This window comes from Balearica regulorum, chromosome 8, assembly GCF_011004875.1.
Source record: "Balearica regulorum gibbericeps isolate bBalReg1 chromosome 8, bBalReg1.pri, whole genome shotgun sequence".
In the NCBI taxonomy this organism is placed as follows: domain Eukaryota; kingdom Metazoa; phylum Chordata; class Aves; order Gruiformes; family Gruidae; genus Balearica; species Balearica regulorum.
In genome coordinates, this window is record NC_046191.1 from 15,676,099 (window position 1) to 15,748,187 (window position 72,089).

A 72,089-nucleotide genomic window follows, 5' to 3' on the forward strand; every position below is an offset into this window, starting at 1 on the left:
TTCTCTGTATAAGTTTACCTCCTATATAATTCCCAAACCCTTCACAATATGTAAACATAAGACTTCTGACTGAACTTAATGATTCTATTTTGAGCTGCCTGCGTTCTGGCAGAGATATCATTATAGTATATATTCCTGAAGACTCAGTGTAACGATCAAAGCACTCTCAAAGTACAGTGATCAATGAAGAGCTGTTTGGCTGTCAATCCTTCAAGAGAAGCAGGAGTGCCCGGCTGAGCAAAACAGCAGGAGACACACTGCTGTCTGAGGGAATCGTGGCTTGGCCATGGTCTCTCCAAGGTAATAATATTTTGTCAGTATTATTTCTTTTCTTACCATAAAAAGAGATCTGTCTTCTGTGAACCCATTTGTTAGATTGCAATTTACAGGTTTAACCTTTCATTAGTCTCTATCCACTTTCATTAAAGCCACTAATTTGACAAGTGAATGACTTCTTTTTGAGAGGTTTGTCCTTTCCTTTCCAAAGAGATTTTTTTCACCTCGCCTATCACAGTGGCCCAGGCGCTGGGTGTCATTACTGCCTTCTCTGCTGACAGAAAAAGGTTGGAATAGGAGAGTGCCTAGGCAAAGGTTTGCAGAGGTGCAAAGAGATTACAAGCACAGACGAATTTTAATACTGGTCATCTTTTAACCACATTCATCCATCCTCTGTTCTTCCTTCCTCCCTTTCCCCTCCAGTAAAAGCTCGTGCTCACTCCCCTCTTCATGTTACTGAGATATTCCCAACAGCACCTTTGAATCTTTTCCCCTTGCGTGTCCTTCTTCTGTACTTTCTCCTGCTTTGATTCTCCTTTGCTTTCTTTTGTTTCATCTTCTTTCTAGTTAGGTCTTCTATTATTTGTTTCATCTTTTGTTGCTCTTTTCCCTCTATACAGTTGCTCTTTTTGTGTGCTGCTGACTTAAGTTCCTTTCTTTTCCCAAATCTTGAAACCATTCTTCGAAAACTCTTCTCTTTTTTCTTTTTTCCTTTGGCTCCTAAGCAGCTTTTCCAATCTTTCTCTAAACGACAGCAACACAAGCAAATTACAGCATTTTGTTAATTTAATCTAGCACCTCCTCGGTATTGTTCTTTTCTTGACCATCCTGCTCCCTCCTGCTTTTCTTCAAGCAAGGATAGACAGCTTTTGCTGGTCAAGGTCAGAGAGAGAGGAAAAGATCATAAGCATGCTCTTCTGCAGCTCTCATGATGCTTGCCAGAGCCATTTGATAATTTTTATACTATTATCTATTTGCTTGTTGCTGCCACTACAAGAGCCTTCTCCATTCAGCTTCCAAATGAGTCGGATTACAGCCTTTCACTGTTTTTTATCATTTTATGGCTCTCCTGTCTTTTTATAGTAATAATCTGGAAATACATTCTTGACAGTATTATTTGCAACCTTCTCTCTCCCCATAGAATCATAGAATGGTTTGGGTTGGAAGGGACCTTAAAGATCATCTAGTTCCAACCCCCCTGCTGCGGGCAGGGACACCCTCCACTAGACCACGTTGCCCAAAGCCTCATCCAACCTGGTCTTAAACACTTCCAGGGATGGGGCCTCCACAACCTCTCTGGGCAACCTGTTCCAGTGCCTCACCACCCTCACAGTAAAGAATTTCTTTCCAACATCTAATCTAAATCGACCCTCCTTCAGCTTGAACCCATTACCCCTTGTCCTGTCACTACACTCCCTCATAAACAGTCCCTCACCATTTTTCCTGTAGGCCCCCTTCAGATATTGGAAAGCCGCAATTAGATCTCCCCGGAGCCTTCTTTTCTCCAGGCTGAACCACCCCAGCTCTCTCAGCCTGTCCTCATAGGAGAGGTTCTCCAGCCCTCCAATCAGCTTCGTGGCCCTCCTCTGGACTCGCTCCAACAGCTCAATGTCTCTCCTGTACTGGGGACCCCAGAGCTGGATGCAGTACTCCAGGTGGGGTCTCACAAGAGCGGAGTAGAGGGGCAGGATCACCTCCCTCGACCTGCTGGTCACGCCTCTTCGGATGCAGCCCAGGACACGGTTGGCCTTCTGGGCTGCAAGCGCACACTGCTGGCTCATGTTGAGCTTCTCAATCAATACCCCCAAGTCCTTCTCCTCGGGGCTGCTTTCAATCCATTCCTCGCCCAGCCTGTAGTCGTGCTTGGGACTGCGCCGACCCACGTGCAGGACCTTGCACTTGGCCTCGTTGAACTTCACGCGGTTCGCACGGGCCCACCTCTCCAGCCTGTCAAGGTCCCTCTGGATGGCATCCCTTCCCTCCAGCGTGTCGACCACACCACACAGCTTGGTGTCGTCGGCAAACTTGCTGAGGGTGCACTCGATCCCATTGTCCATGTCGCCGACAAAGATGTTGAACAGTGCCGGTCCCAGTACCGACCCCTGAGGAACACCACTCGTCACCGTTCTCCACTGGGACATTGAGCCGTTGACCACAACCCTTTGAGTGTGGCCATCCAGCCAATTCCTTATCCACTAAGTGGTCCGTCCATCGAATCCATGTCTCCCCAATTTAGACACAAGGATGTCATGCGGGATGGTGTCAAATGCCTTGCACAAGTCCAAGTAGATGACGTCAGCTGCCCTTCCCTTATCCACCGACGCTGTAACCCCATCATAGAAGGCCACCAAGTTTGTCAGGCACGATTTGCCCTTAGTGAAGCCATGCTGGCTGTCACCAATCATCTCCTTATTTTCCATGTGCCTCAGCATAGTCTCCAGGAGGGTCTGCTCCATAATCTTGCCAGGCATGCAGGTGAGACTGACTGGCCTGTAGTTCCCTGGGTCTTCCTTTTTACCCTTCTTAAAAATGGGGGTTATGTTCCCCCTCTTCCAGTTGGCGGGAACTTCGCCAGACTGCCAGGACTTCTCAAATATGATGGAGAGTGGCTTGGCTGCTTCATCCGCCAGTTCCCTCAAGACCCACGGATGCATCTCATCAGGTCCCATGGACTTGTGCATCTTCAGGTTCCTTAGATATTCTCAAACCTGATCTTCTCCTACACTGGGCGGTTCTGCATTCTCCCAGTCCCTGCCTTCTGCGACCTGGGCAGTGTGGCTCAAGCATTTGCTAGTGAAGACTGTGGCAAAGAAGTCATTGAGTACCTCAGCCTTCTCCCTATCCTGGGTAACGAGGTTGCCCGTTTCATTCTGGAGGGGACCCACATTTTCCCTCGTCCTCCTTTGCTCACTAACATACCTATAGAAGCTTTTCTTGTTGTCCTTGACATCCCTGGCCAGACTAATTTCTATCATCAGGGCTTCAGCTTTCCTAACCTGATCCCTGGCTGCTCGGACAGTTTCTCTGTATTCTTCCCAGGCTACCTGCCCTTGCTTCCACCCTCTGTAGACTTCCTTTTCTTCTTGACTTTCCCCATGAGATCCTTGTTCATCCACGGGGGCCTCTTGGTGTTTTTGCTTGACTTCCTCTTTGTTGGGATGCATCGCTCCTGAGCTTGGAGGAGATGACCCCATCTCCTTCAGGTTTTTAAGTGTTATTTAACTTTTTAACTGTCAAACCTTGGGACACTGTATTTGAAAAATACTACTCAGCATCTCTACGCTGGAAGATCTGTGAGAGAAAAGGAAGTACAGACCCTCCTGAAAGCATGCCGGCTCCCTGATGAGCAGAACGTAGAATGTCTGAGAGTCATTAGGTTTCTTCAGCCGTTATGCTATGAGTGAAAGTTGGCCACTACATAAGAACTGTTTGGAAATAGCCAGCATAAGAGGGGTCAGAGAGAGAATGGGTTCCATTCTGCAGAATAAGGTTTGTTCCCATATAGCCTTTGCTTCATACCTGCCAAAATCAATGAGCTGCGACAGGTTGTTTCTTCTCAGGTCAGGTTGTGCCTGCGGGGAGCAGTGCATGAAGAAAAATTGGTAGAGAGTCCTGAGGTTATTGTACAGATGAGGCATATGCAATTGGAAAAAGGAATTAAATGCAAACTGCCATGACAAAAGGAAAAGAATAGAAAACATAAAATAAGAACAACATGCAGAGTACCAGGCCAGGCAATCACAAGGGATGGAGAGAAAAAGAGGAGAGAGGTGGGAGGTAAGACATTTTAGTTCCTATCCACACAGTAAATCTCCTCAGATTACTCATAATATGTGAAATTATACTTAATTCTCCTCAAAGTTGTTGACAGTAAAGCTACTTCTACCCCAACGATGTGGTTTGCTCTCTATAAACATCAGCATGTAGCAATAGTTTTTCTCTATGATTCATAAAAGCATAGGGTAACATATACATGTATACAGCAACCTTACCCAGAAAAACATAAGCACTTCCTAAGAACAAATGTTCAAATCCCCAGTTAGAGGCAACACTTTTTCTCCTCTAATTACATATATGGGTTCTCGCAACTGAAAGTGTTAAGTCTTACACAAAGCAGCACAGAAAATCAAAAGTAAGCCAGGAACAGAGAGATAAGTGTCCTGCTTTCAAAGCCTGGCTCTGAGCACCATTCACCCTTTTCAAAAAAGACATATTGTGAAGAAAAGACTCAAGTTGTAGCAGACACTAACACAACTGGACAAGTAGCATCAGAAAAGTCCTGAAATGCAACTGGGATGGGAGACAAGACAAAGAGATAATTCATTGATACTTACTTGATAATTACTGGTGGTAATTTTTCTCAATACTAAAGGTATAGGCACGTTGAATCTCAACTATGTGGTTCTCCGCCTGGGAAAGTTTCCCAAGCAGACAAACCCTAATTGACAAGCGATTTCAGGTTGTTGAGACACCAGAACAGCGGCCATATAACAAAACACTTCACAGAGTCATGTGAAGAATTCCAGGAAGTTGCTTCACTTAATATCAAACAACCCCTTTTTCTCACTAGATTTTGTAGATTGGTATTTTAACAATCTGATTTGGAGACTTCAGCTGCAGGCTGATTAGATCCAATTTCTACGTACATAAACAACCCAACAAGTTGAGTATGGTGCTCTGCATTTCAGTAAAGACAATATTCCTGCCTTGAGCAGATTAAACTTCAGATAATCCTAAATGATTGAATTATCAGTAACTACAATCTCCAACTAAATTAGTAAAGGGACTTTATGGTTTATGCTGCCATTGCTCTCTTTTCTAAGGAGAATAAGGGTTTATTTTATTTTATTTGTAAATGATCAATTAAGGGAAAGTTGTCTGGTGACAAGAATTCTTCTAATTACTAAGTTTTCACAGTATTAAATACTTTAACTTAAATCAACCAGCATTTAGCAAACTGCTGCTCCCCCTTCTTCCCCCTTCCACATACACACTTTTTTTCCTTCTAAAAGCCCTCTACTGAATTAGCTGTTAGGTGCTAATTGCAAATGATTAAGCACTCACCAGTCTTACACTTCTTGCTTTAATATTAATGAGATGTATTAGCATGGAACATGGCTTGTATTAATATTATAAATGGAAGCCTGCATGGATCACTGCCTACTGTTTTGCATTACAAGGAGCATGCAGCTAAAAGTAAAAAGTCCAATTTAGACCAGAAAAAGCCTACTACACCATAGATTTCTGTTGGCAACAAAGAAGTAAAAGGACTGAAGAAAATAAAGTTAAATGCTATCTATTGATATAAACAACATATCATTTTTTCCATAATCATCAGCAGCAAACATATAAAAAGATAAATTTCTCTCATCAATCTCTGAAATAACTGCAATATATGAAGCTAAAGGTAAATTTAAATTACTCCATTAAGCAGAGCCATGCCACAGAGAAACACCTTTTCTGCCTTGCTCTAAAGAGGTAACCTGAAGTCCTTTTTTCTTTGTATATCAGATTCAAGGATTGTACTCCATTCAAACATCTTTCTTGTGCTTTCCTATTCATAGGATGCCAAAGTGTACATAGTGGATTTTTTAAGTATGTAAATATGTAATTATTTATCCTTCCTTCAAGGTAGCTTTCCCATTTCTTCAGCCACCATGGGCATGTAAAGCATAGGTGTTTTAGCACGTACAACTTAACTAGCTTGCCTTGTATTTGTTATACAAAATAAGTCGTGTGCTGAAATTGAATCCAATCTGTTAGAAATTAAAAACATTGTTTTCATTTTGCATTGCTTTGTGGAACTATAAATGGACATAATATGTTTAGATGATAGGCAAATGAAAGCCCTCCATACACAAACTATGTCAGTTCTAAAGACAAATGCCTTCTACAAAGTCTATGCTTTTTCTGGGGAGTCTCCTCCAAGATGAAATTTTTAATGCTAGTTATTGGAGAAGTATGGAAAGTATGATGTGTGCACTTCAAAATAAATGACAGGTTTCCCTCATGTGGAAAATACAATACTTCTGTTTTTTTAGCTTTTCTCTTGAAGTTGGTTATGAGAAAAAGCTTGTGGAGGAAGGGAAATTATTTATACAGTATTCCTATAAATAAGTTGGAAGGATCAATAGAAATGTGACTTTAGAAAGAAAAAGCCTGAGAGCAGAAATACGAAACGAGAGGCAGAATCCTGGGGTAGTTTTGTCTTTATAATAGTAGCAGGAGTGTGTGGCAAACATCAAGAAAGGACTGATATCAAGCTCCAGGTTATAATGTCACATATACAAACATTACTGCTGTGACATCAATGAAAGGCACCCACAAACAGCAAATGGAGAATCTGGTCCAGAGGATACTCTCAGAGAGAGTGAGCAGCTCAGCCACATCACACCGTGTAAGTCAGGACAGTACTGCTCATCAACCAACTCCCATGGGTGACTGCTGCTCCACTAGCCCCTACCCATTTAAACACCATCCCTGGGTCAAGAAGCATCAACACAGAAAGCACAGTGGAGGCAGAAAAAGCACACACGGAAGCAGCAGCCACAGGCACAACAGAGCCAAGGAGCGATGCAAGAGAAGGTCCCTCGCGGACAAAGCACCACCACTTTGCTACCTGCTCTGAAATGCCTTCTACTGTTGCTCTTGTGGCTCTTCAAATTCAGTACCGATCCCGCGGCAGGGCCCCCTTACGCGTGCCTCAGGCACATAAACTGAGTCCCATCAGCTTCAGTGGCCAGCACAGGGCAGGGCGCAGCCCAGCAGGGACAGGACGGGCTTCGTGCAGAAACGAGAGCTGGCTGCAGCTGCACAATATCGTGTGCTGCCCTAGGTAACTGACACATCGCCAGCTTGTAGCTCCTTCCTTGTTTTGGTTGTTTTGTTTATTTGAATCTTCTACATCTATTTCTGTTTCCTATTACTTGTTTATTTTGACTTTAAAACATGGTATGTGGGAATGAGTAGGTTGGGATCTCATAGCTGCTGATCTCAGCTGCAGGTTGGGTTAACTGGAATTTAATTGCACAGATGTTACAGTCAAAGACACATTTGTGAAACATTGCGATTAGAAAAATATTTCTTTTTCAACAATAAAAAAGTTGGAGTTAGTTTTTTAATCATTACTAGATTTTGTAAGGGATTATGAAGATGTGCCCCTAATTAGTCTAATGAATGTTCTGTTTTTATTTTGTTTTCTATTGTATATCTTTACAGAAAAGCAACAACATTGGCACAGTGTGACTTCACCCTTTAATGATTTCTGCTGCCATCATCCTGAAGCACCTTGTGCATAGGGAGACTGCTTCCCCAAAATTTCTTTTCCCCTAACATCCCTCTGACACAGAGACAGGAGCTGACTGAATTACCTATCGTCACAGAGTGATGCTGTGGCAGATTCAAGAGTTAACCCAGTTCACTTGAATCCTACTGACTCACTCTTCTGTCACAGAAGTTGACATACATCTAGGAGGGATGGAGACATACCTTATACATGTATCAATCATCCAGATTTTTCTGAGACAGAGGTTGATGAAAATTATCCGCCTCCCTGTGAAAAGATGAATAAAAGGTTGTTCAGCTTTAGCTTCTTCATTAGTCCAGAAATGCAATATTAGGAGATCTAAATTTATGTGTGTGTGTGTATATATATCTATATCTCCAAAGGAGGAACCTTAGGAAAAATAGTCAAAAAGTTCTTAAAAACACTATCAGATTACATGGATTCTGATACAAGACCGGTATCAAGTTCAGGTTGTCCTCCAAACCTTGAATTCCAGCTCTTAAATTACTGACTTTACAAACTTAATAATGCCTGAGATTTTCAATGTATAGCTTTGTTTTGACTGCATATACATAAAACCGTCACAGAAATTCAGCATTTGCCCATATTTATCACACACTGTCACAGAAGTTTCTCAGCCTTCTGTTCTTAGAATGGGAAATAAAACTATTGCTAAGAATATAATTTTCAATAGAAACTACTTCCTTCAGGAATACTAAGACTGATCATTCCTTGGAGTAAACACTGCCATTTCTGCCCTTGAATGAATGAAACTGAGCAGTCATCTCAAGTCAACTCCATATCTGATTATTATTCAACTTGGCTTTAATTTCTAATGCAGGACTGGAAAACACAACAAAAGGTTCCCATCTCCAGTGAGGGCTGTCCTCTGGGGATTGTGTGCTTCTCACTAGCAGTGGCTAAATCCTCTTTGCAGCTGCAAGACAACCATTTATTCCTCAGTGCCTTACATTACAAAAGCGATGAGCAGACAACCCAGATGCCATCTTCCTGGGTGCCATGGCTCACCCATACAAGATTCTGCCACAGCTCTTTCATTTATGTTGTCAAAGTGATTTGGGATAATTGACAGTGGAATGCTGCTAACGTGAACTTTGGGTTTCAGTTGGTTTAGATTTGTGAATGTTCTTATTGCGCACTGGTGACTGCCTATGCAAGTACTTATTCTTCAGATATGCTACTGAGGCTTTTTCTCTGAAAATGAGTGTTTGGAAAGAAGACAAAAAAAAAGGAAAAAATAACAATAAACAGTAAACACAAGAATTCTTGTGGTAGTAAGAGAATCAGAGGAGGCAGTAGGTTGGTATTTGGCTACACGCACGACTGAGCTCAAGGATTGTGCTGTTACTCTGCATTAAATTTCAGTTTCTGCTGAACTTTCACAGGAGATTTCCACTGGTTTTCCTTTTGGAAAGAAAGGGTAAAGTAGCTGCTACATGGTAAAGGAGTTGTTACGGTGTATGGCTTTACCAGGTAGGATAACTACAATACGTCTCCACGGCGTATGGCACTTCCCTGAATGTACATCATAGTATGGCAAAAAATCCTGCTACTGGCCTTCTAATCCATGGGATGCCAGTCTCAACAAATATATCCTTCAATTACTCTACTGTTTCTCTTACACAGCAATGACTTGATGAAGAATTAGGATATTACTCTTGTTACAACAGTTCACTTTCAACAGTTAGAAGGTTTTTCCATCATTTCCTTTGCAAAGGTGTATTAATGCTGAAATGCATCTCCTCCCTCTGTGCATTTCATTCCTTTTTCAGGGTAGCAAGCAATATTGAAAGGTCTAAAATCCTCCTTTCGCAGTACCAGCTACCTCACCCAAGTGAGGAGCAAATATTATTTTAGCTAATGAACATCACGGTAGTCAGGGAATTTTCATTCAATGTTGTAAATAGTACAGCTTCACAAATTTCCCACATAAGTTAAAATTCGTCAGTTTTCAGTATACAAACTGCATCTTCTGCACTACACAACTGGACAGCAGGACAGTGGGAAAAGAGAGACGTTTGCCTTCACTGCTGTTTGCACTGCAGTGGAATCACCTGTCTGTGCTGCCTTAGCCCTGATGACTTCTCCAAACAAGTGGAAAAGTGGGAACAGAGTCTCTGCAATGTTTGGTCTCTACCAATACGTAGTGACTTGATCTTACACAGATCTGAACTGCCAAGCCCCAGCTCAGGAAAACATTTCAATGCTTGTTTAGCTTTAATCCAATAAATTACCTAACTGATGTCCACTGAATTACTTTAGTGCCCAAAGTTAAGCACAAGAAAGCATTTAAGCATGCACTGGAACAAACTGCTCCACGCTTTCGAAGCTCGTACTCTTAACTGAATAAGTCTTAACTGATTGTCACACTTAGGACTTGTGGAACGAGAGTCTCACCCGCTTTACTTCCTTTTGTCGTCAGTCCTTAACAACAAGCACATTATTCAGTCGCCTCTCATTGCACCATCTCAAGTCTGCAAGCACTACAGCTTCAAAGAGGCAAAGTGCTAAAACCGAGGCAGGCTGATCATATGACATCAAAAATATATAAGACTTTGGGTAAGGAGGTGGGGGGAAAAAAAAAAGAAGGAAAGGGGAACAAAAGCATGTGCTTACAATCCCTGGAGAAGAACTGGTCTCTCAAAGACAATGTACTGTACATATGTTATTTATATGCCACCATCTTAATGGCTCTTCAATGTAAAACATCTTGTTACCATAGTAACTGCCACACTGCATGCTATCTCTGAGACTACTACATCATCATACTAGACACACACAACGTTTCACACTGATAAGTTATGGGCATGTCTGGTATTTTACGAACGAATGACATATACATATTTTCTCTACCTTAACCCATTATTTTGCATACACACCATTGATGTGAATTTCTCAACATGAAAAAGGAAAATTGCATTCTCGTTATTTCTCTTACTGTTTTTGCAGATAGCAACATGTGCTCATAATGGCAGCTCACAATAGCAGAAAAAAATTATTTTCAATTATTATTTTACCTCTCCAAGCATCCACGAGTTGAAGAAGAATTTGTTGAATTGTTTCATCTCATTCTAAAAGTGCGTACTTAATCCCTTTTGGCATTTCTGCAACACTGATTTTTCAGGATACTTTGCAGGGAGTTATGCCTGTTTGCAACAGAAATTCCCTGCAAAGACTCTCACTGTGAGGTGCAGGTAGAGGTCTGTTTCCATCCTTCACCATTTATATATTGGAAGATATTGTACGTCTTACCTAAGGCATTGAACAAGTAATGCTTGTTGCCCCGATTGCTTCCATATTCCTATCCAATGCTATATTCTTTGTCAGTCATAATTATCTTAATGATTTAAAAATACACAAAAAGTGGACTGAATTTTCCCTTTGGGTACAGGCACAATAAAAATGCTTTGCCATGAGTCTAAGGAAATGTGGGGTGTCTGTACATTGTCTCCACAGGCAGAAATTCAGCATAAAATACACAAGAGTGTCTGCACATTGCATACAATAACAGCTCTGAAATCTGTGAACTAACATGCATTTAGTGGTATAGCTGAAGAAAGCACAGGTAAACAATCTGCTGTTTCTAATTTGATCAGTATAACATCTTCAGACATTGCATTCACTTTAAACAGGCAAGTTTATTCATTTTGAATGCATTATCACATAATAACTTTTTTAAATCAAAGGAGAATTAACCCCATAGCCTACCTGTGGCAAATAAAATATCGGTATTGTTGGCTACGTTTATGATACAATTAGCAGAAACACCACGCTGTTAAAATTACATCATTACAATGTTGTTAAACATAGTAGCAGATACCACAGCAGGACATTGCTTAAAGATTTCTCGAGACAGGGAGGAAGAGTAGGAGCCATCATTACCAGACTTAAGGCTCCTGCTCTGCTGTGCAACATATGGGTCATAAAGAGATACGACTATTTTTCACTGCAAAAATACCTCCCTCGCAAGATAACAAGGACGCCAAAATTCAAGCCAGCTTCTTGCCATGCCTCAATGGTAAAAGCCCTGAAAGGCTCCTAATTTGAGAGTAGATGAAAGTCAGGTGAGTTTACTAAATAGTTTGGAAATGACCTGGAAGACATTTATACAGAGGACTGAGAAGTTCCATCATTGGAGGACTGCTGCGAGGTCAGCACCACATCCTTCCTATGGCTCTACCTCATAACACAGGCTCAGCAAGAAAAAGGTATTTTTCATTGTGTGACTTCTAATTGCACTAGTAACCAGCATATTTCCCTAAATTAGAGAAAACATACCTAACTAACATATTAAAAATGTAACTTATCTGGAGAAATATTTTCTTCTTGGAATATTCAGAGATATCCTGCATGGCCACTGATCCGGACAGAACTTGCTCAACTTAAAACTTTTTAATTGACTAGAAAGTCTGGAAGCCCTGAGGCCACATATGCACGTTGCACAACAGACTGTTTCTGCTTTCCCACTAAGAATCATGAGCAGCCTTGCAGTATTTTCCTCTTACTCATGAAACTGGAACTGAAAAAACAATGAATTTCTCACACTGTACGGAAATGAGCTCAGCTCCAAGACAGATACTGGGAGCTTTAAACCCTCACACCAGAAGTTATTTCAGACCTGACAAAACATACTTGTTTATAATATTAAGCATAGGCTCTAATGGCAGGAGTCAGCATGTCTGCACATTCTAGCCCATGCTGCTGTGCAAAAAAAGGTTTTTGTTGGTTTTGCGGGTTTTTTTCTGTCTAGATTAGAAGAAAACTTTGATATGAATTGTATCGGAAAGTCACTTGATGGTCTGATATTCAAGCAAAAGATAGAGGCCACAAAAGAACAGCCTAACATTACAAAGTTAACACACCCATATAACCTATTTCTATTACCAGTTTTCAGACACAGAAGAAAGTCATGTAAAAGCGTATATGTAACTGCAAATGCTACCAGTTTTGGAAAAGGACAGGAGGAAATAGTGTTAAGGATTATAAGTATCTCACATCTTCCTTTGGACATAGAAGAATAAAACCAAAATCTTTAACATTTAAAAAGATGTAGATACTACATTAGTAGAATTTTAAGGTTTTAAGTTTCAGAGTCCCCTGACCTCCCCAAGTTGGGCTGATTATTTCAAGCTTTTGTTTAATGTCATTATTTCTCACTTGGCTCTGTGCTCCTCAAGTTCTTAAATATCCTCACACTTTGGTCCCCCTTGTAGCTTTTTTCACTAACCTCCTGCTTCCCATACTACTGAGACAACTTTAAAAAGGTTATTGTACATCTAATTGCACAAGTACCAATGATATGTTTCTTTGCTGTTTAATATCTTTAAATTCTATAGTTTAGACCACAAAAACCAAGCCAGTTCAGCTTGTGCAGAAATCATTATCTGCACTGTTACTGATACCAGCAATAAGGATCCAGACTGCAACAGCAGAACACAGAATTTGTGGCAGAGATGGAGGAAAGTGAAACAACTGGACATCACTTTGGATTTGGTTTCTTTACATTTTCAAATTGTTCTGCACTGTGCAGGAGCAATATGGCTTAAAAATAATAAGAAAAGACAAGTAAGAGACCACTGTTTCCTGTAGTTTGGTCAATTCAGTAGAGTTCTTCCTACCTATAACTCACCAGTGGCGTATGGGAAGAATAAAGGCAGTGTGGGAAAGAGATGGGAAAGGGAAATGTACATTGGTTATTTTAAAAGGCTCTTAATAGCTGCTAGCAAACTATCTGGAAAAAAAGTGAACCAGTTCCAAATCTTCGTATGTTCTAAAGCCAACTTGTAATAGAAATAGAAGGTTTTCAGTTCTGGAGAGAACTAGTCACTCATTTAGGCATCCAAGATCCATACAAGCAAGACCTACGTGTGAATTTTGTTAGCCATCCTCAGCTACCCATGTTTCTGAAGTGTTTTCCACAGCTCCTTGCATCAAAGAAAGGTGTAGTTAGGATTTCAAAATTTGCTGAAACAGCACTTATTAAATCATGCACTCAGGACTTATTTGTGTTTGAAATCTGTCATTTCCTAAATTTTAATCCCACCTTTCCAGGCATCACTCATTATCACCTGAAATTCAGGACCACAAGCAAGGAAGACTGTCTGAACACATGGTTACAAGAGAGTGATTTTCCTAGCACAGACAGACATGTGAAAGCTTTCAGAACTTCTTTTCCAACTCTTGTGAGTTTTTAATGATTTGGATAGCGTGGGTAGTGGAAACAGATGCTATCGTCTCTACATTCTTGGCAGAGGATAAAGCAGCAAAGGCTAACATATTCATGCTGTTTGCAAACTGATGTATACCACAGATCATCTTTCCAAAATACATTTGGGCAGGACAGAAAATTTCCAGCTCTTGATGATATAAAATTATACCATTAATGTCTAAATATACCATTACTTTTTAAAAGAAAATACCGCCCCCCCACAATGCATAATCTTTCCTGTTCTCAAATGGATAAAAGATACATATCTGGGTAGCCATTTAGATTCTTTCCCCTCCCACGGAAGAAAATCAGGCTTGCCAAGCACTTTAGAATCTTCAGATGGAAGACACTTTGTATGAGTGAATTCCATTATTTATTGCTACCATGCAGCATTCAGTACATCCATAAGGCTTCCTGCAGCCTGAAGACTATATTAAGACCTAGTGCAAGCAGATGTAACTCCACTGACATCAGCAGAGCTGCACTTACTTACATCAGGCCTCAACATGGTCTAAACACTGCTGCCTATGGTTTATACATTGTCTGTTCTTACCAGAGAAACCTTTGTAATTTAATAATACTACTCCAGATCTGATCCAGCACTCCAGAGACACAAGCTACTCAGAATAGACGATGAATGCAAAGCAAGCGTCCGTCTTTGCTTTACCTTAAGCTTCACCCTGTCCTAAAGCAGCTTGGTTTGGAGCCTTAAAAATTTAACCTTCAAAGATCGCAAAGCAGTTAAATATTAAGGACAGCTGATAAAGGGCTTTAAGCATTCTATCTTTCTGTATAACACTCCACACTATACCACAGCCTCTGCACCACGTGTGTAACCCTGCTCTTTGTGTTATCCTCTTTTAACTAGTTTTAGGCTAGAGGCATCATGCAGCATACTTAATAAATAGCATCTGTCATCCAATAACCTGAAAATACTTCAGTTGCATTCCTGCAAGAGATTAAACTGAATTTAAAGTGGGGAATGAAGAGAAAGGCAATTCCAGAATACATGCAACATGCCATCATTTGAGAACCTAATTCTGCAGCTTGTTTCGCATAGGCAGATCACTGTGTGAGTGCACATCCTCCTTAGGGTCAGTGGTACTATAAGGGTAAATATGCCCCAAAAAGGGATCTGTTTTCAGGATGAGATTTTCTAAGCATTCCATAGCGCTGAGGCTCAGGAGAGGCACCAATCAAGCAGGAGGCCACTCAGATTGTTTTGACTGATGATTACTTGAAAGTGACAATAAAATGCAGGATATTTGGAGGGTTTCACAGACAGTTAAAAAAGAAACCTCGACTCAAGATTCACTATTGGACCTTTGATGTGAATTTGATCTCCTACAGGAGAGTACTTTGGAAAGCAAAGGCCCTATTTCTAGAATCAAGGTAGTATCATTGACAGCGTCATCAGTGAATCTGATAAGTAAATCATACTGCTGTCTTGAACTATATGAAAAACACAGGGGAGGGGGAAAAAGAAAATCAATATTTTTTTCCCATTGTGGGAAACAGAAGGCCACTAAAAAGGGAATGGTGCTTCTATTAGCCATGTCCAGTTACAGACAATTAGAAACAAGACATTTGCTATTATCTCTTTTATAGCGTGGTGAAAACATTCCAGTATATTTTGCATTTTGGCTTTAAAAAGTAACAACAATTTGATTTATTTTTAGCAAATAATGACATAAGCTTTTATATAGCATCTTTTGGGAGACAGTGTGTCATGTTTTTTGACAAATTCTCCAGGCAGTTGAAAACCAGACTTGCTTCATACCAGACTAATACTTAAAACAGGTGGTGTTAAAGAGAAAAATCAAGTGGGCAAGAATCAAATCTCAGTTGTATATTTTTTAGTTTTAAAAATACCAGAATTTTCCTCTGTCTCTTTTAAATTCTAATGCTATTTCCATATACACTATAGCATAAAAAATTATTAGTCTAATCTATCATGAATCTACAATCCTACTCAGTTACAGTAAGAAAGCTAAGATTCAGTTCCATTGAATTTTCCCAATAATTAAAGAAGCTGTATTAAGTATACTTTAAATAAAAACATAAACATGTTATTGTTTTTTAAAAAACACTTGCGGTGAATTGTCAGATAAAGGCAATTATGTATTATAGTGAGGTGTTCAATTAAAACAGTCACCTTTCAGAATAAGCATTAAAGCCATACACAAAATGTCCTTGTTTCCCTTCTAATGAGTAACAGCGGTCAACCAGCCTGGAATCATGGTGGAATCTTCGTGCACTCTGCAAGTCCTGATTACGGCACTTGTTTTGACAAGCAGTTACTTGGGCCTGATGTTGCTGTGGTTTGCTCTTCAGAGAAAGCTGTTTTGGTAAGAGAACTGCCTAGAGAAGGTACGGCTGCAATGGAGAAGATGGGGAATATAAGAAGATAATTTTTTCTTAGGATTACTGTGTACCATATCTAATGCTTCTTATTCCATCTGTATGCTTGAAGCAATAAGCCCTACCAGTAAACCTTTCACCTTTCACATTTTCTATTCAAAGACTGTCAAGACAGATGGCAGTAAATGCCATCTTTATTGAATTATGATCCTTAGTACTCTACCAGAAATAAGCAAGTATTAATCAAAGTACAAAGGTTTGAAAAAGGTAGAGCCATGAGAGCTTTGGGATGAAAACAGCTTGGCAGGCTTGCTCTCATTTTTGACAAAAATTAAAATAAAGAAACATTACAGGAGTTAGAAAAGTTGCCAGATACCAAGCAGGGTTGGATGAGGCATCTTTCAGACTCCCTACACATTTTCAGAGTATTCTGTCTTTTGTTCTGTGCCATGTCTACATGCCTAATATGCCTGTTTTCCTGGGTCAAAGCATAATTTTTTAGATTTTAATGTCTTTTGTTTTAATTTTAGTTAGTTCACCAAACCTTTTCAATTACATATGGTTGTCCCTAGGCCCCTTATTGGTTTCGGGGGTTTTTCGTGTGTTGTTTTGGTTTGGTTTTGAGGTTTGGGGGTTTGGGGGTTTTTTTAACCATTTTGCCTCTTCTTGTGGTCTCGCTGGCTTTCTGTCATCATAACTTCATGATTCTGCAATTTGTTTTGGCCAAAGGACAAAATCAACACTAGTCTCTCTCAGAGCAGAATCACATTCTTTGCGCTTTGCAGATGGGACGCGGCAGTAAACCTGCACTCACGTGCCCAGTGTAGATCCAGAAATAGCCTGCAATTTGTCCCCTGCCTGGGAGGAGCTGTGAGCCAGCAGGTAACCGGCTCACCCAAAAGCGTATTAAAGAGTTTGAATCTCTTAGTACACTCCAGCTCTGGAAATTTGAAGCAATCACTTTTGACAATTTTTTTTTTTTTTTTAATTGCCAAAGGACTATTTTCTGTAATATAATAAAAGCTCTGAGACAAACAGATATATGATGAAGTACACCCACATGCAACCTAGGTCTAGCCATGACGACCGGGAACATGCTAGTGGGGCACTCCAGCCCTTTTAGCCCCCTCACCACTGCCCGTGAAGCCAAACGCCGCATACGGTCCCAGCTATCCCGTCGCACATCTCCTGTTAGAGCCACAGAAGCTAAATGAATGACCTGCTATAGAGACGTGGGAGGACATGAGCACACATTAGAAGAAATACCTGTGGATGACCTTTTCTCATATTAACTTTCTTTTATGAGCGTGGTTTAAATACTAACCAGCAGGTAATTTGTTCATGCACTTGCATGCTGAATACCTTGAATCGAAGAAATCAGTTAAGCCGTATCAGACTTTGAGGAAGAAACTCAGACTTAAAAATTCTGTTTGGTTCATGTTGGAGCCAAAAAGCTGTACACATCTACTGCAGATGAAAGCATTTTCTCTAGTGAAATCCCACTAGGTGTTTTTCCAAAATATTATAGCTCATTTAACAAGTGCACTCTGCCATGCAGGTGGGACCTGTTAGGAGCAACAGCACCTTGGAACATAAGCCTTGCATAATTAGTATTTATTGCTTACGAATATTAATATTATTTACATCTTCATAGCCAGCCCCATGCTCCACAAACCAGTGTGGTGGTAAACTAGCAAAAGTTTTCACTAGCTATATGCAGCTACTACTGTATAAAAACATCTCTAAACACCTAAATACATGCATTTATGATGATTTTTTTAAATATAACAAAATATCAACCGATTTATACTTGTCATAAAAGAAAATAAAACCATGAGTGACTCCAGATCATGAATACACAAAAATGTCAACATGAGGCAAACTGCAGTCTGAACAAGCAGCTCACAGAGCTGATTTGCCCACATACGTGATTTTACTCCCCAGCAAAACGGATGTGAGCTTGCTTACCTGCTAGTGAAAGGGAAGTGAGTTACCCTGCAAATACAGGTGGGCAAAATTATGCGCAGCTTATGCACTGAGGTCAGAGCAGCTGGCAGGCTGCTAATTACTCATGAAGTTACCCCACAGTAACTCAGCAATGTGTTTGCATTCTGGACTCTGATGCGTAAGCAGCTCGAGGCACCACAAAGCTTCTCCGCTTATTAACAACAGGCAGTGGCTTGTAACACAGGGTGGTTATTTACAGCTAAGGCTGGTTCTTTATATAGGGAGCTAGTACAAGACCTGAAGAAAACTTCATTTTATAGGACTCACAATGTTGAACATACCTGATTTGACACCCAAATAGCATCTTAACCTTCTTTGTAATCTTTCCTACTAAAGGACTAATCTAATTACTATTCTTCTCTTTTCCCATGTAATACTCCATGTTGTTTTTCAGAAAGAAAAATATTGATTTATCTACAACTCATTGTTTGTTGTTACTGGTAGCTTCCTTCCCCTAATAGCGTTTTTTGTGACATTTGTCTGGTATGTTGGCATTTAAAGAACCTGCGGTTCTACTCTGCAAAGCACTTTACTACTTAAATTTGGTTCTGCCGCAATTAGTGAAGTAAAGTACTTGTGTAAATGCTTTGCTGAATGAAATTATAACTAAATATCATGAATTCTAAAACCCTAAATTTCCATTTTGTCTCCAAAAGCACAGTAGTTCTCTGAAAGGCCAAAATAAATCTTATGTACATTCTACTTCAGTGGATTATAAATATTTTTACTTTTCTTCATATATATGTAAATAAAAGTATATAAATATATAAATGCATACAGAAAGATATAGATATTTAAGAATTAACATTGACACAAAACAAAACATCTAGTGTTTGTTCTATCACTTGCTCAACTATTTTTATTTTAATACAATTTTTCAAGGATATGGAAAAAAACTCTGAAAATTAACACATATATACACTATGAAAAAACCCATTTTATTTATGAATACTTCTTCTACCTTTTAAGTAAATAAATAAAGTAAGTAAATACAATTTAGGTTTTAGAGCAATGTTGGATCCCAAACCACCCAGAGACTTTCTGTATGCTTCTGTTTCAGATGGCAAGTTCTACCAGGTTACTACCAGTTTTGAATTGTAAAGAATTTCTACCATCTACCTATATTTCTATTATTATTTCTGGTTGACTTTTGCCAGACCTGTGTTAAATACAGAGATGAAAATTTGCATTATTTTTAAGTCATGCTTCTGCAGTTGTTAAGACAAATATTTCTTTCAGAAATTAGATAACACCATTCTATTAGCAAGACTTGCAAAGCTGTGATACGATATAGTACTACACATGTAAATCTGTTCCATAAGGGTTTAGAATCTGTGATCATCCTTGGTTTTTTCCAGGACATTTTTATCTGCTGGAGGACAATGGGTCAAGTAGCAAAAACTAAACAGTTACTCCAATATAAACTTCTCGGTTATTTGCCATCTGCAGTTATTTGCATTCAACACTAGGAGCATGGAAGACTAGAATCTAGTCCATGGATAGCTTATGAGATAACTTACTTGGGCAATCGCATGTCAGGGCTGCAGCAATGAAAAATGTGGAAAAAAATTCCAACAATAAGAACTTGAACAAAATAGATTGAAATGTCTGTTTTCCCCCTTTCTCCTCCTATTTCAATCCCAGGTTGTTTATTACTAAATACAGAGTGCAAGAAATGTGATGCACAATAATGTAAATTCAACTTTAATGCTGCACTGAAAAATGTCTTATTGTTACCACGATCAGTGTCTTTCTGGATATAAAGGAATTTATAGGATTCTGAAATAAAGCCCTAAATCCATTATACTTTTCCTACAGAAAAGTAAAGGCTGATTGCTAAGGACAACTGTAACAGTATTTTGGTGAACTACAGACCCCACTTGTCATTAGTGGTCAGAAACTAAATTAGATCTCCCAATATATTTTTCTGTATATATTCTAAACAATCTTCTTGCTATTTGACCCATGTAATTTCAGAAAATAGGCTGAACACCGGTAAGTTTGACAAAGCTGCAGTAACACAGACTGCTCTACAGCTCTGTTTCTGATATATGCCGAGATTAAAATAGCTGGTAATTTACATCCAAAGATGTAAAATAAACAACTCATGAGGCATTCAAGTTGGAAGCACAACTCCTTCTGCAAAACTATGAATAACTTATTCACTAGCATCAACAGTAATTTCACCTAGATTGCAGTCTTTACATTGTAGGCACTGAAGGGATATTAAATACAACAGTATTAACTTCTGCCTTTGTTATCAAGCAATACCTCTTGCTCTTTGAAATTGAAAACAATAGCACAAAAATAAAAGTAAAGAAAGAACAACATGACCAAAATTAGCTCTGCAAATCCAGAGGATATGGATAAGTGTTTGTGAGTCTATTGAAATGCTTAAATGAAAAGCACTGTAAGCCTTAAAAATACAGCAGATTGTAGCCCTACTTATAAAGGAAGAATGACATTTCTGATGCAAAATATTAGACCATGCTGAGTGAAATATATTACACACTTGTTCCAGGTGGGAGATCCATAAAGACTGTTTATTCTTTACCTTGTTCAGATACTTTTGAGAACTCAAATTAAAAAGGGGGGAAAAATAAAAAAAAATAAAAAACAAAACAAAACAAAAAACCCAACATCGACAAAGAGACAAATATCAAGTATTCAACATTTTACTATCAGCCACTTGGTTTCATTTAGTGCTAATGCATATATGCTTTGGTGCTTACAAAGAGAGTCCCAAGGAACGTTGGGTGTTATTAGATTGATAACCAACTCATATCCCCAGCAGGTGGCTCATAAATACTTAAACATATGCAGAATAGTTGGGAGAAGATAGTCTACATTTGTGGTTTTAGGTCATACTAATGTGATTTTCTCTTTCAAACAGAACTAAATAGATGTGTCAGAAGGGGTAAAATTCTTAATGGAAGAGAACACAAATAGTTTCTAACCTGCTGGTAAGGTTAGAAATGTCATGGGTTGTTGTCATTACCATGGAACAGAGAGTTCTTCATCATTTCAACTGCATTTTCATATCCACAGGTAGTCAGATAAGTGACCATTACCACATGTAGCAAAAGGACAAACAGATGGGATGCAACTCATTCATTTTTGCCTCTCCTGTACACTTCTATTGTTTTCTAAGTTTGCAGTCATCTATTGACTGTATGATGGGAGTGGTTCAGTCTTTTCTTCACTTAAAAGACAGTTCTATGTGCAACAAGGAGTATCATGTCTTTTGGAAAGCTACTTTCTCCAAATTTAAACAATCTCCATATTCATTTGGATCTTTGAGACAGTATTTGCCTGGCACACTACTGATGCAGGCACAGTTCTGTCAGAGAATGAAGGCAAAATCAAAACGATGATTTGGAAAAAAAAAAATCTTTGATGCTTCTCCACGCTAAATTTTTTGAGCAAGACAAAAAATAGAATGAGGTATAAATTTAATAAGTGAAACAGTGTTATAATCAGCAAATTTTTAACACTGACAGATCATATCAGAGTATCAATCATGAGTCATGATATGATCAAGGCAACTGACCTCATGCATTATTCAAAATATTTTAAAAGAAACCCATCATGTTCAGTAAGTCCCAGTTATTAAAAAAAAAAAATCCTAGCAAATTAACATTTTCAGCCATTAAATATGATTTAGTCTTTTTTTGCATGCAATTTATATAATATGCCTCATATATATATATATATATATCACTTGAACAGGTAAGGTGCAGTGACCTTTGCAGTGTCCAGCATAAGACTCCAAACAATCCATCTCTTTGCACATCTGCTTACAAAATTATAGAGCAGGGAAGTCAGTGGTGTGCACAGTTCATACTTATTGTTGTTGCTGCCTAAGGACAGACAAAACCATCTCTAACTAGACAACTGGGTTCCTTTAGGCACTAGCAGCATGTCTTCATTTAGTTTGATTTCAGTAAGTGAGCTTTCAACAGTGACTGCAGTGCAAGGTTGTAATTATGTCTCAGGAGTGGAAAGACACTGAAGCTCAGATTCTGCAAAGACTTAGACATGTGCTTAGCTTTCTGTGCTGTAAGAAAACCCATTCATCTCCACGAAAACACTGCTCCCTGTGTACACAAATACATGCACAAGTCCTTGCTGGACTGGGGTGCAGGTTGGAATTTTATTTCAGTTATTTAACCGTGCAAACTTGCCAATTTTGATCAAATTTTACCAGACCAGTAAAAATGAAAAATTGTTGTCACCCCTGGCTGAGACTAATGCTATGAACCCCTCATTGTTCTTGGCCCCGCAATAATTCTAGCCCAGAATGACAGTTTTCATACCACTCAAAAGACAGATCAATAGAGTAATATTCACATTGGCACAGATGGCCAGAGAAAGGCCTAGTGCACTGTATTTGTTGGCATCGAGGGTTGATATGATCAGCTATTATCAGGAGCTGCCATGGAAGAGTACGCAGTGATGGACACAGAATAACCAATCTGTTAGACCTGCACCGAATGACAGAAGGAGCAGAGAAGGTGGCTGCATAAAGGGACACACAGGTTCAAGTCATACAGGACTCATTATTCCTAGTCCAATGTAGTGGCTGAGAGTGCTCCACTAACAGGGCAAAACAGTCCATCTTTCAAGCAAAACCACAGATTTTTAGGATAGGATGCCATCAGGGCAGCAATTTGGCAACAGTTCTCCTATTGCCAGAGCCCTGCAAAACTAGGTTTACTCTGCTGCTGCTGTGCCATTAGGAGAAGCAGTAACTTTTGTGAGCCCAAAGTAACTAGAACATCAGCCCTTTCCTGTATCCATCAGGGGCTATAGCAAACCCATCTCTTCAGGTTTCCTCCTTTACCTCAAATGGGCTTTCCATCACAAATGACCTATTCTCCTTCCTTTTCCTTTAGACAAAATGATGCAGTGGCAAGTATCTAGAAGCTTCTCACGCACGGAAAGCAAGGGAAGAATCTTGGGCCTCAAAATGTTTATTGAAAGAAGTAAGAAACCGCGGTATGTTGCTTATGACTGTATAGCTTATAACACTTCCACAGACTCAGAAAAGCATTCACATTTCAAATAAAATCAGATCATCCCGCAATCACTTTGACTCTCACTGCTGAGCTTCTGCCTAGCCCATTCCTTGCGTACGCGATGCACATCTGCACAAGCACCGCGCACATCCCCTAGCCTTCCCATGAAGACAAGTTACTCCATCCTTCCGCCAGGAAATGGAGTTTCATCCCTAGGTTTTAGAAGCTTTCTTGTTATGTCTGAAGAGGAGTGCCCAGTGGCCCGGATTCCTCTATGCCAATTCTATGCACTCTGGAGGAAATGGGAAGAAATTCTGGGAAAACTTTCTCCTAAGGAAACCTGAGAGTTTCCCCAAATCAGCAGCTGACTTCTGCCTTCGGACATAAATGTCTCTTTATATGTACTGCCCAGGTGTTACACCGGAAACTCTGTTTCATAAGTGAGCCTGCCATTGAAAGAGCTCAAATATAACATCATAGTCGCATATAAGACAATAGGTTACTAATCAAACATTTCACTGAAGGTGAACACACAAGCAGACTGATGTATACAAGACCTTTTAAATTGATTTTTAGAGGCACTGAACTTTTAAAAAATATGCTAGTTTTGAAATGGAAATTGCCTAGCAGTGGTACTTAAGTTGCAGCTGGGCCACTTATCGTGTCCAATGCCTTGCTGCTATACAGCAATGTAGTAAATTGTAAGCATTATTCTAGCTTTCATGGTAGGCAGCGCTATCATTATGGCTGCCTATAGAGTTCCACTTTAAAGTTCTGTTTTCACTCATTATAATTTGCTGAGGAAGATTATATGGGGGGATGCAGGGAGGGTGGCGAAATTTTTGATGTTTTGCCTCTGCAGGTAAATTACTTATTTTGTTAATTTGGAATACATATCTTACAACTGCGTGATTTCTAAGTGCCCAAGAAAAGGATAATTGCTGCTGTTTCCCTCCACTACACCATCATCCTCCATTATCCACACTACGCTTTTAATTTTCTACTTATTATTAGTTATAGAGAGAAGTAAAGAAAAATTATATGACACAATAATGAAATAGCAAGTAAGGTAGTTACAAAATGTAAGCAATTTAGGGGACACCTATTGCATCACTACTGTACTAAACTCACAGACAGGAATTTAATATACAGAGAAACCTATGAAATTAAAAGTTTAATGTAAAAACCTTAGCAGACCCTTATCTGTAGTTACTAGTAGACTGTCTTTACACACACATCACCTTTTACAATATCTCTAACTTTTTTTTTTCCTCCTTAAATTATGAGATTTCATCCAGGCTATAAAGAAAAGAGATGAAGCTCTGCTAAAACATTCTAATGGCTTGTAAGATGCTGTCGTTTTCTGTTTTACCTATCACCACTTATAAGTAGAATGTTATTTTATGCTGGTCATGTAGAACACATCTCCATTGCATGTTTCCTCCTTTTTTCTTCCTAGCTAATAACTTGGAGTAGGGATTTAAGTTAAATGGTTCTACACCTTGACCTCCATCTTGATGTGAACCATAGGTGGCAGAGACTGTATTAGAGTTGTCTCTGGGGTGTTATGCAAAAGACTTCAGTGCTTACATAGTAAAGAAAATTGTGCTTTAGTACTAGCCTGCTGAGTATGCATTATAATTCTCTAACTATTTTCAGCAAGGTGTTTTATGGGATTCAGTGCTTTCAGATGCCATATATTTGGTAGGAGGTAGCATTAAATTTTTCATGTAAGGTTCATTAGCTAGCTTTACATGTTAAATTTAAATTTTTTTCTTGTACTTTATACAGAAGTATGCCAAGTGGCTGACAGAAAAACTAAATCTCAGATCCTGAAACTAAATTCTCCTTTTTCTTTTTCTTTTTTTTTTTTTTTTAGTTTTTAAGAAATTGTCTAAACAGTGGAACTGAATATAGATGTGCTGGAAAAAATATATCACAGAGGAAAATATTGCCTCTTATAACCATACAGACTGCACAAAACCAGTAGAATCTGCTAAAAACATTTCTGTTTTACTCAAGATCAGTCTGGTGACATTGCTCCAGACCCTTATACAGCAATCAAAGACCTAACTTTAACATAATGATTTGAGTTGGGCTATGAAGTTACTCTTCATAAAAGAGAAACCCTTGTTGAGAGCTGAAACTTGTCTTGTGAGACAGAACTCATCATGCCCAATGTTACCTCATCATAACTCCTTCTTTCAGTCTTACACAAGGGAAAAAAGCCAGCCCTTTCCTTCTAGTCATTTAACTTCAGTCCTTACATTTCATCAAACCAAAGTGTGAGGTCTTTGGGGCAGAAACTGTGTCTGGGGACGTACCAGTACTGAGCTCAGAACTGTGGAAACAATGGTTCAGGTTGAGCTATTTTATGATATTCTGATATACGTGATACAGATGTTTTTTACATCTATCTATACATACATATACAATCTCCAGTCATGTGGTCTTTCTGTGTACATACATATATATATATGTATACTCACACACAAACGTGCACACATACAGATCAGGCGATGTACACCCATGAGCAGGAATTCCACTGGACAGCAATCCAAAGTCATGATTCATTGTGAACCGTCATCAGTAGGGCTTCAAATTTGCCAAGAGACTTCTCCTGAATTATAGTTTAGTGTCTCTTTGTGTCTTTTAGTCTCTAGCTGTTAATGTACTGACGAAAGTAAAATATTTCATATACACCATCTATACAGCAGAGCTGTTAACACTCTGTCAAAGAGCAAGCGCTTCTACTCTGCTTGCTATGGCATTCATACATTTTTTAGCTACTTCTGATTCCCAAACCTTTTATGGTGAAATACTAACCAGGAAAACCTCAGCTTGCTTAAGATAACGTTGATCTTACCCGGCTATGAGAAAAACAATTTTGTTTTTGCTCTTGGGCTGAAGAATGTAACATTAAGCAAGTTCAAGAAAAGAAAGAAAGAATACCCCTTTTTATTTCTTTTGCAAACCAAAATTAGAGCTTTCTGCCATTCATAAATTTTCATGCCTTTTTTTTTTTTTTTTAGATAAAACATTATTAAAATGAGTTGCACATATAATTCCTCTTAATATTCCATTAGGCAACTGTGCTGAATGTATTTTATTTGCATGTGCTATTTACAACCTACATGCACCAATGTTCTCTCCAGTTCATTTAACACACATTTAGATAGAAGAAAAAACATTACAACTACAAGAAGACAGTGTATTTGGAGAACATATCCAACCTACCAGCCCAGAGCAAGTGTAGAAGTCTACCCCAAAATGGTTTAAGCTGAGAATTTAACAGAAGGAAAAAAGACTCAAGAAAAGAAGAAGAAAACCAAACCAAAACAAAAAAACCCAGCAGCTGTTTTATATATCAATGATATATTTGTTCAGCTAAAGTATTGTATTTTCATTTTGCCTTTGATACGATGATTCCCATCATGCACTACATTAGTAGTCTGATCATAATGAAATAATGAAGTGGGCTTATGAACCACTGATACAGAATATTGGACAGTCATCACTATCCTTTGCCAATCCATACTACCAAAAATGTTTGGTTTAGATGTTCTTAATTCTTCTTGTGTTCATGTAATTCATATTTCCAAGGAATATTATTTATACCTACCTAGTCTTCTCTCTTCCTCCATTTTCCTGCTCTCAATTATAATTGTTTCCCCAATCTTTTCCTGCGTTGTCTTGTGTGTTCCAGCAATATATTCTTTCAACTACTTTTTAAGTGTGATTGCTAGTCCAGAACATTTGGGTGTTTTATATCTAACTCCACCACTTCCCGGCATATGCATTTCAGAATTTCTGAGTCATTTTTAACCTTTGTTCAGCTTTTACTGCCAGGACATAAGTCTCAATATGTATCAGATGTTCTATGTACCATTAAAATACCGTATTATCCTATTAACTTTCTTTATCTGAGTGCACCAGTTTTTCAAACTACATTCTACATGAATGGTAGTTTTTGCTGTCTTCTCACTAACTCTACAAGTTAAGTTTCCCCCACTATACCAGAATAATTGCATCTTGGGGTTTGGCTCAAGCATGCACTTCGATATTATATTATCACACCACACTGTAATGCAGGTGCCATACCAAGAGAGAAAAAATTAATTAAAAACATTATGTACTATGGTTAGTAGTAATTAAAAATCAAGGGAATCTCCAAATCCATGATGGGGGCCACTGAATCCTAGTTATTAAGCAGTTTAAGATTATCTTTCAACACTTCCTACTCGCAAGGCACCCAATTTTGAGGAGAGAAGGAGGAGAGAACCATATGCAGGTGTATGCCAGTGCCTCAGAACGAAGCAACAGAATAGCTAAAAATGCCAGGTTTAGAAGCATGAAACACCAATCATGATTGAGATATAAAAAAAGTAATTTTTAACTGTTTCATTAAAATCATTGCAAATACTATGCATAACAATTTACCATAGTTAGCTAAGACCCTGCAAAGCTGTGTCCTTAATAAATGAGGTTCATCTGCAGTAAATGACTTGGTACAACACTGGTGTCTCTAACCAAATTTGGGACAGATGAGTTCCATAGATTCAGTTTATTTCATTAATTTACAACTGCTTAGTGCTCATGGTAGATGGTCAAATGATATTATTTGTGACAACACTAAATAAAATAAGCAAAAGAAAATGAGGCACATGATGTATTACCAGGATAAATCACACCACAAAATGTAGGTAGATGAAAGCCTACAGCAGCAGCATTTAGCACACTTCATTTGATTCCCATCCGTCAGCTTCAGTGCCAGTGGCTCAAAGAAGAATGCAAAGGTAAACGAACACCAAAATATGATTTACAGCACTTGAGAAAGAATCACACAGAAATAAATCAAAATTCTAGTGTTATTTTAGGCCAAGATTTATTCAGAATATGGGACTTTTATAATAATATACTGCTAGTATAAAAACATCACAGTACAAACGCAGTCATAAAAAACCCAAATAAAATAAACCCCATCCATACCTAAGCCTGTCTACATAAGGGCTGGGGGTTGGATTTTTCTTTTTCTTGTTCTTTTTTTTTTTTAGTACATAGTTATATTCATTCCATCCTAACGATTATGCATAGTCACCTAAAATTTCAACCGTAGCTCATGATGCTGAGTGCCTTCTTGCCTCAGTCTTTGCAAACAAGTGGTCCTTTTTTTTTTTTTTTTTTTTTTTTTCTTCCAGCGTCCAGATAGCCTTCTGAAGGGCTCACAGGTTGTGGCCTGTGGATCATGGCTCGGGAGGATACAGGCAGGGGGACTTCACCAGCTAGGGAGGTTTCTCAGCCCTCCTGTGTAGCATGGTGGCTCTCTCCTGTTCAGCAACAACTCATGCCAGATGTATCTAGTTGGTAAAGCTAACAGAGCAAGAGGACCTGCATAAAACACAAGACCTGAAAGATCTCAGCATACAGAAGATGGAATTTTCCAACAGCCTGCTTATCCTGGAGCAAACAACTCAGCTGCTGGCAAGAGTTGTGTGGCAGCATACAGCAGGACAGAAAGCAGCAGGCATTACCCAGACATGTAGAAGGAAGGAGCCATTTGTGGAGTGGCCCGTCCATCCTCCACCTTGCAAGTGACACCAGAGCAACAGCTCACACTATCGCCATAGAAAAGTGCTTGCACATTGCTCTACAATCTGTGGGGGGAGGTTTCCTCCATCTCTTCTGACACTTTTTATGAGCCACTGTTGGGACATACAAGCCTAATCGAATGCATAAAAGCTTCAGTAAAGCCACCAAGTCTAAGAGAAATCTTAGGGGAAAACACAACAACTAGACACATATTGCAGGCTTGTCCTCTGTGAAACAGGAAAGAGAGAAAATGAGCCTTTGCACGCCACTCTGTATCCAGGTTAATCCTATCTAGACTGTTCTCACATAGCCATGCTACACCCAGTTCTTGCACTACTGATATTTCACAGATATATCAGCATTCATTACTACACTAAGCTTAAAGTGCTGATTGTTTCCACTTTGAATAATCAGAGCTCTTTCTCAAGGTTAACTAGTCCATGGCTGCAGCTTGAATGTTTGATTTTCTTTTTTCTTAATTGCATGTAGAAGCAACACATTGGAATGATTTTTGACCACCTACTGCTATATCTCATAAGATTTATATCCAGTACTTTTATTAACAGGCTAAAAAGCAGCAGCAAAGAAAAGCTTTGATGATAATAAAAAAAACCCTAAACCTTATTTCATACCTGTAACATCATTGCCAGAAATATATTTTCCTAGTGTTTGCTCCACAAATGCTTTTTATATTACTGAAACTTAAATTGTAATGCTGTTGCAAGTAGGGATGAAACATTAACAAATCTAGGCTACTAGAGCTGTATGAAGTTAAGATTATACATTTCAAAGGTTTAAATAGGTGTTTGCCTAAGAGCAGCAATCTCTATGGAAAACAAGTTTGAGAAAGAAAACACCAGTTGGATTTTCATTCTATTATCATTGAAATGGCATGGGGCTTTTTTTGTTAATGACTGAATAAATCAGAATTTCAGCTTTATATTCACAACATTTTCTCCTAGTTATTCCATGTTTGATGCAAAACTGAATGGCAGCTGAAGAAATAACTCACTTTACAATAAAATGTGGAGTCTGCAAATGTAAGCAGTTTATGGTGAAACAACTCTGTTTTATTACGGTGAAATAAGGGTAAATTTTACAAAATAAAAATAAAGACTTAAAGAATGAATCTTACAGCTTTTGGCATGAAAGTTATTAAGTATCATTTGGGGCCTGAATGCACATTGAACCTCTTTCCCTTCCCCTCCCGCCCTGAAGCAGGCAGTCTCAGTGCTGTATGGTTGAGCCATTGGGTTTATCTTAGGTCTTTATAATCCAGAAAGCTTCCCACAATCTTTCTCTAACAGAAATGCAAAGTCTTTTCCTGCTCACTATGAATTTGAAGGAAAACTTAATACAGTGCCTCTCCCACCAGCAATAGCCCTAATAGATTTTTAAAGAATTGGGTATAAAGAACACCCCACCAGCACCATAGAGACACAAATTTAAAGCTCACGGCTGGTGAGAGAATCTCTTCTAGTGCTCGCCGCAAACTGATATTATTTCCTGCCTGCATAAAAATGTTGAAAATAAAATGCCCAGTGTCTAGGATTCGGTATTCCTGCTGTCAACCAAACTGGCAATTAAATGTTGCATCAAAGAAAAATTATCTATATATACAAAGGACTAGTAGAAGTAATTATGTAGTTGGTTAAACTTTGAGAACATAAAAAAACCCTCCTGAGATGGTTAATGCAATCTGCACTAGGTATCTGACAAAGCTCTGCAGGCTGAAGCTCTTGGAGCCTGATTCTCAACCCCTCCATAGCTTTTGCGGTTATTCACACCCGCACAAGGCAGGTGTAAAGCCGCTGTTCAGATCTGGCAGTGTTTACATCCACGCAGCGCAGCTGTGAATGTCGACAGAAATCAGCTCAAAGCGCTGTCTCATCCCAGCTCATCTTTTAGTTCAACATGCTACTTTAAGACTGAAAAGCTGCAAAAGCCGTCAACTCTACTGCCTTAAAACTCAGTGACTGTAAGTTCAGAATATACTTTAATGTCTTTCTAACTGTTTCAATAAAATCTATAATTAACTAAATGAGGATCATAAATGTTTTGATGTAGATTAAATGTGAACTGATCAATATATGCAAATGACTTAGCCATTTTGTTCTTGGAGAAAGCATCTGAAGTTCATGAAAGTATTAATAACACATGACCTCACTATAGTTTCCAACAGAAAATTCTGAAGGAGGAGAGCTATTTCATCATTTTAACCATTAACATGATCTACAAATAATCCGTACAGCCCCAATAAAACAGGCAAACTCTGATCTATTTTCATCTAGTGCATTAATAGTCTGAATGATACTGAAAAGCGTGAGACTGGCAGCAGCAGAAAGACTGGCAGGGTCCCAGGAATTATCCTTTCTCAGTGCTCCTCCTGCGGCTGCCTCTGCAGGGCCAAGGCTGGAAGGCAGAGCTACCAGCGTGCTCCTGCCATCACCAGGACCGGATGAAGTTGGAGGCTGGTGATGAGATTTCGTGCTCTCCCGCACCTCCCTGGCATCCCAAGTTACACTCACATATGAAAGCAAGCAGCGAGGAGAGGAGGAAGGCACGGCAAACCAGCAAAGGTCACTGAAAAACCTGCAAATTTCACCATTGGGAGCTCGAGGTGTGGAGTTGCGAGCAAGCAGAGAAGCCCTCTGCTCAATGCCGTGCAAACCATCTGAACTTAAATTGATGATACCTTCGAGAAGAATGACAAAACCTAAACAAACCACAGGCTGAGCCAATAGCTCATAAATTCATCTTTGTCAAAATATTTATCTCTGTCAATTCAGAAGTTTTTGCACACAGCTTGGTATGGTAACCATTTTATTCATCACTGATGTCAGACTACTGCCACCTACACCTTGCTTATAAGCAACTGGGCACTCCAATTCAATATTCAAAAGTAAAAGTCACATGGCACCTGCCCATCCTTAGCATGGAAGAACATAAGTCTCAATCTGTGGCAAACACCTATTGAGAACAAATTAACTTGATAGTTTCTGTTAATGTCTCCCATTTTCTTTACATTAATTTTCTGAAACATTCAAAGGGGAAGTAATGACAAAAACAGCAATGAAAAATTCATTATGAACGCAAATGGAATATTTGCAGGTTACGCAAATTAAAGGTAGGGGCTGTCCAACTCCAATAAAACACCCATAACCCACACAGATGTTCCTCTGAGTGGGAGAGCAGGGTGCAATGTGAGGAAAAGGAAGGAGTGAAAAATGAACAGTAAAGAAAATATTCATTAATTCTACTCACAATTTTTGAAGGGAGGGAGGGAGCAAACTATTTTAAAATAAAGAGATCATAAGAAACCGTTATTGACCCCAAGGGATGGAGAAGAAAGCAGATCAGGAAATGTTTACATAGATAAGGGCAGTATGTAAAATGGCTGGTCTATTGCCCATGAGAGGTTTCAATTACTTCTCCAGTCGGCACACCAGTGGGATTACAAAGAAAGCATTCATTTTCCTGGAGTTGGGACAGAGTCAACAGGTTTCAAAAGCCGTGCTGGAGTTAGTTTAAGGAATTAAACCAAATAAAATGGGCAAACATCTATAGTTTAGTGTTGAGAACAAAGTTTCAAATATACATGACTAAAATCCCCTCAAACTTAACAGTATATAAGTAGTAAAAATTTAACAGATAAAAATATAGGAAAAACTTGTGGAGATTAAGTAATTTAAAACAATCCACAGGTCAAGTTTACTTTCAAGATCAGTGAAACTGGGTGCACTTTAGTTACAAGGTAGTTTATAACTTATACTTTCATTTGTACTCATCCTTGATACAGTATTTTGCTTAAATAAGAAACAACACATTGCTGTTGAAAACCCTAGGAATACCTTGTACTCTTCAGCAACAGTAAAGCTGTGCTACCAATATTTCAATTCTAAAATAAATGGATGGAACATGCTGTTGCTCTAAGGTCTCAGTACTTTAGAGACTTAAGCATGTAACTTCATGCAGTCTACACATTTCCAAGAGGCTCCTGAGAGCACCAACCTTTACAATATTTATAATAACACATCAGCATCTTAGCTGAAGGCCACAGTATAAACTGAATTACCTAACATCATGCTAAGGGAATTAGCATGCAATGCAGTACCCAAGTTGAGGGCTGCTAAATTACAGGGGAGGACCAGTAATTTCTTTCAGCTCTTCCAGTTAAGATTTACAACTCCATCTACACTTTGCAGATATTCCTAAACCTCAGTTCAACAGCTCCAGGAGATTCAAATTACGTTCTCTTTCTTCCTCCAGACTTTCACATGTCCATACACTTAATCTACTCTTCACTCAATCTCCTGCCCTCCACACACACTTTTCTTTCCTTTGTCCCATTTTCACCCTGGCTAAATCAGTCTTGAACAAACTTTCCAGAATTATACTGCATTTGGGCACAAATCAAGCATGCAATATTTCTGCTGAAAATGGCAGAATGGTCCCAATTGGCAAGTCTTCTCTAATTATCAACCTCAGTTACTCCTTTCCCCTCTTCATCCAATTGCCTCAAATAGCAATTTGAATGTTCATATTTTAAATTTAACTTCAGATTGAGTAGATACAAATGTATGACTCTTATTCCCAGCTTAGATAAATTTGATGCATTTCTCTGTTCTAAACCTTCATCATGAGACAATCCTTTTGTTGCAGTGCTTGGCTGCTTACTAGGTGAGCTGGCAAAGACTAGGAGACTCATCAAGAGGAAAAGACAAGCAGAAATGAAAAAAAAAATAATCAAGAGCTAAATAACATTTTCTCTGGCTGATGCTCTGGTTGTTCATCTCTGGCAAAGTTCTTCACTTCATAAACTGATCCAAGGCCATTAGATGAGGCACTGAGTTTCATTTTAGGTTCGAATGGACACCTGGCTATTGCAGAGACAGTGCTGCAGCATCTCCAGGCCTACGCACCTGATGTGTTTGTTTTGGGTTTGGGTTTTTTTTTTTTTTTAATCAGAAAAGCAAAAAGAAATCCTAAGCTGGGAAATCAAGGAATCCAGGTGTAGGAAGTAAAGAAAATTCCAGTTGTAGGTAGCAAAATAAAGACGGTCAATTCTGCAGTGATATGAAACAATATGACTAGTTTATTTTTTAAGCATCATTTTCCTTTCGAAGTTCAAGGCCAATTCTCTACTTGTTTTGGTAAAGTGAAGTGATAAATTGTGTTCTCATGGGTTGTGGTGATACATTTGCAGTTACTGGAAAAATCTTATCTTGTAATTTACAGCAACCAGGACTCAATCTCTGTTTGCCTGAAATCCTGTAAAGTGTGCTTAAATGGGGCTGTCAGGGCTTTTCACTTGGCAGCTCAGGGGCCATATCCCTGCTGCAAAGGATGGTTGAGTAATGCATGGACAGTCAGAGAAATTATAAAATTAACCCAGCTGGAGCCCAGGCTGGGCTCACTGCCAGGGCTACAGAGGCACCCTGCCTGCACACAGGCTGAGAGCTACTGGCTGCAATTGTGGTGACACCCCCATGATGGTACCGTGGGACATCTCATGACAGGGTGACGGGGGGGATGGGGACAACAAAATGTCCTGCAATCAGGAACCCCAAAAAGGTACCCCAGGCCCTGCCTGTGGCAGCGGGTGGAGAGGAGCTGGCTGCGCAGGGGCCTCCAGCGTGGAGCACAGTGCAGGAGCAGGGAGCTTCAGGCTGCAGTCCACCATCAGGGATGAGGCAGGACTTTGGGGCTGGGTGTCCTGTTACCCTGCTACCTTGTCCCTGCACTGGAACACTTGGCAGGGCAGGGGGTCACAGACAGCAAGATTCCTACTTAAAAATGTGCGGAGTAAGATACTTGTGGTCCATCTGCCCCTTTAGGGAAATAAATAAATCGGTAAATTTTCAATATATTCAGTCTTGCTCAGGTCAAAGATCTTCATGCTGGTTTACAATTTAAGTCAATTAAAACACATTCATAAGTTTTTCAGGGCCCAGACATCAATGCTAAGCAGATTCAGGTTCAGTTCTTAGATGCTGCCAGAAGTCTCCACTTACATAGAAAGGTATAAGATGAGGAGCATATGCAATTTCTAATCTTTCAGTATTTTTCATACATTGCATTTTTCAGAGCCTAGGCATTTTCCCAGATGTAGCTGCACCACAGGCAGGAATGACTGACTTGCTCCTTCTGTGATGCAGTGTTTTTAGATACGCTCACCAAAATGCAAAGGACTCTCTCTGATCTCGCTGAACACTTACACAAGATCTTCTGTTCCTTATTGCACCCCTTTTTTCTTCCTTTTTTTTCCCCTCTTCAGTATTGCAAGAAAGTTTGTGCTTTTCAAAATACTTTATGTAAATATATTGCGTGCATACTTCCAAGCTGAAACTCATTTTGGTATTTACAGGGCATGGTTTGATTTGCTGTAGATGCTATTTCAATATTTCCTTGTCTTTCTGGTATTTGTTTCTTCTTTCCATATTAGCATCCTCCTCAAGTTGAATAACAAAATGTAGATTTATTCCCTCATCTCTTTGATGAACAAAGATGTTGAGTATGTTCTTACAAGAATGAATGTCATCATATTACAAAAGTATATTCATACAAGTATCAGTAAAAAGAACACTTAAGAATTAACAGCTTTTAATGGGTATGAGAAATAGCTTATAGAAAACAAACCATAATTAAGAATATCTTGACCATAGCCACATGACAGCATATATTTTTCCTTTACATCTAAACAGATTCAGTAAAAGAAAACAGATTTCTCCTGAATTACAGACAGATTGTATTTACTCCTTCTCACCAGTTATGTTGTTTCTCACCAACATGTTGCTTCCCCCACGTTTTGATCCAAAAAAAGCCCAGCTGTTTATCACAAGAACCTGCGACAGTGACTTATGCCAGTACACTTCTCACAGGCATCTGTAACTTTGATTTTTACACTGTAATTTTGACATTTACATTGGTCAAGATGTATTCTTCATAGAACACAAAGAAGAAAAAGGTGTTCATAAAAAGACAGAACATCTAAATAGGATCCGAGTGACAACAGAAAACCCAACAGAAAATATTCATGAGCTTAAATAAAAAAAACAGAACTTAAGAAAAAAGCCTGGATCAAGGGATTAGACAGGCCACCCCATGGTGTGCCCATCGGCTGGATCTCCCATAGAGAGCCTGGCCTTGTCCCAGCCCACAGCCGAGAGGGGCTGGGGCTGCCTTGCCCTTCCCAGGCAGGTTTCCTCCCAAGGGCAGGGGTGAGCCTTGGTGTGACCTGCACTGTTGAGCAGGTAGCACAGGGGTTCTGCAGCAGGGATGTGGTTGACAGGACTGAGGATGTCACTAATCACTCCTGCCTCACGGCATTTCTCATTCACAATGAGGAAAACAGGATTTAACCACCATAGGGTACAGTGAAAGCTGTGAAAGTTACCCTACTATAGCTAGTTCTTCCTTGCAGATTTACTGTGCAGGGGGCAAGGACTGATGGTATGGGAGTGCAAATCCTTTTTAACAGTATGAGGTATAAACAAAATGAAAGTGAAGCATGTACTGTGCTTGTCTTTTCTATGAAGAGGTCAGGAGTTTGCTTTCGAAGGAGGAAGATTTTTTTTCTTTAAGTCTGTAATGCTAGTGGTGTTATTAAAATGGTTAGACAGTCTTAAAAACCATGGCCAAACAAATATCCAAATGTGCTAAGGAAGTGGGGAGAGAAACTAAGGAATTAGCAGGCACATTCACAAGTTCATTTAGTTTAGAAGAGACCCCTGGGGACTGGAAAGTGGCTAACATAACAAAGTTATTTTAAAAGTGCCTGGAGACATAACAGGAAACCGTAGACCAGTTAGCTTGATATAAAGTGGGGAGAAACTCCTAGAATATCAAATGGGAAAACACTTGAAGAAGCACAGCTTGATTAAGGATTGACAGTATAAGAGTAGAGAGAGGAGGGAGGTTGGGGTTCATGGCTCGCTAACTTGCTGGGATTCTTTGAGGAGCTTTCTGCCACGGTAGTCAGGGAATGCAGTAGGCACCACCAATATAAACCTTTATCTCTATTAAAGAAAGCATATGCTCTATTTCAGACAAGGATTAACTCTTTCCTTGATGGCACACCACCACAGCCTCTGTGCAGAAAAAAATGATCATGTCCAGATACACCAAAATATTCCCTGACAAGTACCACCTTCTGTGGAAAGCTGGTCCTTCCATAAATACATTTCTTACACAGAAATAATCTAAAGTAAATCTAATGAAGAACTTACTGATACTTTTCATCAGCTGTTTCTGGCAATATCAGTAGCAATGCTGCTTATCAGAAATCCTTATTAAGCGTTGTAAAATACATTGCAAAAAATATAGAGAAAAATTAAGAATTGGTCCTGTTTTTAAATCCTCAAAATGGAAACAGCTTGAAGTTTGATTTCTTTATACTTTACATGAAAGTAAGCACATTCTCTTGATATGCCACAGTCTGTAGATAATGAACCAGGCAGAAAAGACAGCACTGAAAGTCTGCTTTGATTCATGGGCGAGACAGCACAATAATGGCAATGAATATGAAGCCGTCTACCACTCAGTAAGCATTTCAAATCAGTTTCATGATTATAAATAATTGTTACCATATTTGTAAAACTGAACACTAAATTCCTCTTTTTGTTAAAGAGATAATTGTCCAATTCATGTGAGCAGAAGTTATTCTCCTTCCTCTCCCCCTTTTAAGTAGCTGTTACTTCTGCTAAGTTTTATTACATGAAATAAGAGAGCCGAGATACTGATCAGCACAGTTAACTGAACTGAAATGTTACCCAAAAAATGAAATGTTGCTGCAAAGGAAACATTTGGCAAATGCAGAAGTCAGATTGTGGTCATGCAGAAGCATTTTATGACTTGAAATGTCTCATTCTATTCTTCTGTCTGCCCTTGAGGAGCCAAAATTAACTTGGATTTCTGGCTATAGGTTGTGAGCTCCCAGCCTGGGACAACTACTTATATGTTTCAGAAAACTGAGCTGGTTGACAAGACTTGCCATTTTCAAACAGAAATAGCCTGGATGTAACAGCAGATCCAACACACTTGAGTTCACGTGCCAGAAGTATATCTGCATTAATGACAGGAAGGCTGTAAAGTATGAACTAAATTTGTTTACTTAATGATTAATTTGGTTTTATTACTCTCACAATCAAGAGCTTCTACATTAAAAAAAAAAAAAGCATATGGTGAAAACTATTTTAAGGACTCATTAGACCAAATTTGTGTGACGAGGCAACAGAGTAACAATTTACTGAAGACCATGAAATAAAAAATAAATATTTAACTTGCATCATTGGTAAAGCTCATCTGAAGCAAGTTCTGGTTGCATAAAGGTGGGATAAACTTGACATGGCAGAATTACCGACTGAAAAATCCTCTGTTTTGCAGACAACTGATGAAATTCTCTAACAAAAGGTAGCACCCCTAACAAACTCAACAGTGAAGAAAGGGTCATAAAGAGATAGTGGGTTTTGAGGCCAAAAGTTGAAACTGCAGGAGTTGGAAACAGCTGATTTAAAAGACCAGTTGGGAAGAATCTTGCAAGGTATTTTCTGTCCTGCTTTAAAAAAAAAAAAAAAGGTTGCTAGGGAGTGAAGGGGCGGCAGTCTACTCTGGCCATCAACCACGTGCAGCTATAACCAATAAAACTACCCATGTGACCATTAACTGGGGTTAAAAGGTAAACTGGAATTAGCAGCTCTGTATGATAGCCTATATATCTTACATTGTAGCCCACCAACACTACTTATGCTAGAAAAAGACAATTAAAAAATGCAGCACAATCTGTGATGGTTTAACTCGTGTATCTCAAGTAGTGTGAACACAGCAAATGGAAAGAAAGATTTAAATATCATCTAAAACATGGCATTCACAGCTACTGGTATTCATCCCTTTTCTCAGGTTTTCCTTATTCTTTCACCAGCCTGAAAAATATCTGGTTTCCGTTCAAAGAGCAAGTGTCATCACCTTCTGTATATACATCAACAGCAAATCTGCACATATGATATGGAGTGCCATGGTGTGCTTTGCAACAGTTTTTGCAGCCAAATATTTTCTGCTTTGTACTCTACATTTGTTTGCAGAAGTGCCAACATGGCTTTCTCCCTCTCTCTCCCTCCCTTCTTCCCTCTATAACAAAGATCCCATAGAGGTTCTATTATTATCAACATAAATAATTTCTCAAGATAACGTCTGTGAGTCAAATCCTTGAAGTGATGATCTTCATGACAGACCAAAATCACCTGTTTTCTTTCCTTTTTGCAGAAAAAAAAAAAGAATCGCCATGTCCCCAGCCTGATAAAATAATAGAATCTTTTAGGTTGGAAAAGACCTTTAAGATCATTGATTCCAAAGTAAATCAAACATCACTAAACCGTGCTCCTAAGCACCACATCTATACATCTTTTGGCTAAAAGTAAAACTAATGGGGTTTGGCTGTACCTGCCTCCAGATGTCTGGATGTCACTGATTCTAGATACTGCTGAAAAGAAATGAGAAGTAATTCTACCTCAGGCCAACCTCCTTAGAGCAGGCAGCCCAGCCCACTCATTCCCAAAGACAGTTTGTTCACTCATCATTTTCCATGGCACTGATAATTGTTCCAGGTCCCAGCTCCATCCAACACTGCACCCATCAGAGAAAGCATGCCTCTATCTGTCCCTCTTTCCTCCTATATACCCAGAGCTGCAGCCAAACACCCTGGTATCCATAGCATTGCCTCCTTCTAAGTGGTCACAAGCCAGTTTCCTATCACTGTCCGCAGGTTGACATGGTCACAAGCCTTCAAGCCAGCTCTTGTCAATGCCTGCAGGAAAACAGAGGCAGAAGACAGCTCCTAATTTCTGACTGCTCATGCACGTGTGTTCCTAGAACCTCAAAGCAGACTCCAAGCTCTGCCCTGTACCTTTCCAAGATGATTCACACAGCTCGGCCTGAAAATTTGTAATTACTACTAGCCCTAGCTAAATTGCTAGTCTGAAGACTTCCCCCCCAATTACATTCCCACAGCTCATCACCAAATTACACAATATTATCTGAAATGTCATCTAAGACTTTGGAAGTTTATCAGAGTTGGCTTAACTGGTTAGTATGAGAACTTTTTAATGAGATGATTAGCTACATAAAACAATGACAAACCTTGAACCCTTGTATTTGGTTGATTATATATACATAAAAAACATTAGTAAGAGTTTTACTCCTGGTAAAGCAGTAAGTGCATAAAACTGGCAGCTGCTATAATGAGATAACCACCTAGCTGAGACTTCTGAGGAACTTTTAAATACAGACTATGAAGATACCACCTTTGTTCCCTCTCTTCTTTACCCCTTTGTGCAAATCTCTGCTTTCTTCTAAGTCCCAGTGACAGCAGACGGCTTTCTCTGCACAGCTATCTTCTGCTTATAAACTTCACACTAACCTCTGAGAACAGCCAGATAGTCTTTCCAGATATAGCAAAAGGCACCCATCCTTTCACAGCCATATGAAAAACAATCCCAGGGTTGCTGGGTCAGGTTGTTTTTCAACTGCTGTGTTGTAAATAAAGTAGTAAATCAAACAATATTCAAACAATGTAAAACACTGCATTTTTTAGACTGGCACGTCTCATAAACACCTTGTCCAATTCATTTCTCTCACCATTCTCTCTTAAAAAAAATAAATACAAGTTCTCCTGTGGCAGAGGAGAGCACATGAGAAATGTCTTGGCTGCATGGTGAAGTTGAAAATGAAATCAAACTCAGATTTATGGCAAAAAAAGCTAATTGCTAGCTTAAACATGGAAACAATTGTCTCATATAATATATTGTGATGAATCAGCAGAGCAGTCACAGGTCACCGGGGACAGTGTGAGGAATGAAGCTGCTGCTTCTATCAGGGGGTCATATGTCATTAAGAGACAGATTATTTGGGGGGAGGCCAAACAATCCTGGAGCAGCTGCTAGAAGGAGCTGGCCAGTCTGGAACAGGGACAGGCCAGACCTCCTTCAGAAAGGGACAGGCCCCGAGATGAGGGAGAAATGTCTTGCACCGCGTGGTATTAGCAGGACTGAAGCAACAGCCCCTTGCACTGCCCAGCACGCCCTTGGCATGATGCTGTGCCAATGTGCTGGAGAAGCCTCACGAGACCCCCTGGCACCGAACCCCGGCTGGCAGAAACATGCGATGCCTGCTCACCTTGTACAAAAGAACAGACTGATGGAGGATAACGAGCCCTTGGTTGGCTTACTCGGGCTAAGCTGGAAATCTATTAATTGCAACTGCTAAATCTAGCAAGACAAAGTGTATCTGTAGCTCTGCCAGCTCTACTTTATCATCTTTCCTTTAAGACACGTTCCAGATACGTACCAGAGCCCAAAAGGTGTAGAAACTGTGGGCTGCCAGCTGCCTCCCCTGCCTTGCAGCGCACACAGGTGCTTAGCAAGCGCAGGAGAAGAGGCTGGCGTTTCCCACCAGTCTGCTAGCCTCTCTGAAGAAAATGACTGCCTACATAGCTACACACCAACACCAATATAGTCACCGAATATTTTGCAATAGGAATCTTATGGAAAAAAAAAAATTAAAAAAAAAAAAAGGAAAGATGTTGGGATCAATGTTTCACTTGATGTTGTCAGTTTGTTTTCTTTCCTAAATGTTGCTTATGCTACCCTCATCTCCACTGCCAGGGGCAGTATGGATAACCCACCTACTGCTACATTTCTCTGGAAGCTGAGACCAGTCTTTGGTATGGCAGGAGGGCCCATCTGGGGGCTTTGTTTCAGAAGGCTATTTGCTTTTTTCTCTTTGCAAATGAACGAAGCTTTGTCATTTGTCAATGTCTGTCTTTTCCATTGTATTTTGCTGATTTTCAGTATTTGCTTTATTCACAGGTGTGGTGCTGAATGACAAACAAAAGTTCTTCCTGGTCTAAAATACATTGCTTTCTCAAGGAAGTCTGTACTTTTCCATAAATTATAATTGTTCCTGCAATTATAAGAGACCCCATTGATGTCTAATAGAATCCCAGCCTGCACAGAGTGCAGTGACATATATGAAAGAGAAAGACTCTGGGGAGAATGGGGGAGAGGCTGGTACCTTGTAAAAAGGAGGGTGTTACCATGCCTGTTCATTCATACACAGCCCTACCAGCTAAAAAACGTCATGTCCTGTCAGAAGACCCATGACATACCTGACACTTACGCCTGCTTTTCAAGGAGCTGAGCACACACTGCTCACCAAGTACAGACAGCATCAGGAACACCATGCTGCCTGGAGAGCTCTGCTAGCCTACACCGCTTCTAGCCTTCCAGCTCTTCTGAAAATTACTACTACTTCCCTCCTTTTTTTTTTTTTTTTAATGCACTTTCATCCCTCTTTTACAGGATTTTGTTTTTCTGTCTGCACAGATTTAAAGATGCTTTATGAAACTCATCCAAACTTTGGACTGTAGTTTGTTTACAGCCAAAGGAACACAAAAGACTTGACACCAAAGCTGCAGCAAGACCTCAGGGAGCTAAGGAGAAGCTGTATAAGGAGTAAGGGTTTTTTCTGCATTTAATTCCTTAAATCCACCTGACATTATTCTTCCCCTGCTCAATTTTAGTATACTCCTTAGCTTTCTTGTCAGCAGGAAGTTCCCATGCCTCATACCAGTGCCACCAAAAAGAAAAATTGCACACTTCATTTGATCTGTTACAGAGTAATCGCTCAGAGACTAGAAACTCTGCACCCTTTACCTAACCACACCTCTATGAGTATTTGTGGTATTGGTAGTTACATGAGACAGAAAAGCTTTAGTATCTCAACAATTTTTGGCAAATGTATTATCTCAAAAAATGGACTTTTGGGGCCATATTTTTGTAGGTAAAGAAAAAAACCTCACCAGCTTTACCACATCTCTTGGTAGAAAGCCCATTGGTTTGTAAAGGACAGCCCTTCCCGATAGAAAAGTCAGCCTAAGCGTGCTCAAAACCTGTTTTTCAGAAGAAGACATGAGATTCTGGATGAAAAATCAAATAAAAAATAAAATATTCTGGACAGGTCTTTTACACAGTCACTACTCTAATATAGATAACCTTAAGAACTCATTCTTTTTAAAGGTCAGCCGTCAACGTGCTCCAAAATCCACTGCTCTGAAAGGTGATGTAACCACCAGAACTGAGAACAGGGTTAGGAACCAGGAACATCCCAAAATACATTCACGTATACCTCCCTAAAAAAAAAAAAAAAAAGTGTTCCATGAAGAAGCATTCCTAAATATTTCTAAAATGGCAGAGAATTGTTCCCAAAAGAGCAGAAATCTCTTGCTGCAACACTAGTAAAAATGCATTAATGCCATGTGTCTACTGACTGAGTAGTTAAAGGCTTTCCAGTCATCTAGTTTTCTTATGAACTGGGAGGAAAAACACAGGAGCTTGCAGGAGCTAGTGTCAATATGGATCAATCTTAGGAACCAAACCCCAAATACATAGCACCTCAACATTATCTTATATAATTATCTTGATTTACAAGAATGGACATTCATGTAAAAACAAAAAGGGGGGAAAAAAAAAAAAAGAGTGATACAGCTTAGCTGTTTTATTAACAGGAAAGCTTGCTTGCTGGTATCATCTTCCTTCCTCAACTTCAAGTTCACAGTGACTCAGATTTCTGGAATACAGACCAGAACGAACTGAGGCATCACTGTCCCATGACACGGCTACAGCTCCATTGATCTGTTGCACCTTGTTTCACCAGTATTTAAAATACACAGAAAGTTCAGCAGGAATGTTTACAGATAATCTTCACTGACTGCATTTAGCCCCAGCTCCCAGATTTCAGAAGACTGGATCACCAGTAACTGCATTGACATCAAATTCCAAGACATGATTTAGTGTCGGACTTGGCAGTGTTAGGTTTATGGTTGGAGTTGATGATCTGAAAGATCTTTACCAACCTAAATGATTCTATGACTCTCTGGCTTCCCACTAGTCTCTTTCATAGTTTTCCACTTTCTCCCTGCATCCTATTTACACACATAGGATCTCTGTCTCCATTCATTTCTCGCAGCTACCCATATCCAAGAGTCTTCATTTCACTACTCCATTTATTGGAAATAATCTTCCACACACATACTATCATACCATTTTCCACCAAATAAATTTGAAAGGTATGTTTGCCTTTCATTTAGCTTCAGCTCTATCACAGTTTTCTGCAGTCTATCCCTCCATCCCTTCCTGAAAAGCCAAGGCCCACAGCAGAGTGACATTGGGCTGTAATGTCCTGCCCCAGGAGATGTTCCCAGTTGAGTCAGAGAGAACTGAGCAGGCACAGCAACTTTACCAGCCTCAGCCTAGCTTCCTGCATCCAGCCTCTCTTTTCCATTCTTTATTGCTATTCTTTTTTTCACCACTGCCTTCCATTAATAAGAGCCTCGCTTAGCCGACAACGATCTTTATATCACACTGACTGCTCCTCTGCATTATCGCTGATGCAAAACAGTACTGTGAGCAGAGAGGCAGCTAAACCACATGCTAGCATGGCTTGTCACATTCCCAACAGACAAAAGACTACGTGCACTACTGCCCTTTTCCAAGGGTGCACATAAAGCTGGAACATGCATTTCCTATTTTCAATCCATGCTGCTCCTTTGTTTACATTTTTGTCTGTTTGTACTTTCTTGTCCTCCAGGAAAGAGAATCAGACATTAACATGGGCAGCAAAAAACTTCTGCTCTTCTCAATTAAATTTATCTTTTTCCTCAAAACCAAAAACCTATTATTCTTAACATCATTCAGAAGACTGTCTGCTGCTGAAGGAAAAAGTGGGGGGGGGGGGGGGGGGGGAAGATGCTTTCAGTTTTATTTACTACTTACACTTCAAGTAGTAATGATGTGGTTACCACAATGGGCTAAGGATATAAGTAACACAAGGTTCTGTAGAGAGCAACAGCATCATCCCTCTGACATAGTTGAGGAGAAAATAGAAGAAACTCTTCAGATGTGAAATATAAGTAGTGAACTTCAAGCTAATAGTCATATTAGGAACAGCTGTTCTGAATTAAACTTACCTATCTTAATTAAGTGGATGATTCCAGGCTGTCTAGCACCTGTGCCTGAAACAGGCTTTTAAACATTTTTAATAGTCTTTTTTTTCTTTTCCTCTGTACTTTTTTAAAGAGGTGGAAAGGTGTTTAATGATGGTTAGTTACCATGGAACTAAGTAGGCAAAGATTTCTGCACTAGAATCCTTCAATCTTATTTTAACACCCAATGTGTAATATTCTTGGCTTTAATTTTTCAGGCTCATTCGTCCCATGAAAATTAACACATGGACTCCTACAGAAAATCCCGACTGTTACAGGAATACAGAAGTTAAGCTTGATGACTTTACTTTAGGAATGACTTGAAGAAAATTGTATGCCAGACCTGAGTTTGGTGCAGCGTGCTACTGGAAATAGCAGCTCTCTGACAGGATGTCTAAGGTCTAGCAAAGGACTCGATTTTTCCCCTGTGTATTTCAATATCAAACCTTCCACTGCTCTTGACTGGAGCAGTATTAAGACTGTTTTGGCATGTTAGCTGGTATACGAGCAGATGACTGTTCTGTTCACCTACATTTTTCCATGCACTTTCAATCAGAATGGCTGAACTACAAGAAGGAAACATCTTTCTAGCAGTCTATAAACTACCAAGTAAAATAGGAGAAGAGTTAAGAAGGAAATAAAGCCCTCTGAGGAAGGAGATGGAGGGGACTGAGCAATTCTCTGAAGACATATTTTTATTGAAGTACATGGTTATTGATACAGACTGGAGCATACAGCAACAAAATACATATGTGCTGTCTATGAACTAAAGTGATCCTTTGAAGGGATTTCTCTGCTGTATCCAAAGCAGAAGATAAATTGAAACAGATGCAGAAAAATTCCTTTCTGCTCCACCTACATTGTGTAATTATGATATTACTGAAACAAGGGTTTATTTACATGTATTTGATTGAAATGTTTCTGTTATATTTTAAAAATTGGATTTTATACCATGGATTTTTCTTTATGGGATTACATTCTTTCTCCTTTCCTTTCCTCACTTCTTTTCTTCCTTTGTCTATATTATTTTGCCTCTTTTTGTTTCTCTCTTTCCATCTTCTTTCTGCCTTTCATTCCTATTATATTGTGAATATCGTGATTTATTTTAATAAAAGCCCCAGCATCTGAAATTGAGTGACCACAGGATGATCTCAGTTTCCACCTACTATAAACAAAACTGATTTCCTACAGTTTTCTACCTTCGTCTAATTCCTACCCCAAAACCCTACAATAATCCCAGGTTCCCCTTTACACCAGAAAGCATGACTGGAGAAGTGACAGCAGTACTGAGGCTAGTTTCAATATGCAAGTACTAACCGGTCGACCAGCTGCTATCCAGACAAATTCATTGAGATTGAGTACTGTCTACTTTCTTCTCAGAAAAGAAACCTTAGGAACCTTGTTGTTGTTGTTGTTGTTGTATTATTTAATGTGTATAACTTCTTAGTTTTTGTGGTTAGAGAGAAAGCTTGAAGAAAAGGCAAATTATAAGAACCACAGCCACAATTCCATGCTATCATCATCTCAAGATTCATAGTATCACTTAATTGCTAGACAGACACACTTGTGTGCATATGGACACAGATACCCCCTTTACTCACCCTTCCACCAGTATTAGAAATATTCTTCTGCCTCTCACTCTCACACAGACAGAAAACTCCCCTTCCCTCATACAGGTGAGTGCTGCTATCTGCTCAGTCTCCCAGCAAGCAAGAGAAAGTTCCCAGTATAGGGAGGGCAGAAAATTCTGTTACCGCTCTGCAGGCAAAGTCAGGGGGTGTTGCCTTCCTATCCATTGCCACTGCACAGCAGGGCTACCCTGTATCTCACGCAGTACGACAGCCACAGGGCAAATAAGTGATAAGTAAGGGCACAAGCTTGGCCAGTCACCTGCAAGTATCCTTTCTCCACCCTCTCTCTCAGGTAGCTGGTACGTTTGTCCATCTATAGAGCAAAACATAGTGACAAGACTCAGGTGAAGAGCAGCTCTACCTTGGAACACAGAATTTAAATGTACCCATCATCTGTTTATCAAGTCCTTTTGGATATTCTGGGAAGAATGGTGATAAATATATTCATACACAAAATAAACTATTGATTATTGTTGCTGCTATGAAGGTTAGTTTCTCTGTATGAAGAATACTTAATAAACTCAGGAGTACACTTTGATTCTCAGAAAAACAAAACAAAACCCTGCATGAAGCTGAGATTCCCTTATCCTATGGAAAACACAGTGTAATACAAGTTTTACTTGTTCCACTGCATAGATTTTCAACAATGAATTAATTACATCTCACATAAATGATAGTAGAATTCACAAGGGAAATCAAGTAGTCCTTAATTTGTTGACTTTCCCCACTGATTATAGCACATTCCAGTGCTATAGTAATTCTCATAGTGAGCTTGTAAGCATTTTCCAAGCCAGAACAGCCCTCAGTCCTGTCTCAGTCTAAGCAGAAAAAGTAGGGGTTTGTTTGGGACTGAAAATTACTGTGAAAAGGAAGAAAAAACTCCAGAAGATAATTCTGAACAAAGACCAGAGGGAAGCAATAATAGTAGTAATAATCTTCTTTCATTTTTAACACCTTTCACCTTGGAACTTTCTAAAGCTCTTTCAGAATTATATATACAGGAGTAGCTTTACCAGCTGCTGAAAAGGAGTGGTACTGAGAAGGAACACAGCTAGCTGCAAGAGAAGAAAGGACTTGGTGTTTTCTTCCACTGCAACCTTCCTTTCTCCCTCCACAACACTTACCCCACACAAACATCTTTTTATGAAGCATATTTCAAGGCTGCTATCCCATGCTCTAAATCCACTTTCAAGACCTTTCAACATTCTTTACAAGTATTTGATCATTCAAGACAGTCAACACAAAAATAAAAACGCCTTTTCCCTTCCTATGCATACGTTAACATCATGGTGCTGAAATAACTCCCACCATGCAGCCACATCATCTCTCACCTGGAACCTCCCCTCACCCTCCACAAAGGCCACCTCCAGCAGCAGATTTCCCCAGGAGTTTGGACTGTGTTGTCTACCTTGGAGGCCCCCAAATGCTCTGGAGTCTACAGGCGTTTTTACTATCTAGGTCAATCTTGCTGCTTTTCAGGGCAGGACTGATTCCTCATCTTGGTGTTTGAACCAGCTCATTCCAGCATGCCATCAGATGTGGTGCAAACCTAGAAAGTACAAAAATACTGGATTAATAATAGATTAACACCTAGCTAAAGTCTATTTATGTGTAATATTAGGGCATATCATGATATTTCTTTATACAAAAGACAATCCTGTCATTCAGTCCTTTGTCAAAAATAAAAAAGGGTTAATTTACTGAATAGATTATTTTGTACAAGGTCTACAATAATACTGACATTCCTTTCGTGCAGAACTATTAATATTTTATTTATATTCTCGTACTGCCTTCAAACCTCAGTCAAGAATGAGATTCCCATTATGCCCTCTCAGCAAATAAAGAGACAATCCCTGCTAGGAATATGTACCAGGTAATTAATTTTTTTAGGGACTTTCTCCTTTTTTTCAGGGTGCCTTTGTAGAAGCAGAGCCTGCCAAAGACACTAACCTGGATTTTCTCTAAAGCCACCCAACTCTTTCTGAAATGTAATTTGTTTCACAACTAGAAATTCATCATTTGCTCTTTTTCAAACTTACATCCAAGGACACTTCTCCTTTCTCAGTACTTTAACCATGCACAGCCCATGAAGTCAATACACCAAGAAGCATTGCATTACCAGCCAAATGCAGATCAATGAAAAAAAGGAATAATATGAAGAAAGAGTATCATACAAGATCCTTCACTTCCTCCTCTGTCATCCCAGCCAGAAAATTTGGGACCTTTATCAAATTTCATCAGCAGACAGTAGTGCAGGATGTAAAATATACAGAATCATTAGCTAAACTAGTAAGGATCAAAAGATAAATCTTCCATAATTTCTTTAGGGTCATACTCAGATGGAGAATCATTACATGAAGGAATCTCAATCCAGAGAATACTCATCTCATCCACAGCACTGTACAGGATCATTTCTCAGGTTGTAAGTTTGGCATGAGAGAACAGAGGGAAATTTCAAAGTTCTTTCATTTGCCATAAACTTTTTGGGGTGTTTATAGATCTTGTAGCAGAAACCACAATGGTCCCACTGGAGGAATGTGACCTGCCACTTTTTAAAGTAGAAGAGAGACTGGCAATGAAAATGTCCCAATTTCCCTTTCTTTCCAGCAGAGGCTTTTCACAGCTTTCCTCATAATTGCATATAAATTATATAGTTCCTTCAAAGTCAAGCTGTCCAAAAGACCACAGTAACAGCTCGTGCATCTTCTTTTCTTTCACCTGCTGTGCTCTTCTTTGGACCAACATTCACCTCCTAATGTGATGACTACACAATGCTCCTTTCTTGGACTTTTTTTTGTTTGATTCAATCTCTGTTCCCTACAATGAGATTTCCTCTTCATTAATTATCCTGAATTAATGGCAAGCAGTCATAGTGCAGTACCCAGGATGTATCATCAACAGCCAAGTAATAGCAGGAATCCTGACTTCACATGCCCACCTCTTACAAGATACAAGAAAGTAGAAATTTAAAGAAATTATTTTGAAGTTATGCCCACATGCAGCAGCTCATAGTGCGGAGACCATAAGGACTGAAGTTTTGCTACAGTCAGTTGCAGCAAGTACCATTTCATAGTAAAATTTTATTTATTTTGACCTTGCTTTTGACATACAACAGTGTTGTCAATACATCCTTCTCCTCCTTTTGACAGCTGATTGCTTTTTGAATCAGGAATTGGTGGCAGAACTGATTTTCACTGAGTTGTCTCCATCATGGTTTCTTAGGTGAAGCAGCAGGCAGAGAGCAAGTCCACTCCTTCTCTCCTAGCTTAAATTCAGAGATCTTTCTCCCAGCCTGTTGCCAGGGCTAAGCATGCTCTGCCAGCTCCAGCTTAGAATTTCCCAGAATTTCCTCCTCCAGTGTAGATGGATGTCTGCTTTTGTATTATCTACAGCAACTCCACTGAGATGGGACTTTCTCAGTGCATCATCTACTGCTGGGCCAACATATCCACTAGAGACAAATCAGTACCACAAAAGGAGGGAGCCTGTCTAATCTCATTATCCTGGACTACATCGTTTGCAATGATGAGCCATGCATCACAGACTGTGAAAGCTAAGGGACTTACTTAAATTACATGCAGTCATGGACACTAGTTAGACTTCCTCCCAAGCTACTTATGAATTTAAGTCTGTGAGTTTGGAATTAAATATTACTTTGGAAACAGGAGCATAGCCTGAAAATAACAGATGAGAGATTCTAATACAGAAAAATCAATGATAGTTACCGCACAATCATGCTTTCAGGAAAATGAGCCCTCCATCTCCTGCTGCACGTAATCAACTGTTAGATATGTAGCAACTCTCTACTTACAACATAGCCAGCCAATATCAATATTAATTAGAGTTGAGGAAGCAGCTCGTAACAAACAATTCATTTGATGAGTTCCACATATTTTGCAAATGTCACTGCTCTCTTAAATTTATAATTTTTCATTATTTCACAGAATATGTACTTTCTTGCCAGCTAACTACTGTTGGAATTGTTACTTAATTAATTGTGGTTTGTCACAGAGATCATTTAAGAAATCTTCTCTTTTAATTTTGCTTTGTATGTTATAAACAACTCTCATAGAACACAAGATTAAATGAGTTTATTTGGAGAACAGGAGCTTTCAAGATGAAAATGAACATTCTGTGAACATCTGCACACACATATTTTGAGTAATCGGGGAAAATGCACAGAGAACAGAATGATATGACTAAAAACAATACACTAAAATGCTGTGGAACATTTTGAGGAAATTTTGATTGCATTTAATAGTACCAATTCCAACCACATTCTGATGAACAAAAATTAAACTGTCAAAGGAAGGAAATACCTACAAAATAGTGTTTCTCAATTGTTCTACTGTTTACAAGGCCTTTCACAGCCTCTGAAGTCCTGCCAGGGAATCCTAGAGATCGCCAGGAAGCCAGAGGCCACTGCAGAGCAGCCCCTTATCTCTAAGCCAGCTCTCGGTCACTCTCATTTGCTAATTGACAATACATTCCCCAGCGAGTCACACTACAGATTTTGTAACTGAATTGAACATTGCTGTTTAATCATGCTGAAACCACAGAAGTACTTTCAGGCAGGGCTTGGAAAACTGCTAAAGCCTTATGTTACATGACATTTCCTAAGCAGACCTTATGCAGTAGAGAATGTGCATGTCTCAGTCCTCTCCGTCCTCCTCTCGCTCAATGCCTGTCCCTTCCCCATACTCGTACTTCAGAGTCTGAGGTATGGGGAGATGAGTACACTTCCCAGAAAAGTATCCATTAGACTTGCAGATGGGAAAAAAAGAAGGGAGGAAAGAGAATATAATACCTAAGAGTTGCACTGATTTCAAAGAAAAAGTCAAATACACAAGCAGCCAATTGTGCCGGAGCAAAATCACTTTAGAAACATAAAGTCTTGCAATCACAGCCCACCTAAGTATTTGACTTGTTCCAAGATTTAAATAAAAATATCAATACTGAAAATGTTTTCTATTCTGTTTATATTTGAGAACACTCAGCAGCATTTTGAGATTTAGAAAGACTACAGTTTTCAGTCAATTCTTATTTTGAATAAAAATATCCTACATCACTCAGCAAAGATTTCTTCTGCACTATCGATAAAGTTTTTCAGAAAAGACAACTACCATTTATAAAAAATGGACTCAAATATATGTATTCTTCTCAACTCCTCACATCCTAAAGCATTCTGCAATTTATTTCCCCACTTTCATCTACTGAGATTCTGAGCAGCCATGGTGTGATCATATGTTTTTTCAAGAATAGCTGATGAATACCTGAAAACTCTCCCACTGTGGGACATTCTGTTTTCTCAGGAATGAAAAAAGCAGCCAGAATGACACATTTTCTATTTCTAAAAATAAACTAAAAGGCCAGAGAAATCAATGAAAAAAAAAAAAAAAAAAATCACTGCTAAGACAGCACAAAACACAGAATACCAATTACATTTTGGCAATGTGACTAATGAGATAGCCAGCTAATTACCTGATTCTGATAAACTTTTTAGCAAATAATAATCTTATGGGTAATGCTTATTTCCTTTCCTAACACTGTCATTTTTTCATAATGAAAAAGCATAACCACTAATATATGATAAGATCCCTTCCTAGCTACGTGAGGCTCTGGTTCTACGCTGTTAACCATCTGAAGACTCAACTAGTTAAGTGGATTATTATTGCTGGATAAGGAAACTGAAAGGAGGGGTTTGTCTGGGAGCAGGTTGATCTTTTCCCTGTATTGCCTTACATGTAAAGGTAATTTAATTTACACAGCCTTCTCTGCAAGAATTTCCCGTATTTCCCTGCTCTTCTATTGGGAACCCTCCTGGGAGGCAGGAAAGGAAGGATCTCTCTCTAACCCCACTTTTTTTGCACAGGAATTCACCTCCACATCCAAGGCTTCCCTCCTAATTTGATAATGACTGAATACTACAGAATGAAGAGGAGGTTAATTCAACCAACACATGCTGTTCCAGAGAGATGAGAGTAAGGGTAAGTTTTTTTGCAGGTCCCAGTGCCTCATCCTGATCCATCAACTCAGATACACAGGAATAGTTTCACCAGCTGGAGGATTTTTCAGAGCGCTGTGGATATCAGCACGGATCTGCTGCCTTCATGTCTACAGGTGTAACAACACTTGGGGTACAAGCATTATTCTGATCTTTAAAAAAGGCTCGTTATCATGTCCCTTCCAAAGGCATAGAATTAATTCTTCTGAGTAATTCCTCTCTGATAGGGATTGATCCATCACTAATCCACAGACAACACCCCTGCCCTGGCCCAGGAATGCGTGTGTACTGGGGAAGCACACAGCACTCCAGAGTGGGATCCTGGTCTATGGCAGGAACACCTCAGTGTTTTGTCCATACACATCATAATATGGCTTCTTGGATATTTAAAGCATGCTGCAATTCTCTTTTATTTCTGTCTGTCTTCAAAACTGAGATTTTACTGAGCTGGCAACAACAATTAAGAGTAGATATTACAGATCCATATACTTTTTTGTCACGATAGAGATTCCAAACAACTGCGCATGAAAGGTAAGGAACTTCAGTAGAAATCTTGCCCTGCACAGTAAACAAACAGCTGTTTATCATTGGTCTAATTACCAAGTTAATGAGATCCTAATTTCTATATTCATAAAGTATGCATGAGCAAGCACAAGTGTATGCAAAGCAGAGCATAGTGACAAATTTAATAAATAAAATAACAAGGTATTGGTAAATAAACATTAATGATCTTTAAACCTAAGAATCAGGTTATGTTTTATGGGAAGCCTGCATGAGCAAGACATCATTCTAGTAAGTCTAGATGTTTGTATATTAACAGCATCGACCAAGTATAAAGTACTTCATTTAGAAAGGAAAAACAGCAAATGTACAAATATAAACTGGAGAATAACTGCTCTGGTAGCAGAACTAAAGAGAGGTTTGGAAGCTACAACACAGCACCAAAATAAGTCAAATTAATAATATGCAGGTGCTGCAAGAAAAGGAAAATTTTTGGGGAGGTCACCTGTAAGTGCAAGCAGTAATTCTGCTCTCCTCTGGCAATATCACAGCCAAAGTGCTTCATTAGGAAAGAGCTAGAGGAATTAGTGAGAATCCAGAGTAGAACAACAAAAATGCTAAGAGGTTTGGAAATTGTAAGCTTCTCAGAAACGTTAAAAAAAGTTGAATTCTTCCATTTAGAGAGTAAAAATCCAAATAGTAGTAAATTCTTCAAGTACATAAAATATTGCAATGAGGAGTATAATGACTGATTTTCTCCATGCTTTCCTGAGGAATTAGGAATACTCACTGGCAGCAGTGGGGAATTAATATATTAGGAAATCTTTTTCAATAGTCAAGCCTTGGACATTTAAGCACTGGTACAGCTTATCTATGAAAGCTCTGAAATCCTTGCAATTGGCAGGTTTCTAAGAAGCAATATGGCAATCATCTCCCAAGAGATTCTTGCTTTAGAGCAGGAGGATGAGATCAAATAGATGGCTCCTGCATTTCCTTTCCAGTCCTTCACTTCTGTGATTGGCCATTCTTTGCTGATGCCATATATATGAAAAGTAGAGTGAAACAGTTCCCTAACACCTACTTTCTACAAAAACTGGAATACACTAGCTTCCTCAACCATATATCCTTGTGTCCCACCTCTGAGAAAGCAGTGTATTTTTTAGGAATATTGCCTGTGAGATAAAATCTACTCCTTCCAAATATACATGCTCGCATGAGCCATGTCACTGAGACCAGAGATAGCAATTCAGAAGTTTTCTCTTGCTGACTGGTGCAGATGTTTCAGCAGGATGATCAATGTATTTCCACAACTGTATTGGAGAGCATGAAAAATGAACAATGTGAAATTAAATGGTATGAGAGCTCAGGATCATGTCAACTCTGAGAACGTTTTGCCTGGCAAAAACATGATAAACAGCAGCTCTTAAAAATAGTTGCTGTTACCCCTTTCTATTCTACTCCCCCCATATTTGTTTTAAAAGTATTATATGACAAACTGACACTGTGCACAACATTGCAAATCCTGGCCTGTCAGTGTAAGCCTGACAGCAGCTGGCTACCAATATGCCTAAAAATAGCTTGGAGTTCTAGAAAATGCTAGAACTGGGGCTGGTTTCATCTTTGTCCCTGTCCTTTTTAAGGAAGGATGGGCAGCCATGGGTCCTGCTTCTGTGGAGATGGTAACTGCCCCCCAAAATAATTTAACTGAAAATTAGATTTCAGTGGCATTGAAGATGATGGGTTTGACCCGATTTTCTCTGGGAAATCCTGAGCTCCGCATCATCCCTTCTCATCCATTATCCAGGCTTAGCCTCCTTCTCTAGGACAAAGGAAATTCAATTCCCTCTTCTGCTCCCAGGGGAAGGGAAAGAGAGAGTAAGTCTATGCCTCTCACATTGTGCTGAGGTGTTAATGAAATATCAGTAGAAAAGTTCGTCACCTCAATAATCTATTTCTTTTTTGTTTGGGGTTTTTACCATTTTTTGGTCTGGCTGCTAAACTGGAAACTATGCTACACACACGGATCTGTAAACTGCAGGTCATGGATTCTCACATAATTAGCTACCTACTTACAGGTATCTGGATTTTTTCAAAAGTTATGTGATCAGTGGTAGTTAATAGTGGAGTGTTGGCAGTCTCTTCATAGCTTCAGCTGAAACCAGTTCTGTGTTATAGAGCTTTTTTCTCCCTGTCAAATACACCCCTTATTAAAAGGACATTACATCTTGGAAAAATTCTGGAAATCAGTCAGATTTATTTTTCTAACCATCATCATCATTTCGGTCACAACGCTATTTAAAGTAAGGGTTAGATAGTGGGGGTTTTTCCCCTAAAAATTTAAAATTTGTTTTTCAGTACATATTTTGACTATGATAAAAGGATTTAGATGCAAAGTCCTTATACTATACAACAGCTTGCACATATGATGTATTTTGTGCATCTGAGAAATCCCACAAATTTCTCAATATCATGTCAAACTTCTAATCTTTATGTCAGTAAGATCTTACTGATGGAAAAAATAAATAAAGAAGTTTCTAGACTTTATACTTTACACCTACATTTAGGTAATATTTAGTCAAGTATGTAAGAACTGGTTAAACATCAATAAGCTATTCCAAATATTCCCACTTTCCTTTCAACCTTTAGGACATTTTTATCTTAAATGAAAAAAAAAAAGAATCATATGGAAACACTTTTTAGATTCCTATCATGCTGTTAGACAGAAAGACTCTAATTTTTAAAGTCCATTTCTGGTTTCAATGTCACAGTCTTCATTCTATATTTTTTGATGCATGGAAGCCTTGTTTTCAGCCATGCCACAGCCTTCTTGACAGAAGTTACTAGAAAACATTTACTTGTAGAAGAAGACAGACACGTCGATCTCCACCGGTTGCTGCATCTGCCTGGGTCTGAGGGATATCTGCAGTTTTCTTTTCCCCTTTCAGAAGGTCTCTAACACAAAGCTTTTATTAAAAAAAAAAAAAAAAAAAAAAAGTAAAGGTATGTTTTTCTATGGCTGTTGGTTTGTTCTTTCATTCTTTAGGCAGCCTCCTAGTGATCAGAAATTGCCTTTCTTGTCCCATTCCCTTTGAAACTTTAACTTCATTTAATATAACTGTTCTTAATTGACATTCTAAACTTGAACATCACTGATCGCAATAATATTTCACTTTCTTTTATCTTTCTTTTCATTTTCATTTATTTGCTTCTCAATCCTAAATAAATTACTGAAATTATAGGGACAATATAATTTTAGATTGAAATCCCCCCACAAACTATTTATGATGTCACTAGCTTTCAAATCAACAGTTAGTTCATTCCTGATCTAATTCTTCTTCTGGCTAAGAAGATGACGTATAAATTTCAGAGTAGTCACATTTTCCAGCTATTTCTATGTGTCTCACATTTTCCAAAGTTAATTTTCATAGTTTTATGTCTTATCTTAGATTTCCTGGGGAGTGGGCACCATCTCCCTTCTCGGCAGCAGTAGCTCATTTTTATTCAAGCTATTTGCTATTCAGTCTCTAAGCTTCCTGCCTCAGCTTAGCACTGTGAAGGATCCTGCACAGCCTCACTAAATTCTCCTAGCTATTAAACTGCTTTCTGCTTCTTTTGTGAAAGTAAGGTCTATCACCAACCCAGCATCACTTCCATCTCAAACGTCCTCGCTCTGCCTACAGTCATTTGTCAGTCTGCTGCCATTTCCTACAGCCTAGATGAAGCTACTACCAATCTCTTCCCTATTAAAAATACAGTAAACCTAGTTACTTGACCAGAACCTGAAGTACAGCAGTAGCGACTATCAGTCATTGCTTACTATTATATATTCATTTTGTATACAATTGTCCGTAATGCTGGAAAAGCGAGCCTGTGACTCCATTCCATAAGGCCCACAACAGTGTGAATTATTCTGAAATTACCGGGTGTCACCAGGAGACAGATGCAGCCCTCTGATGTGGGTCTGTGCCCCCCTGCACCCTTCCCGTGGAAGCTTGTGTGAGAGGCAGAATTTGGCCCATGGCTCCTTCCAGGAAGCAGCTGTGATATTGAAGACCCCTATGCCAGCTTCCCTGCCTCACAACTTCTATCCCGCTACTTAAAGCCCATACGTTTTGTTGCGAAGTAGAAAAGAAACTGTGGTGCTGTGCTGACATGCTGAGAGGTGTTTGCACTGTAGCAGAAGACGAAGAGATGGAAATATGTAGACGGGCCTTCCCTCACCTCAGAGAATCAACAACGGATAATGTTAAAGCATGGATCAATATGCAATCTGCCACAAGTGTCTGGTGGCTTATTCAGACCTTGGCAAGGAAGAACGAATTTCCCTCCCTTGCTTTAGGGAGAGTGTTGATATAAAAACAATTTTCAAAACCTCATCATCCAACCATCTGATATTGATCCTTTCATGTCAGCCAGTGCTCTGGATTCTCCAAAAAATCAACACACCATTTATAACAATTGATCCCACACAGTACAAAACTACCACACCAGCCTGTCTTAAAACATACCTTTTCCAAAATGTACAGCAATAAAAATCTAATTCCCTGTAAGGAAAGAGGAGGGTAAGACACATTGTCCCTCTTCTGAAATTTTGTCAGGAGAGTCTGATTAGGTTGGTCTCTCCATGGAACTCAGTGGAGCCTAATCAAGACACAGTGGTTCACAGGACCAGAGTAGTTCGTTCAGCTGCAGCCTTTGCAATTGCGTTCAGTGCAGGGATCTCATTGATCAATTCTTGTAACACACCTAGTGTTTGCTCCTTCTCTTACCCAATGCAAATTGCTTCTTGGCTTCCCCTAAAATCACATGAAACTAATTCACAGGCAGTATCCTGATTTTAAGTCTAAGACCTCCACACAAGAGAAAAAAAAAAAACGAGTAATACAGCTCAATCCTCAAAATCCTCTGTCATGGTAACACAAAATAGGAGAACACACAGACTGTGAGAATTCTCATTCCTAACCTTCTCCTGACAAAATAAGTTAAGCTCGACGGCCCTGTTGTTCAGAATCATATTTAACAGGTATTTGAAGTGAGGCCTAATTCCGAAAGCTCAGGATGACACTTTTCAAAGTGTACGTATTTTCTGCTTTTTGGCACACAGGAGAGTCCATGTACCTATTGTCTTTTGATGGCTGTTTCGCTGTGACATTAAATATCCTCTTTTCTCTCTGCTTGCAGCCTTTTGTTCATCTCTTAAATACAGCAGTACATTTTTCATAGCCTCCTGCATGTGAAATAGACTTCTCTGCTGCTCCCTCCCTGTGTGGTAATCTTGTTTCACTAACATTACAATAATTTAAAGTCATACTGGTAAATCTTCTGTTAAATACCTTGACAGCTGAGAACAGGCAACACCATGTTAGTTAAGAGTCCCTCCAAAAGACTTAAAATGTCTCCCAGGTGTGACAATAACTATTAGTTATTGTTAATTTAATGTCCTCTCTTAAGTTGTATGTCCAAGTTTACTACCAATCAATCAAGCTGCATTTGAAAGCCTGTTTAATTTCCCAAATTCAGAGAGGAGAGTCCACAAAACGGAAAGAAGAGTATCCACAAATTAAAAGTGAACCACAGAGAAGGCATAATAATATGAACAGGTTAGCCGAGGGCTTGTGCTGAGAAAATGCCTAAAAATACTGCATTAAGTGAGAGGAGAGTGAGATAAACGGGCAACGTGATTTGGTTGTGACAGAATGAAGCAGTCTGAAACTCCTGTGAATCTGCAGGATTGCAGATTTTCCTTCTTCCAGCATGGAAAGTTTGGAAGCTCATCTACGGGATCAGTTTCTGTAGGGCAGGAAGATGCTTTGAGAAAAGAGCTGCATAAAAATGTGTGCCTGACTGGAAAACGAAAGGAAAAAAAATACCAACCCCCCCCCCCCCCCAAAAAAAAAATAATCTTCGAGGGTACAATTTTCCTTCCTTGTTCATCCTTAAGAATTTGTTGGGCTCAGTAAGACCCCATGAAATCACAAGCTGAGATCACTGTGCCACAGACGGGGACACCTCCTGGCCATGCCTGTAAGTACCATTTTCCTGTCCCTTCCATCTGGAAGATGCAATGCTCTGATGCAATGCTAGAATCTCCGAGGACCCAATTTTCCCAAATGATGTGTACAAAGGGCTCCCAGTGAAGGCAGTGGGAGCTACAGGTGCTCAATATTGAACTGAAAGTCAGTTCACTTTTAGTCACATATGAATTGAGGAGCTGAGCTTCTGGAATCTAGATATGAATATTTGGTGCTTGGCTCTTTTATGAGATAAAAGCCAAGGGATAAGGAGGAGGCTTGAACAGATTACAGTGAAAACTCTCCCTAGTTATCTTTTTAAAAGCAGGGGGAAGTGTTCCAGTTTTAAAATCATCTCTAGTTATTATTTTTGTTTTCAGTCAATGCTCCTCAGGGGCTTAATAATCTTCAGAGAATCCCTGCTAGTGGTGAGCTAGCAGTGTCCTGGAACACACAAAGCAGAAGTGATGGGAGAGTCATCGTGGAAGGTGGCAATTCAAAGCTCAAGCGTGAACATCAGGCACAAGGACACTATTACGTGCCAAATCCCAGCACACTCCATCAGAGGCAGCTTGTGTGCAGGTGTGAATTACACAAGACGAAGTTTATCCCTATCTTCTAAAAACCTCTGCTGCCCTATAAGATGCTTACGCTCCCTCGGTGACTGGCTCTGTGGAATTTACCTGAGGTACAATTTATATACTTGCAATCTGGTTGGTTATTAGTTTGACTTCACAAAAGCCTTCTTATGTTACGGTTGTTCACTATAAATTAAGTTAGCGTGAGAAAATCAAGTGCATCACTAACAATTTGGCAACTGGTCAGTAAGTAATCCACACATAAACCATTTCTATTATCTGACAGGATCCATAGATGGTGGGAAGCAGGGAAGTCTATTTTCATCATTCTTTGGGAAAGCAGTAGCCTGCAATGGTAGAAGATTGCGATGATTGCTTCTAGCCACCTTCTCTGTCAAGCAGGGACTGCTCCCAATCCCTGTGGGCACATCAACAAGGCTGCCTGGGCAAACTTCTTTTTCAAAGACTGTTTATAATCTGTCATGAGGAACACAGCTCTTTTTCCCTATGGACTGTAAGAAAGGAAAGACACTTCTCAGCAGCCAGAATGCAAAAAATCTTTTGGCTCATACACAAAGTTTACAGGAAAAGTGTTTCCTGAAGTCATCACTTTCCCTTCTTCTGCCATCTTGCCCAACACATCTTGGTGAGTAGTCTTGTGGATGGAGTTATATTAGAAATTTCCAGGTTAGTAAGTTTATTCTGATCACTGCATTATAGCACACCTGACTGTCATTTAGGGAGTTTTTCTGGGTTTATATTATTTCTGTCTGTTGCCACATTTGTCAGTGAATTTCAAAAGACAGTTACAATTATTTATAGAAGGTGATGGTTTACTGAATTTTTTTCCATTTACCTTGCCAGGGATCTTGAGTGAGTTTGGAAAACTGCTTTTAGACCAAGCCCTGGCAATGGAGTGTTTAGTACAGGTTACCTGAATATTAGCTAAACGGTAATAGTAGAAGTCTGGCAAAAAGCCAACAAAGGTAATGCAGGCTGAGTCTGTCTGCAGAGTGGTAATGATCTAATGACTAAAACTGAGAAATGCAAGGAAAATCTGGACCCCCGGATATAATTAAGGAGTAAGCAGGCTGAGATGCAGAGCAGTAACCCCAGAGGGAGACAGGCAAAAGAATGATGATTAATATCAGTATGTGTTATACTTGATAGGACCAGTCACAGCAATTACACCAGCGATTCTAAAATGGGGGCGGAGGCATATGGTTGCACATAAGGCTCAGAAGTGCCATTATGTCCACATATCGCCTAGATCATTGTAAAATGGTACCTGTAATGATTGCACCATGAGCTGTCCAAGAATACACATGCATGGAAAGCGCTATGAAGTTTGTTATGCCAAAATTGCTGCATCGCCATTAAAAATGCAATTTTTACAGTCCAAATTCCTCTCTGGCTATTACAACAAAAGCATCTGCTCGGTGTTTCTACTCAAGACGAGACTGCCTGCCCTTTAAGTGAATGGGATTTTCGGAATAAACAATCAGGATGATTATGCTTTCCACTGCTGCAGGGATTTTTATTTACTTCTACAGCATATTAATACAGACAAGAAAAAACCCAGATAAACATTTTTTGGTTGTACTAGATGGCAAAAGTATATAATTACATCGCTCAGAATCTCATCAGCTCCCATCAGTTTAAGCTACTTTATGAACATATTTATAACTGCCGAGTATAGAGCAATTACGGGAAAACATTCTCCCTTCCAAATGCATCTGCCCATTTAGTATGGTCTGATCTAATTAAAGTCACTGCCATTAAAGTCAACTGGCGTATTTCCACTCCAGGTTAAGGCAAAGACACAATAGGCACAAGAGGACCCCAGTTCCTAGAGCCAAAGCTTCAATTTTAACCAAATAAGAGTAATTCTAGAAATGATCTGAAACACATCCTGAATACAAACCTCAGCTGAGACAGCAAGTTGTTTGGCTTTATTGTCTCAGCAGGAGTCAAAAACCTTCCTATTCAGTGTGGGGGATCACACAGGAAACTGTACAAACACCATTTGGGGACAAGAAATTAGGGGAAACAACAAAGATGGAAGCTCCATGTTCCGTTATTTACAGGCAGTTGAAATTGATCTCAATATTTCTCTCAAGCACTTTGTTTTCTGCGAGAGAGAGTGAGTGATATATTTTAGGGCCTCCTGTGCCCTAAAAGCTCTATCAGTGCTAATATCTGGAAGACAATGGAAAGAAGTTTAAAAAAGAAAACAAACTGTGCATGCAGTTTGTTAAAGCTATTAAGATAGACTACTTGTTTTTAATGGAGAACAGATGAAAGATCTGAAGCACTTTAAAAGCGAAAAGTTAACATTACAGGCAAGTTTAACAGGCTTAATTCATTATTCCATATTAAATTCATATAGATTTTTTCTCACCAATACTCCTTTTCTCTAAACAACTTTTGACTGTCAAAAGCCTAGGGAGACTGCCAAAGACCACTTCATTAATACATTCAATAGGAATTGTTGAGTCTCACAAATATAACCAGTTTATGTTTATTCCGGGACAGAAGGCACAACTAAATATTCCAGCTTGAGTCTGCTGGGCAATAAAATTTATTTCAGAGATTTGTCAAGAGGTAAAATGCCTTTGCTCTGTGAGCAAGAATACTTAGCAAAAGTTTTTAATAGCTGAGCACAAACTACACACAGTGGCATTGACTTCAAAGGCCTTTCACTTGCTTATATTGAAGGAGAAGCTTTGTCTAACATGCTGGATTTGTTTTCCTTAAAGGAAAATCCATGGAATGTGTCTATTGACCAAATGTCAAGGTAAGTAGAGATGGAGATTTTTTCTTTACATTCTAAGCCAGATTCTTCAATGACAGACTTAATTTTACTTGTAATTAGAGTGGGGTAGCTAGTGACAAAGCAAGTCCTTTGTTTTAAATAACTAGATTGGCAAGTATCCTTTAACAAAGCTGATTTGATCTTTAGTTTTCAAAATTAGGAAGGCAGAGAGCATATACGTTTTGTGTCAAAACACAGGGCTGAGCACAGAGATTAAATAGAGAAACAATTTTGGACCATATTAAGAAGACAGGGCAATTATATTCAAGAAATTCAAACTTGTAAAGACTTTAGTGACAATTTAACATTACTTTTCAGGACACATCACTATATTCCATTTTCTTTCTCTGTACATTGCTAATAAAACATTCATAACACTAAGTACACAGGCAGAATTTGAAGAAGCTGTAATTAACTGCCTGGCACACCAGAAAAGGCACAGTTACTCTGGTTCCTCCAGAAAGGAAAGGAGTGCCCAACTAATCATATGAGTAGATGGTTGTGAGTATGAGAAAGCCACTTTATCCTTGAAAAAACCACTGTGGAGCGAACAAAAACTAACACAGTAGTGATGCAGACTGAATCTATCTAAGAGAAACTAAGGATGTCACAGGGAACAAGCAGGAAAAGAGAGCTGGCACATGAGCACCAAGCTCCAAAATGGATACAAGTTGGTACGGGACTTTTACCAATAATCAGAGAAATTCCTCTTTCTCTTACCTGCTTGTCCCACTTATTTTGCATTTGAAGGGATTGCCGAGTTTGGGGTATTTTGCCTTTCTCTTCTTTTTACTAAGTATTAGGTAAATTTATGTCTTATCAACAAACATTAGGTAAACAAATACGTAAATAAGACAGTGAGCAGTATGATTTGCATTCTTATACAATCACATTACACAAGCCAGATTTACATTTAAGCACTTCAAACAGATAAACCTAAAGAAATATGAAAGACATACAAAGTACAACTGGAAAGCTGCCTCCCTCTTCTGTGCAGATATACATACATACTTCTACACGCCTACATTTTCTTGATAGCTTCTTAGTAATTGCTCTAGCCTAATCAGTTTAGTTACACACTAAACCATCAGCTTTTCCACAACTTCTGAGTAGCACTGACTTCCTACAAATTTCCCCCAGAACAGAATGTAACTCATGAGTCTTTACAGCAGGGAATATCCTACTCCGACACTGTCAAAAATTACATAAGACAATTTTGCTCCGAAAGGAAGGATATCTCATGCTTAAGACTGGATTGATAAAAGAAATTGGGTTGAGTTCCTGACTATTTCACAGTCTTTCATTATGGCCTTAGGCAAGTAGTTTAACCTCTGTGTATCTACTTGCTATGACTAAAATGAGTATAATAACTTTTTTTTTTTCCTTTATTTTTTGTCTGCCTTGCCTTTGGGTATTCTCCAGCAAGGCATGTTTTTCACTTTGACTTCAGTCCTGGTAAAGTGCACACACTTCAACTGAATTACCCATGTACTTGCTGTTGCACACATTTAAGGCAACCTGCTGCACTGGGAAAAGCATCTATCACAACAAAGCTCTAAAAACACTGTGATATATATAAATAATACCTGCTGATCAATACCCCTTATGGTTATTACACACTGATTCTTGTGAAGAACTTACTAAAATATTTATGCCAGTGATATTCCTATATTATAAAAAGGAGTCTAGAATTACAATTGAGAATTGTTATATTTTTAAATTATTCTTAAGCTTAGTTTCAGTGGTTTCACATACTGTAGTAAAGTTGCATGGGCTCCAAGTTTGCGGGATTAGATTCTAATACGTGTAGTACTAAATATCTTAGAAAGTGACCAAAGAATCATTAATTAAACACTTTTAAAATGTCTTGCACTGACTGCACCTTGCAAAGCAAAACCTAAAAGTTTTACACTTGGTGTATTGTCAACATTATGTGAAATCACCTTTTTATAGAGAAAAAGACTATTTCTATAATGTAAGATTTTAAGTAGTTATTATTAATGAAATACGGTTACTTCATTTTATTGATATGAATAATTTAATGTATTAAAAATAATACATTATTGGAATCATTCGGCTCCTGCAGCAGCAGAAAAGGTGTTTACATGAAGGACATTTTTTCAGACTAACAAAAAATGAACGTATGGCATGTCTCTAGCCTCCAGGTAATTCCTGACCCAGAATATGCATTACTTTATTTTTTCCTCTTCTTTTGTTATAATCAGCTTAGTTTGTAAACAAACTGCAATATCATTATGAACAACATTTGGTATTTATTAAATAATATCTATTCACAAAACTGATTTCCTAGTTGACAGGGACTCTACCACTGGCCATCACTGCTGCTATTACTAGATTCCTCTCGTGCTTTACTGCTGTTTTAAGCATGCTACCCACACAAGCATTTTTTCCTCACTCTCCCCCTCCTGCGCTACTTCAGACCAAACGTCTTTTGTCTCTGTGTTTTCAGTGCCCCATAAAACAAATCTGTTGTCAATCTGAAGACACCTGGAATGAACTTAGCAGTGGATTCCTTGACCTTTTTAACACATGGGGGTCAAAAATCACCATCAGCCGCTGGAGAGAAAAACGTGAAAGATCAAAGTCTTCCACTCCCACTACTGTTCTTGTTTTCCTTTGTTGATATGTGCACTGCTGACAGAAACCAGCAATTTTTATCTTGAAAGTGCAAATATTTGATAGGAAACTGAGGCCAGATGTATAAACCTAAAACAAACAGCAAATATTTCTGTGATTCTTTTAACGGCACTGGAAAAGGTCCTTTTTAACAAACAAAATCTTTCTCCTGGAGGTTTTGTAAATCAAACATTGTAGCTTTTATTAGTTGATAGAATGTTGATACTAAATAAGAGCTGACTTTAAGCCCGAGAGCAACTGCATAGACTCCTTTCATTGTTGAGCTGAGATATGCGAAAAGTAAACACCATAAATCATGAAAACTTTGCTTTGTACAAGTATTTCATGATAATAATATACAACATTTTGGTAGAATAGGCAATGTTTTCTTAAAAAATACATTTTTAATCAGTCTTTCTGCAAATCTATATCTTCCAGAAAATTATTCATTTTCATTCACTTTCCTTGCAATAAACTTTTTCTCTTTTGTTTTCCAACTATTATTTTTCTCTGCTGACCTTTACGTGGCCCAAATTTTAGAGCAATGTAATGAAAATGCCTCCAAGCATCTTAACAGTTCCAAATTCTTTATATTCCAAACTGACTCCATCCCAAATCAAATGTCAATATATATTTGGTCTTTTAAAAAGGCACAACATTCTTTTTGAAGTATGTTCAGAGAAGTATTGAAGAAAGAGAAGAATAAGAGTGCAGGATCAAAAGAACATGGATTTGGTCTGCAGTTGTACCTAATTTGTCTTTTAAAGTCAGACACTGAATTCCCTCAGCTGTTCCCCTTTTTTTTTTTTTTTTTTGTAAGTTAATGCAAAATTGAATCAGTATAAGGTGTGAATTTGCAACTGAGGAACTAACTGATAAAATTTTAGAGCACCTATCACAGTATCAGCAAGGTTGCCTCTGATATAATGGTAACGTAAAGCCCCTTACTTCCTTAAACCATTGTCCTTTGCACTACTGTCACAGGGAATGTCACAGTCTCTAAATGTGCTAATAATCCAGGGATCTTATTTATGTTCAAATAAGAATTCTACCCATGCAATTACAGTTAAGCTGACTATGCATGAAAATAACATAATTTAGGATTGAGGTTTGTCAAGGATTTATTGTTCGATGGCACAAGTATTCTTGGAGAAGCCAAAGCCTTTGTCCATGCCCCTTACCCTCTTGGTATGGAAACTAGGAAGATGCTGCATGCCATCTCCTAAGTGACTTACGAAAGGACTACTGCTAAAGACCAAGAGTTTTTTAATGTGAGTGGACCTGATACCAATGCAGGGGTCAGAATATGTGTCTAATTACTTAAAAGGGTACAATCCAAGAAATCACCCAGTTGTTGAGTTCCCATTACACACTGCATACATAATACCTACAAAATCAGGCAATGTACATTATAAAGAGCTAACTCTTAAAACCTCTGGTTTTAAGTCAAGGTGTCAAAACATAACACATGTTGAAAATCACTAGATGATTTATCAACTAACCAAAATGTATGAACAAGTCCTTAGAGAATCTTAAGGCAGAAATAATTTCCACACCAACTTAATAAATCCCCACTATGATTTCCATGATTTGATGTTTTTAGAGAATTTTGATCCAGTCTTAATTCCCATAGCTTTACCATCTGCACAGCATTTTTATGAAAGGTAATTTTATCCCCTCTGCCAACCTGTTAAATATTGTCATGGGAGAATTTATTAGTTTCCATGACTCCAGACAATATTTTATTTTCCCTGAGTTTTCAGCTGACAGAGCCAAGTTCCTAATTTTGTCAATTGAAAGTACTGAAACCACTCAGGCTCTAATCTACCTGGTCTGTGACTCAAGAGCAACACTTGCTCTTCAGCCCCCAGCTGACAACCTCTTTCACAGAAAGAAGGAGACCAAAAAAAAAAAAAAGCTTTTCTGTGTGATGCAAATCTCTAGGTAGAGCTCCCCCATTTTCTAGTAAGCAAATCCTTCATAAGTATGAACATATCAGAAGTCTAATTGCTACAATGTGTTGGAGAAATGCAATATTCAATTAAGCTCTAAGCTTTTTAAGAGCACTGAACTCACTTTACTCTTAAAATTCTACGCACACTACTGATGATCTTTAATTATTATAGTGCAGTGATTAATAAAAGTAGCAATGCGCCTGGCAGTCTAAGCACACACAATCTCTTTCTGCTTTAGGGAAGCCTGAAATGCATGACAGTGGATTCTTTCCAAACGTATTTATCAGAAAGCTGTTTATCTTCTGTAGTAGAGCTTGATTCATAGTCATTCCATTCGTGTCAATGAATGCAGCACAAGGCCTTTAATACTCCCTGCTTGGGAGCTAATGCCTTTAGCTTTCCATTAGGTAATTTGAAAGACCTATTCATTTTTTTTCACAGTCAGCTAACTAATTCTTTAACACTTCATTTCAATACCACTAACACTTACTAAGGGATTGACTTCACTAAGTGAACAATCTCAGCTGTCGCAACATTTCATCGTTACCTGACATATATAGCTGTGTCGAAATCAATGAATCACACTGAAGTAGGTCTATCCCCTTGAGCATTTTTTTTTTCTTTTAACATCTAGTCCCAGTGCTCCTTTTTATTGTTCAATGGGAAACTTCCAAGATCTATGGAGAGTACAATATACTAGCTTTTTTACACCCATTTCTATACTGTTCTACTCAAATTACAGACCATCAGCTCTCTACTTCAAGAACAAGGATCATATTTCAAAATGCTTCCTTTCTGTTGTACCTCATGACAAAGGTGGCAAAGAACAGACCAAGTTTCTTCCTTCCCTTTAGCCTGCAAAGACAGTCAGATATCATGATGACAGGCAGAGTGTAGGAAAGGTGAATTGGGTTCTTTTTTGACCGCTCCCCCCCCCCCCCCAACTTGGCAGAATTCATTCTCTTCCAACACAATTCTCTCAAGTACGCCAAGGATGAATACCAGGGGTAATTTATGAAAGTTTTCAAGATGAATCAGTGAACACATATTGAGTTTAGATTTCAATTGGCATCAGCTTTGAATATAAAAAAACACCAAATCAAAATGTAGCCATTTATTTTTTCCAGGCATGCTTTAAAAAGTGAAAAATTATAGCATTTTGTCTCCTGGCATGTCTGACCCACAGAAAGTAGTACCAGGAAGTTCCTAGTGAAAGATACAAAAGCACATTAGAAACAAAACATCACTAAATTTAAGCTAATCTTCTTTCAGTGCCTTCACTAAACACTTCAAAAGGACCCTACCAAGATGCAGAACGTGCAACTTTTTGTTGCCAGCCCCTTTGAGCATGGTGTCTTTGCTGCTTCTGCTGCTCTGAAGAAGTTACACTCCACATTGCCAACTTGCCCGTGTCTCAAATGCATCACCGAAGACTACTGCAAGAAGTGACTTGCTTTGAATACTTTTAAATCAATTTTGCAGTGGAATAATGTCAGGATTTTAATTGTTTTTCCACTATATGGCTCATCAGTAGTGCACAGGTGGCATGGAACCTTATTTTTGGCATAAGCAGGTTTGCAAGAAACAACAAAAACCCCACAAAAAACTCAACATAAAGCCACCAACAGTCTCCTGGAAGGGAAATAATCAGATGAGAAAAAACTGTCTCTGGAAGCTTTTTAATATTAGCTTTAGTGATCTAAAACATCAAGTGAGCTTTGTCTTTCCAGAGGAATGTTAGGTGAGGAAGATAACCTGATGTTTGCCTGTAGGATGCCTGTCGCTGTGGTCTCTCCAGGGCAGCTCTAAACTCCTTTGTGAGTTTCATTTCTATGAAAAGCAGAAGGGGACCAAATCTCAAATAATCAGTTGGTTTCATATGCCGAGGATCAACAGTCACCTTTCTACTCAAGTCTGAGTGAATTCCCTTGCCAGCAGAAAACAGGTGTCAACTTTAATCCTACAATTTCTGCTTCTTTAATGAATCTTATAGCAGTTAGAGTACTCTTTCATGTTTTACTGCCATAAAAAACTATGCCTTTATACAATCCAAAGCTGGCTTCTCCACATTTAGATTTGCAACGTACTATTACGATAACTAAATAATTTTAACTAATAATTTTTTAATTAAGTACTTTAACTTAAACCCCATTTAGGTACCTAAAGGCATCCCAGTTTTCAAAGATGACTACAATTTAACTTGACCAGGACTGAGTAATAAAAAAACAGAAAAATTAAATAAATGCAAATAAATTAAATTAACTCTTTTTGAGTAGAGAATAAACTACTGCTGTACTGAACAGTGGGCATATGGGTGTACTATCTTGGAATCTCATCATTATGATAGGTTTTTACAGTGAAAAGGCAATGAAGCCTCATATAAATCAGAATCCATTCACTTTCTTCATGACTGCAAAGCCTCTTGTTACTTTTACTGTCAGAATAGAGAATCACTTCATAGGAAATGGTAGAACCAGTTACACATGTTCGACATTGTAACACAGAAATCACGTTATAAGATTACTATTGAGTTCTTTTAACTCAGACAAAGCCCTCTTGTTAGCAAATGATACTTTGTATTTGGCCATGATTTGTAAAAGCGGATAATATTTTCCATTTGTATCATAAATTTCATCACTGGATATGAAAGTCAGCTAGTGCTTATTGGCTGCTTATGTACAATATGATTCTTGAGAGAGCATCTGGATTTTTGGATACAGAGATCGAAACACCAAATTAACTGATATTCCCCAAGTATCCTCAATGTCTTTGGAAGAACAGGGTAGGAAAGACAGTCTTCCTGAACTCCAGGCTCCTGTGACTTCACTAGCAGAACACTTTTCCTAACTTTAAGCACCTTTGTTATAATTTTTTAGATGAGAAGGACAGGGAGGAAAAAGAACAAACAGAGCTAATAAAAGAGGTCATGCATTAGTCAAAATATTAAGTAAGCCAATTTTGAACGAGTGTTGATTTAATTCGTTCTTCACAGACCTCATATTTTCCCAGAATACATTTTAAGAAATTAAAAAAAATATCATCACTATGATAGTCCTGGAAAGCTGGAGCCCTTTCACCAAAATACACCTATCTGGAGAGTGAAGAATTAGAAGTCACTTGCATCATTTTACAGAACTCCTATATAAATAAAATGGGTTTAGAAGAGAATGTGCAACATCAAAAATCTAGCCTCCAGTCTCAAATAACTCTGTTCCAGTAATTTTGAAGACTTTCATAAAATCTAGAAAACAAAGGTGAATCTCAATTAAGGACTGCTGAAGGGAGAATGGTATCCTATAACACTGACATCTGGACTACTGCTAGCGCATGTAATGTATATCTGTCACTGACAGCTTATCAGGTTATATATAATTCTGAATCATTAGTCATGTCTTTCTCAGCAAGCACAGGAATCTGCAAAACCAGCATAGTCATAGAAGAAGTACCTTTGGAGGACAAACTCACTTACATGTAACAATCTCAGAAGTTAATCAAAAGCCATTAATATAATGTATGTCAATACAAATAGTTAAGTGCATATCAACAAGCATGGTATAGTCATGACTGACCTAGACAATCAACTTAATATGGCAAACGATAGCTTTGTAAATATCTCCAGCATCAAATACACATTTAATCTCCACCTGCTAAAGATCCAATAGGAAAAAAGCAAAATCCAACATCATTTCATAAGAGAGTGGGAAAAAAATAAATCTGTTCCTATTTCCATAGCCTTGTAAAAGAACTTCTGAAAAAAGTCCAAGCATGCAGCGTGCCCCAACACAAACTTATTCAAGATGTAGCTAGCAGATAAAACCCTACACATGACACCGCCTGGTTAAACAGAGGCAGGCTCTACATGCCCTGTCATTTGATCATGATATTGATTGATCATTTCTGTTACTGGACTAGACTGTAATGAAAAGCCTTGTGAATGTGCTAAGACCATTTTAACAGCTCACCAGAGACCCAAGTGTGGAAGGAGCATGCCTAAGCCAAGTTCTATATGCAGTCCATATACCACTATGAATAATGAAGTGTTTTAGGCAAAAAAGAAGACATTACAATGAGCATTTTTTTCTGTCACTGAGATTTTTTAGAGGAATTCTGACAATTGATTGAGAGTTTTAGGACTGGGGAATATGTTTAATCATTTGCTTGAATCCTCAACCATAAGGTGTTTTTCTGAATAGCAACTTAGTGGAAGAGACAGGAATTTATATACTTTTAGGACCAAAAAATATGAGACACCAATAAAAGACTGCTGTAGAGAACTGTTGTTTGCAAACACTTAACTAGCACTGTTATTAATTCCTCCTGAAACATGGCGGTTCTCTTTCCTGTAAAAACAGTGGAATTGCTGTGGAGAAACGTACAGCACATAGGCTTCCATCTTAAAAGTGCTAACTCATTTCTTTTCATGAGAAACTGTAGTCCTAAATGCATTCATTTAATTATTAACATTTCCTGTTAGCATCTGAATACTCAGATAAAAACTTCAGAAATTACATACACTTGTACAATCACCTTAGAGCGATAGTTCTGCTTAAAAATCTCCCTTCTGAAGCATATGCTTTAAAAAAGAGAGAAAGAGATTATCAGAAGAACAAGACCTCCGAGACGCTATTCTCCTGGTGTCATTATCAGCTCATGCCCATGACAAAATTAATTCCTCAGTTCTGCAAGGAATGACAGTCTCATTATCCTTATTAGAATGATGACAAAAAATAAGAAAATGTAGGGACCACAGAAAATTCTGAAAAATCAAAAAATGTTTCAGGGTGAATAGTGTTTTATTTAAGTGTTCAGAATGCTATTACTTTATTAAACTACATTAAATGTTGAAAAGTTTGGGTTTTTTTCAAATAGATCAAAATATTTTAGATAAAAATACTAGATAAGCTTTTTTATAAATTTCAAATGAACCATTTTATGAAAATAAACATGATTATTTTATTAAATGCTTTGGTGTAGCCAAATATTTCTTACTGGAAATGCTAGAGTTGAAAAATTTTGTCGTGCTCTGTTCCTAGTATGAGGGAAAACAGTTTCAAAGCAGACACATTTGCTGATGGATGAAGTAGACTAGCAAGACATAATGGTTCTGGAAAAGTCAAAAGATTAGACCGTAGTAAATGTATAGATGATACAAATCTCAT